Raw genomic sequence first — 54882 nt, forward strand, 5'->3', positions numbered from 1 at the left:
TAATGTAGATTTTATATTCACTTACCTGTATCGTTTTTTCTGCATAATCCAACAACAGTTTCACATTCTCATTACCCAAATTTCCCTTTAGACCTATCTTCCACTCTTCTCACTCTGGGTGGTCATCCCAGGAAATTCCTATAGCCCACCTTTCAGTCTTTAACCTTAAGACATTTCTTCTTCTCCCCCTTTTTATCACCCTCCCCAACTCATACTTTCTACCCAACAGCAACAAGACCTCTCCCTAGCTCTTAATTTCCCCTTTCACTATGTACCCACCCACAATCCTCCTTTACTACCAAGGCTATTAGTGGTTAAATTGATTCTCAGTTCATTTTTGCAGTTTTGTTCTGTCTATATGTATTTGTCTGTCTGTTCAATTTTCTCTATTGTTCTCTCCCCTTCTCACCCATTTTAATATCTACTAAATCTCTTCTTCACATCCCAGTCTGCTTCTTAATCAGCCCTTCTATTACCTCAGCTGCCACCCCTTTCTGCTACATAAACTTTTTATCTCATATTACCCACTAGAGCTTTTCCTCTGTCTCCCTCTCATCACAATTCACACTACCTTTAGCCTTCTAGGACTACAAAGATTCATCTTTGCTCTAATAGACAACAAAGATACAGGAACAATAGCAGTAAGGGATCTTCATGAGCTATTGCTATAATTTCAAGGCTGCAGCTTAACAAATATAAAAGCTTTAACAGTTAAGCCTCCTTGGCCTAAGAGAAACAGGGGACAGAATCCAGCACTGTGAGAATAACTGCTATCAAGCTTCTACTTTCCCTAGCTAGAGACAAGAAAACTCACCAGAGCTCAGCCACCACACAGTCCTGTCTAATCCTTCATAAAATCCCAACCAAAGAGGCACAAGGGATTGGAACCATGAACCAAAAACCCCACACAAATCTCAACACAGAAACATGAAGTAGCAAGGCAACAGCTCTCCCTTAAAAGCCAACTCTACCACTAAGGATCTAAGAAGTAGTGAAGAGAAGGAAATATCAAATATTGAATTCCAAAAAATAATAGTAAGAATGATTAATGAGCTCAAAGAAGAGACACAAAAGCTGGTGTCTGAACTTAGACAGAATATAAATAAACAACCAAAAGAGCCCAAAGAGAATTCAAACAAACAGATGAATGAAATTAAGACGATCATACAGCATATGAAAGAGGAAATCAATAAAGATATAGAAATCCTGAAAAATAACTAATTTGAAATGAACAGCTCAATATCTGAAATAAAACTATCAATTGAAATCTTGGTGAACAGAGTGGAGCAAGTTGAAAAGAGTATCAGGAACAGAAGACAAAGTAGAGGAATTAGATCAAACAGTCAAAGACCATGAAAAATGTTAAGAAAATATGAATGGAACATGAGAGACATCTGGGACACCATCAAAAGACCAATTTATGAATGATGGATAAAGAAGGAGAAGACATACAAACTAAAGGCATAGATAACTTATTTAATAACATAATAGCTGAAAACTTACCCAATGTTGAGAAAAGGAGGGACATCCCAGTTCAGAAAGAATACCAAACCATCAGGGCCAGAAAGGAAACACCCCAAGACATATCATAATCAAAACACTCAACATACAGAACAAAGAAAGAATATTGAAAGCCGCAAAAGAGAAAAGATAGGTCACATGTAAAGGCAAAATCGTTAGAAAAACACAGACTTCTCAACACAAACCCTAAATGCAAGAATGTCCTGGAAAGATATATTTCAGGCCCTGAAAGAAAAAAGCTGTCTACCTGGACTAGTCTATCTAACCAAAACTATCCTTCCTAAATGAAGGAGAAACGAAAACCTTCCACAATAAACAAAAACTAAAGAATTCACAACCACCAAACCAGCACTGCAGAAAATACTTTAAGGACTTATACATAGAAGAAGAAATTAGAGTCAGCAAGGAAAATGCAAGAAAGAACAATCCCTTTTGACCAAGCAGGCTAGTAAACAAGGAATACAGGAAAAGTAAAGATCAAGGGAATAAAAATAATACTTGATACTAGCAGTGAATGTTAATGGCCTCCCTACCCAATCGAAAGAAACAGAATAGCAAACTGGGTTAAAAAAAAAGAAAAAAACAAGACCCAACCATATATTGCTCACAAGAAACACATTTCATTGAGAAAAACAAACATGGACTTAAAGTGAAAAGGTGGGAAAAGGTTTTCCAAGAAAATGGATCCCGCAAACAAGCAGGAGTAGCTATACTTATACCTGACAAAGTAGACTCCGGACTAAAATCAGTCAGAAGAGACAATGAGAGTCACTTCATATTAATTAAATGAACAAATAATCAAGAGGAATTAATTCTTAACATATATGCACCAAACATCAGAGCACCCAACTACATTAATAAAAAACATTAATGGACTTAAGAGCACAGCTAGACCTCAACACAGTGATAGTGGGAGACCCGATTACCTCACGGTCACCAATACATAGGTCATCCAGGCGCAATGCCAACAAAGAAGCTTCAGAATTAATAGACATGCTGTAGCAAACGGACATAATAGACCTCTATGGAGTATTCATCCAGCCACTGTGCTATACACATCTTTTCAGCAGCTCATGGAACTTTCTCCAAAATAGATCACATTTTAGGACACAAAGCAAGTCTTAACAAATTTAAGAAAATTAAAATAACCAACTGAATCATGTCAGACCACAACAGAATAAAACTAGAACTCACCAACAGAAGAAACCATAGAAAATATGAACAACACACTGCTGAGTGACTGATGGATCATCAAAGAAATAGGAAATTAAAAAATTCCCAGAATCTAATGAAAATGAAAATATCACCTACCAGAACTTGTGAGATACAGCAAGGGCTGTGCTAAGAGGAAAGTTTATAGCTAATACTGAATACATTAAAAAAAAAAAACTGAGACATCACAAATAAGCAACCTAATGATGCAACTTAAGTTTCTACAAAAACAAGAACAAACCAAGCCAAAAACGAATAGACAAAGAGAAATAATAAAGATCAGGGCTAGATCGAGACCAGAAAAACAATACAAAGAATCAATGAAACCAAAAGTTGGTTCTTTGAAAAGATTAATAAGATCAATAAACCCTTAACTGACCTGACAAGATGGAGGAAGGAAAAAAACCTCAAATTAATAAAATCAAAGATGAAAAAGGGGACATAATCACAAATACTAAAGAAATCTAGAGGCTCATTAGGGAATACTTTGAAAATTTATATTCGATAAACTTGAAAATCTAGAAGAAATGGACAAATTTCTAGATGTATGTAACCAACCAAAACTGAATCAAGAAGATATATGCCATCTAAATAGATTTGCAATTAGCAATGAAACTGAAGCAGTAATTAAGAGCCTCCCAATAAAGAAGAACCCAATGCCTGGAACTGAGGGGGGAAGTGGGGAAAGGGTCGGGGAGGGGGGGCAATGAGGAGAAATGACCCAAACAATGTATGCACATGTGAATAAAAGAATAAAAAAAAAAGGAAGAGGAACCCAAGACCTGAATTCTACCAGACCATTAAAGAAGAACTAGGAGGAGGGGCAAGATGGCAATTTTGACATCCCTATAGCCCAGCAGTGACTACCCTGAAAAAAGAAGATCAGAGGACCCCAAAAGGCACCCACAGGGTCCTATAACCAATGAGAAGCAAAGCCCTCTCAGAATCTGCAAACAGAGAAACAACTAACCAAGGGAAGAATGGGAAGAACAACTCACAGCTCAATACTCCAGATCTCCTGCCCCTGAAGTCTCCACACAGCTCAGGCTCAATTATTCTGCGAGCTTGGCAGTAAGTCTTGCTTCCCAGCACACATAGAAACTCAGAGTTTCACATTCCCCGCTTCTACATGACCTGCTACCTTTACCCTGAAACACCAGGGAAACTGGTACCCCTGCGTAAGCAGGACCCATGGCTCCTGCTGCTCCATGAGTAACAGAAGGCACAAGCCATCAGGCTTGTTCTCCAGAGCTGACAGCAGCTCCAGTGTACTGTGCTCCCTGAAGCCCATGCAGCAATCAAGCCCCAGAACTCCCGCTGCCAGTAGGCTTCATTCTCCCAAGCTGGCAGCAGCTCCCCTAAACTGGGCTCCCTGAAGCCCAGGCTGGCAATCAGGCCCTAGAACTCCCACCACCTGCAGGCTTGGTTCCCCCAAGCCAACAGCAGCTGCCATGGCTCCTAGTAGTAAGCACCAGCAAGAAGGCCCCAGGGCTCTCGCTGCCTGCAGGCTTGGGTCTCCCAAGCCAGTAGCACCGCTACTGGACTGTGCTCCTGGAAGCCCAGGCTGACAATCAGGATCCAGAACTCCCACTGCCTGCAGGCTTAGTTCCCCCAAGTTGGCAGCAGCTGCCAGCAAGTATGCCCCAGGGCTCCCACTGCCTACAGGCTTGGTTCCCCCTGTGTCAGCAGCAGCGCCACTGGATTGTGCTCCTGGAAGCCCAGGCTGGCAGTTGGGTCCTAGAACTCCTGCTGCCTGCAGGTTTGGTTCCACCAAGAAGGTAGCAGCTACTATGGCTCCTGGTAGCCTGCACTAGCAAGTAGGCCCCAGGGCTCCTGCTACTTGAAAGCATGGTTCCCCCATACACTGCTGTCCTGGAGCCCACACCTGGAAAGCAGGCCCCAGAACTCCCAGATAAATAAGATGGAAAGCAAAAAAACTATACAAAGAATCAATGAAACAAAAACTTGTTTCTTTGAAAAGATTAACAAGATCAACAAACCCTTAGCCAACATGACAAAATGGAAAAGAAAGAAGACTCAAATTAATAAAATCAGAGATGAAAAAGGGGGCATAACCACAAATACTAGCAAAATCCAGAGAATCATTATAGAGTACTTTGAAAACTTATATTCAAGTAAACTGGAAAATCTAGATGAAATGGATAAATTCCTAGATACATATATCCAACCAAAATTGAACCAAGATGCTACTAACCATCTAAACATTCCTTGAACATGCAATGAAATTGAAGCAGTAATAGAGTCTTTGTAGGGAGACTGATGGATTCATGGCTGAATTTTTATCAAAGCTTTAAAAAAGAACTAACACCAATACTCCTCAAACTTTTCCAGGAAATAGAAAGGGAAGGAACACTACCAAGTTCATTCTATGAATCCAGAATTACACTCATTCCAAAATCCAATAAAGACATAACCAGGAATCAGAGAACAAGAGGGCACAACAGATTCTGCCTGTTAAAAAAAAAAGATGTAACCACAAAAGAGTATTATAGACTGATATGTTTAATGAATATAGATGCAAAGATTCTCAACAAAATACTGGCAAACAGTATTCAACAGCACATCAAAAAGATAATAAACCATGACCAAGCCAGTTTCATTCCAGGGATGCAAGGATGGTTCAACATATGTAAATCCATAAATGTAATACAGCACATAAACAGAAGGAAGGACAAAAACCACATGATCCCCTCAATAGATGCAGAAAAAGCCTTTGACAAAATCCAACACCCTTGCATGATAAAAGCTCTGAGGAAGTTAGGAATAGAAGGACCATTACTCAACATAATAAAGGCTATGTAGGACAAACCTAGAGCCAACATCATACTAAATGGAGAACAACTGAAACCATTCCCCTTAAAGTCAGGAATGAGACAGGGCTGTCTGCTTTCTCCACTCCTATTCAATATAGTTTTGGAATTCCTAGCAGAGCAATAAGACAAGAACAAGAAATAAAAGGGATGCAAATAGGGAAGGAAAAAGTCAAACTATCCCTTTTTGCAGATGATATGATCCTATGCCTAAAAATGGCACCAAAAAACTCTTGGAAATCATAAACACTTTTGGCAAAGTAGCAGGATACAAATTAATACACAGAAATCAGTAGCTTTTTTGTATACCAACAACGATCAGACTAAGAAAGAAATCAGGGAAACAATCCCATCTAAATAACCTCAAGAAAAACAGAACACCTAGGAATAAAATTTTTCATTAGGATATATTTGTTGTACAGGGGAGATCAATTGTGACAATACCAAGTAGAGATATTGTTCATTGGTTAGATTATCCCCACCACCTCTTCCCCTGACCCCTCCCCACCCCAGTTCAAGACGTTGCAAGAGGTTTAATTGTTCTATTTCATATAGGTATATGAAGTACATCACCATGTTCCTTCACCTTAATATCCTTCTTCCACCTCCCCCAACAAGTATGCCCCCCATACACTACCAATTTTACAGACTTGTCTTTCATTATTAATTTCTAAGTCAGTGTTCAAATGGGTTTCTCAATATATCCCTGCAGTGATTATACTTTACTTTGGTCCATTCAACCCCTTCCATTACTCTCCCTTATCCCTCCCCTCCCACCTACCCCTTTTCCAACAGTTTTCAATACATATTGTATGTCCTCTACCTTCACAGATGTTATGTTTTATGATATTGTTGATGCTCTATCTTTCTCTTTCCTAGGAATAAATTTTTTTTTTCATTTTTCTTTTATTATTCATATGTGCATACAAGGATTGGTTCATTTCTCCCCCCTGCCCCCACCCCCTCCCTTACCACCCACTCCACCCCCTCCCGCTCCCCCCCTCAATACCCCGCAGAAACTATTTTGCCCTTATCTCTAATTTTGTTGTAGAGAGAGTATAAGCAATAATAGGAAGGAACAAGGGGTTTTGCTGGTTGAGATAAGGATAGCTATACAGGGCATTGACTCACATTGATTTTCTAGGAATAAATTTAATGAAGAGAAATCAAAGACCTTTTCAATGAAAATTATGTCACTGAAGAAGACCTCAGAAAATGGAAAGATCTCCCATGCTCATGGATTAGCAGAATCAATATTGTGAAATAGCTATACTACCAAAAGTGATCTACATGTTCAATGCAATCCCTATCAAAATTCCAAGGATATTCTTCACAGAGATTACTGCTACTGTCAGCCACAGTTGAGAGGAAACTATTTTTACCATGAGTGGCAACCACATCAAATCCAACTGTTAGACTTCAAAACTTTCCCCAAAAATGATGGTATGCCAGAGCTTCCAGACAATACTGTAAGGCGAGCACCATCAACAACTGGGAGCTCTAGATCAGGCTGCCACACAGTTCTATTCCACCACCTCAGCCTCAACCATTACTCCTAATACCGAGCAGAGAGAAAAGGTGAACCCATACGTGGAGCCAATGAAGAGATCTATAGCCCTCCTCACTTACAAGACTATAAGGGTCGACATATCTTGAGAGAGGATTATATAGGAGTTAGGCAGGGAGTTAGGAAACCTGATGGCTGAGACAGTTGGCTTAGATGTTGGTAAAAAAATCATATTCTAGCCTGCTGATATTAATGGAACAACTTAAGACATATAGCAGGATCTTGCTGAACAAAAGCCCTTGCAGACCATGGAAAATGACTGTCCCAATCTGACTATCCAAGTCCAAGAACATATGGGAGGAGTTGATAACACATAAACCAGTCTCTGGAAATTAATGACATATTAACCCAGTTTTTTATGACTAACTGCCCCCATGTCTACAGACCCCAATAAAAATTTCAGGTCTTAGGACTTCCAGAGAAGCACTCCTTCTTGAGAGTACTGACTCTTCCATTTTGGAGAATCCACTTTTGCTTTACTTTCACTTTGCTTTGCATTAATAAACCTGCTCCAATTTGAGTCTCCTCTGTGAATGCCTTGAATTCTTTCTTTAAGGAGGCCAAGAACTTTATATTCCCTGGACCCAGTGATCCAAATCCAGTAACATTAGTTGCATCGCATTAACAACTAAGTTTCAACTTATGAGTTTGGAGTGACATTGCAACCATAGACCATGGCTAGTGATTCTGTTGAATATCACAGCCTAACTGCTTAGAGCAGATACAAATGCCTAGCCAAGGTTGCTAGATACAAACACAGACTTGGAAAGTCCTCAATGTCAAGATCAAAAGGCAGTTCTGTGTTTTCTGGAATGTGAAGCTCTGCTTAGGATGTTGACTCTTCTTTGAACAGGATACAACCTCATCTGAGTTTGAACTCTTCCTTTCCCTGAACTTTGCCTCTGATGTTTAATTGCCTGCATCCCTACCCCAGAACTGGGGCAATGATCATCAGAGTAAGCTCTTTAATGATGTTGTTTCTGACTTATTCTTTATGTGGAATATATTGTCCAAAGGTATTGCTTCCATAACATCTCTTCCCAGGTCACAGTTGAAAGGTAGCAATAAGTATTAAAGACATAGTCAAGCCAGCTAATAGCCTTTATATACCTCTTAGATGACCAGTAATGATCCACTGAGTCTCCACGGATTTCACAGAAAAGTTCCTTGAAATTTTGTTCAATGTAGAGCTCATAATGGGAAGTATTCTGTGTCTGAGGTGAATTGCCCAGGAGAAAGGAAAATTAAAACATTACTTAATGAGAGTGAACAGCCAAAATCAGGGCTTTGGTTTGCAAAAATGAACCTTTGAAGGCTATTTTGAGACATAAACTTCAGAGCTTTTTTGAGCTCCCTAACGTAGAGCTTGGAGGACTGACTCAGCCAAGGAAACGAATAACACAGGATGACCTTACCACGATGGATCTCCCATGCAGAGAAGACACCACAACCACTTTTTGAGGGAAAGGCCTAAAAGGACCTCAGAGAGGAAGGTAAGGAAGAGTGGTGTGTGTTACCTGGCCCCTGTAGAAGAGAACATTGTAGGGACCTTAGCAGGAGAATTCATGAGACAGAAGCCTAGAAATAATAAAAAGTATGTTACATCAGCATTAACAAACATGGAGAAATTCAGTATGGAGAAGATTAGTATCTCCCTGCAGTGTCCTAATGCTACCCAATGTTATGGGACAGAATTTTTAATTGACTTTCCAAAAGAGAATACAAATTGACCTAAAAGAAATAAGGAATAAGTTTAAGTTGATAAGATTAATTACCTGCCACTACTAGAAATGGAGGTTTGAGAGCTATGACAGCTCAGTTTAGGGAAATAAAATGCCATTTTTTGCACATGTATCTTGTGGTTAAGCATGGCTGTGTGGGATGTAGGAACACTGTGATTAATTGATGGCAAAAGTGGCATAAAGATTAGGCAGGGAGTTAGGAAATCTGATGGCTGAGAATAATGGCCCATTGATGTTAACAGAGTAACTCATGACATGCAACTGTGTCCTGTTGGCCTGCAACCTGCTCAGCCCATGCAGAGTGGAATGTTCTGGTGGCCATGATGACTGATAAGTGACTTAAAGTCTAGTTAAAATATTGTTATTATTGCAGTTACAAAATCTCCATCCACCCAGGCTCCGTGATAGTCCCAGTCTGACTATCAAAGGTCAAAAACTCTCCCCATTCAGTATGAGGGAGGAGTTAATGATACATAACCCAGCTTCCAGAAATGACCACCATCATGTCTGCAGATTCCAATAAAAGTTCAAAAATCTTAGGAACCTCAATTCCTTAGTCACTTATTCTTAAGTCTTGAGAGTGTAGTTTCACTTTGCTTTGTCTTAACAAACCTGATCCTTCTATTTCCATCCTTGAATTCTTTCTCCAGTGAGACCAAGAATCTTTTACTCTGGACATGATGGACTGGACCTAGTGAAAGAGACTTGTGAAATGTAAGAACATTATGATTAATTTATGATGAAAGTGTCAGTGACAAAAATAAAATTTCTTGATGGGAATGGGGTTTTGAACAGAAAACTCCATGGACAGAAGAATGAAGGATAGACAAGGGAGTGTAGACAGTCCATCCACCTACTCTTGCTCTTTCGATCAGCAGTGTCCTGGTGATTCACTAAGCTCAGGCTTCCTCTGGGTCTGAACAGGGGACTTCCCAGGGGCCATGCTACTGTAGAATAGACAAATGGTTACCTTTGTGTTGATAATTGCAACAGAAAACAAAATGATTAGTTTGATCATTTTGAGCACCAGCTCATTGTGAGAATTCAGTAATTACTGAATAAATAAAGAACTAGGTAGGAGCACCTACCATTGTATCCATCAGCTCCATCCCTGGATGTTACAGAAAAGAGTCCCAGAATCAGAATCAGTTCTGATTCTTCAGTTTCTTCTCAGCATTAGTACCAAGCACTCACAAAGAATTCACAGAAGGCTATCAAGAAAATGTACAAATGCATTATATACACAGATAATGTACATAAACACATAAATACACATTTTATGTGCATGTGTGTAGGCATTATATTAATGTGTGCATATATACAGTGACTCTAAATGCATATATATTTGTGTACATGTATGAATGTGTATATGTATACATACACAGATATGTGTGTGTTTATCCTACGTATCCTGTATGTATATTTGTATGCAAAAGTTTATCTCTACAAAATCATATCAGAAGGGGAACTGGAAGGATGAATTCAACTGGAGTCAAGACAACTCTTAAGCATTTAAAATAAGAAAAGTGGGATTTTTTATCCCAAATTGATTGTGACAAAATACTACCCCTTGCTTACCTGGTAGCAGAATGCTAATTTTACTGGAGTAGCAATATGCCTAACTAAAAGATAGCATTTTTCAACATCCTTTGCAGCTATCAGTGCCCATGAAGATGTATGCAGAAGCAGCAGAAACAAGTTTCATGGAAAATGATCTTTTTGCTTCATGCCTTACCCTTCTTCCTGTTTGAAACTCAAATGTGATGATTGAGGCAACAGCAGCTACATTATGAACTTGGGAAAGAAAACTATGGGCTGAAAATACAGACTAGAAGGGCAGGAGGCTGGAGTCCTGATGACTTTAGGGAGATATCATACTATTCTATTACCATCTACCTAGCCAATGAATGTACATCTAAATCTAAGGAACATTGACTACTTCAAAAAGATAGTCCAGCAGCAAACGAATCTTACATTTTTATTTCACTGACGATTCAGCAAATACAATCATTCATCATTGAACAACAGGGACATGTTCTGAGAAGGACATCATTAGGAGATGTCGTCCTTGTGTGAGCATCATAAGGTTTGTTGCACAAACCTAAATGGCGCAAGTCAATAGCTTAATGTGGTCTCTTGATGCAATCGAGGAATGATATAAGTCTGGGTTTGAGGCTGCCGCCAACATAATAAGGACTACTGTTTTACCACAAACATTTTTCATATGAGTAGAAACAGTACACTCTAAAATAATGATAAGTATAGTATACTAAACACATAAACCAGTAGCATAGCCATTCATTATCATTATCAAGTATTATGTACTGTATGTAGTTATACCGCTATACTTTTATACAATGGCAACACAGTACGCTTGTTTTTACAAACTTTACCATAAACATGTGATAAAACATCACAGGCAATCGGAAATTTTCAGCTCCAATATGTTATGGACAACCATTGTAGATGTGGCGGGTGCTGACTGGAGCATCATTAAGCAGGACATGGCCGTATTTATGGAGAACCCCCAGTGAGTTACAACCCTCATGGGGAGCTGGGGATATAAAGAGAGCTGGGCCAATCTGTTTGCTTAAGAAATTTATAGTCTAGCTTTGTTTATCAGTTTTTGTTGCTGTGACAAAATACTTGAGAAAATCAACTGAAGGGAAGAAAGATTTGTTTTGACTCACTGTTTGATAGCTTTTAGTCCATGGTAGGATAGCTCTGTTGCTTTGGGCCTGAGGTGAGGCAGAATATCATAGTGGAGAGCACATGGCAGAACAAAGCTACTTATGGCAGCCAGGAGAGAGAGAGACAGACGGAGAAAAGGCCTCAGTGACCTACTTTCTCCAGTTAGGCCCCCTTCTAATAGTCCATTCAACTATAAACTTATCAGTGGACTGACACATGGATAAAGTTAGAGCCTTCGTGATACAATCACCTCCAATAGCATCATCAGCTGAGGACCAAGCCTTTTGGAGAGGAGGATACTTCATATCCATACTATAACATTAGTGGGGGAAAGAGAGATACAAACCAGTAGTTATAGGATTAAAAGTAATTTAAAAGATAATGTCCAAGTGACCAGGTATGGTGGGCCATACCTGTAATCTCAGATACTAAGGAGGCAGAGGTAGGAGGGTCAAGAACCAAGTCCAACCTAGAAAAAAGTGCAAGACCCTATCTGAAAAACAGAATGCAAAAAGGGTGGGGGGCATGGCTCAAGAAGTAGAGCACTTACTTAGCAAGCACAAGGCCCTGAGTTGAAATCCCAGTACTACCAAAAATAAATACATAAAAACGATGTAGTAAACTCTGACCTATATTTATTATATTTTAAAATATTTCCTTTCTGTTATAATATATTTACTTCACATAATTTTCCATTTTTCATAAAGACATTGAGAGTTCTTGTGCCTATTAATAATAGCATTTGAGATTTTGTGGGGGCAGGGAAGTACTGGGGCTTGATCTCAGCTGGGGCTTGATCTCAGGGCCTCATGCTTGCTAGGTGGGTGCTCTCCCTCTTGAGCCAATCCACCAGCCCTTTTTGTGTGTGTGTTGGGTAATTTTGAGATAGGATCCCATGAACTATTCACCCAGGCTGGCTTTGAACCACTATCTTCCTGATCTCTGCTTCCTGAGTAGCCAGGATTACAGGCATGAGCCACCAGCACATAGATTGAGGTTTATTCTTAAATTAAATTCATCAAATAATTACTGAGTACTTGTCATATGCAACACATTGGCAAGGTTTTATGGAGGATATAAAACTACAACAGTCTTCATTTAGCTTTCTATGAGTCTCTGAGAGGCACAAAGCACAGTAAATCCACATGGCCAAGAGAGTCATTATTTTCTCTAGAATCCCTGATTATAAGAGAGACTTTTAAAAATACAGCACTGTAATATCTATTAGAAGAGGGCCAGCTGATAAGTATAGAAAGAAAAGTAAATTATAAAACCATCCCTTTGCATGCTTACACACTTAGTAGAGTGGCCAAGATTCAAAGCACTAACCTCACTAAATGATGGCAAAGGTGTGAACTATCAAGAATTCTCATTTCTTATTGGTGGGGATTTAAAATGGTACCACCACTTTAAAAGACAGCTTGGTAGTTTCTTACAAAACTAAACAATACTCTTCTCCTCTGAGCTAGCAGTCATGTCCCGTGGTATTTTATCCAAAGGAGTTGAAAACTTATGTCCACACAGAAACCTGCACATGATGTTTATATCAGCTTTATTCATAATTGCCAAAACCTGGAGAGTGAACAAATAAACAAATGTAGACAATGGGATATTATTCAACTCTAAAAAGAATTGAGCTATGAAGCCATGGAAAAACTAAGTGAAAGAAGCCAATTTGAAAATCTCTACACTGTTGACTCCAACTATATGACATTCTAGAAAACAAAACAATGGAAGCAGTAAAAAGATCAGTGGTTGACAGGAGCTCTGGGGGAGAGGTGATGAACAAAGTGAGCAGACTTTAGGGCAGTGAGATTATTCTGTGTGATACTGTAATGGTGGATGTATTACATATATTTTTCAAAACCCATAAAACCCTAATATAAATAATAGACTCTATGATAATTATGTACCTATGTAGGTTCATCAGTTGTAAAAGATGGACTGCTCTGGTATAAAATGGGGGTGGTGGGAAAGGTGGGGTTAGGTGGGGAATAAATGGGAATGCTCAGTTTCCTGTTCAATTTCCCTGTGACCTTACAATTGCTCTAAAAAAAAAAAAAGTAAAGTCTATAAAGAATTGTGTGAAAGATTGTGGTGATCAAGATAGTCACATGGAGTCCAAGTATCATTCTACAGACTTATAGGGGAAATGGGGCTTTGTGATAGAGAAAACTTGAGGTCGCTGCCTTCTAAAGACCGAATTTAGCATCACTAATAGTGGAACAGCTGACACTGGGCCTTATGATGTGTTGCAATGGAGAGGTCAAAAGTATTATGATATTTTCTTGACAAAAATTATTATTGTTTTGTTTTGGGTTTTGGTGGTACTAGTGTTTGAACTCAGGGACTTATGCCTACCATTTGAGCCACTTCACTATATGACAAAATTAATCATATGCAATATATAATCAAGCCTCTTAATCTAATGTGGAGTTGGCAGAAGACATGGGAAATGAAATTACAGTTAGATAACACCAGGAGAAAAGAAAATCAGACAAACAGAGAATAGGAGACCTTCTACAAGACACCTGGTCTGGACTCTTAAAGTCAATGATTCATAAATAAATAATTTTTAAAAGATGGGACAGAAACAGAATGAAATCATTAGTAATCTTTACGTTGTTTATAACATTTGTATTTAGTATTTTTGTAATTAAAACAAAAGGTTTTCAAACATAAAAATGTAAGGGTGGGGCAGAACTGTTCTCAACAAAAGGATATTAAAGAGAAATCACAACAAAAAATACAAAGCATGAATCTTGACAGGGTCTTTGGGAAGGGTGTGGAAATTTGCATATGGATTCCTATCATATGGTGCTTTGGAATTAAGTTTATTAGATCTATTAATCTTAGTGGGGTTGTAGAGCACAGCTTCCTTCTCAGGAAATGAGTTCTGATTACACTTCATGCAATTCACACTATCTGCAACTTTCTTTCTAGTGGTTCAGTCAGAGACAGAGAGGAAGAGATGGAAAGACAATATGGTAAAATGTTTGCTTCAGTTGTTTGATCTAAGTATAGGCTCTTGGAACATTTATGTTACATTTAGTCAAATTTTCTGTGTGTTGGAAATTTTTCATAATAAAAATTGAGGGAAAATAATGTATCCTGCCCATCAACTTCTTTCAGTGAGTCACCATATTTTCCTAACTAAACTAGGGATGTGTTTGTGTTCCCATGTAGAAATAAAGATTTCAGGAGACCATGGGAGGGCTGATGCCAATGGCAGTATTGCACCCATAAATCACTCTTTCACTAGACATATCTCTATTCCAGGCCACTTGGTGGCTGAAAGTATGGAATATGTCCCACTCACTGAGCCACTGCAGATGTGAGTAAAACACAAGTCAATTCTCATGGTTCACATATCTTTATCTTACAGCCAGACAAACATCAAAAGGCATGGGAAGACAAGTAAATCCAAAATTCACTTGCAACACAGCTTCTAGCTGCTGACATGAGCTCTGTTTGCTTAGGCTTTGTGAGGAAACTTGTGCCACCTGAGTGCACAAGACTAGGTTATACTAGGGCCTTTGGTCCCTCAGAAAAACATAAGAAGTATCTGTTGCTCAGACTAGTTTCTCTAGGCACAATTTACTCACTTCCTAAATAAGGGTATGAACTAATTCTGTTGTCATCTCTAATGTGTCTTTATTCCTTTACTCTGGTACTTTTGTTCACTTTTATGGCTTTTTTTAGTTTGAGTGAACTATGTAATGGACTGCAAGAGCAGGTGAAGGAAAGTGCTTGTATTGTGGCCGTGTACACCCATGCGAGCACCTGCACTTGACTCATGAATCCAGGGTACACATATTTAATAGCTTGTGTTTGGCCTCTCAGCAGGTTCTTACATTTACTAACAGCTCATGTAGAAAATGTGACTTGATTAACTCTAGTGCTATCTCTTCTCCAAAGCCGTCCTCAGCAGTTTCATAGTTGAGCCATGGTCCTAAACCACAGAAAAAAGCTTTCCATGGTCTGGTGTTGACCATCTTTATGGACAGATGGCAGCAAACTTGCTGTCATTATCAAAGAGGTTCTTGTGCAAGGGATAAAAACCATGGTTGCCTGGCATTTTGAAATTTATAAAGCACTTATTGTTTTATTATTTCACTATATTTGGCAGTCCTGAGAAGTGGACAGAATGCTCACTTCACAGATATGTAAATGAAGGCTCAGAAAGACAAACCATGCCCACAGTAAAGTGCTCCTCTAGTAACCAAAGGGCCAGCCCTTGAATCTGTGCCTCCAAAGTTGAACCCTGCTCATTTCAGCTGCAGGACTTGTGTAAAGGTCATACTGACATCTCCTCCATTCTCACTGCTAAGCTTTTAACCCAGCACTCAGCACATGCCTGATGACTGAAGGAAGGTCCTTGTGATTCAAGCCAAGTTTACTTAAAGTTATTCAGTGAAGTTGGCCATGCGTTGGTCAAAGGAGGAGGAGTTCTGGAATCACTGAGTCTAGGCTCTAGTTCCACTTCTGCTTATGAATGGTGCAATGCTTGGTGAGTTATGTCCCCACATGAGCCTCATTCTTACAGGGCTATGTTGAGGCAAATCTTTAGCTATCTTAAACAAATAAAAACGCCATTTTATTTTTTACAAAAACAGGAGAACAGAACAGGTCCTGCCTGGCAGGATGATACCAGTGGGAAGAGGGGAGAGGATATGGGGTTAGGGTGTAGGAGAGTGAATATGGTGCCAATATTGTGTATGTTTTATATATATATATATGTGTGTGTGTGTGTGTGTATGCAAATGTGTTTATGTATATGTACATGTAAATGTATATACATGTATGTGTGTTTATGTATATATATATATACACATATGGAAAAATGAGACCTGCTGAAACTATTCCAGGAATGGGGCGGGAGGGAGAGGGAGGGAATAAAGGAGAATGATGAAGGGGATAGAAGAACTTTTTTGTAACTATCACAATGTACCTCCAGCACAATTTTTAAAAGTCATGAAAACCACATCCTGCCACTTAGTACTTGATAAATGTTGCTTGTCATAATGCTTCATGATCTTTTTTCTGACTTCCTGATTGCCCTACTGCCCATACACCCACCTGGGAGCAATAATCTTTTCTGGTCAGCGCTACCTACTTCAGGAGTCACATGCACTTGTCTCTAATTATAAAATCAAATGCCTCCAGTCATCTGGCAACATGCTCTCTTAGTTCAGTGATAAACAATGAATGATTAGAAAAATGTCAAAACTCTTGTCCACCAAGTGCTGCCCAAGTATGGCAATACATTGCTAATGTTTAATCATTTTCATAGCAAGCTACTTTAATTTCTTTCAAGACAAATCAATCTTACACCTTAAGAACAGTTTTTTATACAGAGAAGATAGGAAGAAAGTCGCAATCGTCAATTGTTCTCCATATAAATATCATATGGCCCAGAACACTTTCTCCATCATACCCGTACTTGTTTTTAATAGACTATAAGACATAGTCTTCAATCATCAGGTGATATATGCTAATTGTTACTTGACCCAGAAAAGTCTATATAAGCTTGGGGAGTGAGTTTTCTTAAAGTTGTATCTCTTTCCTGACTGGAAAATTGAAGTCTGCATTAATTCTTAACAACACAAAGGTAAGTGAAAGTCCTTCAAGTTTTCCAAGGATAATACATTTTAGAATAGAATTAATATTTTCAATAAATTCAAACAGATTAATAGAGCAATCTGTAATGCCCTTTGTCCTTGCTCCACCTTAAAGGTAGCTTTCTAGATAAACTACAGGACAATCCTTTCTGCCCATTATTTTTTTGTTGTTGTTGTTCCTCTACTGAGAACCAGACTCCCTGTCAGACAAGACTGGGACTGGGCTCTTTGACAGGATGATTCTGGCACCACTTCCTGTGCAGCAGTCGTATGTTTACTAGTCAGGCTCCAGAACTAGAATCTGTCTTCCTCATGATGGAGGAGACTGTAAATTAGCAACTTTGAAGCTCAACACCTAATGCTTGGAACCTAACTTGGGCTTTTTTTGTTCCTTCCCTTCTGAAACCCACATAAATATTTCCAGTGATCTTTTGTCAAAAACACTCCCCTTTCTATTATATCTCCATGGAAATTTCTGATTAGACAGGGCTATCAGCAAGATGACAGCACCTTGTATCCATTGGCATCCTCAGTAAGACCCCAGGCACAATTCAAAGTTAATTCCTGACTGATTGAAGATGAAGAACTCAAAGACAACTCTTTTTTTTTTTTTTCATTTTTCTTTTATTATTCATATGTGCATACAAGGCTTGGTTTATTTCTCCCCCCTGCCCCTACCCCCTCCCTTACCACCCACTCCACCCCCTCCCGCTCCCCCCCTCAATACCCAGCAGAAACTATTTTGCCCTTATCTCTAATTTTGTTGTAGAGAGAGTATAAGCAATAATAGGAAGGAACAAGGGTTTTTGCTGGTTGAGATAAGGATAGCTATACAGGGCATTGACTCACATTGATTTCCTGTGCGTGGGTGTTACCTTCTAGGTTAATTCTTTTTGATCTAACCTTTTCTGTAGTTCCTGGTCCCCTTTTCCTATTGGCCTCAGTTGCTTTAAGGTATCTGCTTTAGTTTCTCTGCATTAAGGGCAACAAATGCTAGCTAGTTTTTTAGGTGTCTTACCTATCCTCACCCCTCCCTTGTGTGCTCTCGCTTTTATCATGTGCTCATAGTCCAATCCCCTTGTTGTGTTTGCCCTTGATCTAATGTCCACATATGAGGGAGAACATATGATTTTTGGTCTTTTGAGCCAGGCTAACCTCACTCAGAATGATGTTCTCCAATTCCATCCATTTACCAGCGAATGATAACATTTCGTTCTTCTTCATGGCTGCATAAAATTCCATTGTGTATAGATACCACATTTTCTTAATCCATTCGTCAGTGCTGGGGCATCTTGGCTGTTTCCATAACTTGGCTATTGTGAATAGTGCCGCAATAAACATGGATGTGCAGGTGCCTCTGGAGTAACAGTCTTTTGGGTATATCCCCAAGAGTGGTATTGCTGGATCAAATGGTAGATCGATGTCCAGCTTTTTAAGTAGCCTCCAAATTTTTTTCCAGAGTGGTTGTACTAGTCTACATTCCCACCAACAGTGTAAGAGGGTTCCTTTTTCCCCGCATCCTCGCCAACACCTGTTGTTGGTGGTGTTGCTGATGATGGCTATTCTAACAGGGGTGAGGTGGAATCTTAGTGTGGTTTTAATTTGCATTTCCTTTATTGCTAGAGATGGTGAGCATTTTTTCATGTGTTTTCTGGCCATTTGAATTTCTTCTTTTGAGAAAGTTCTGTTTAGTTCACCTGCCCATTTCTTTATTGGTTCATTAGTTTTGGGAGAATTTAGTTTTTTAAGTTCCCTGTATATTCTGGTTATCAGTCCTTTGTCTGATGTATAGTTGGCAAATATTTTCTCCCACTCTGTGGGTGTTCTCTTCAGTTTAGAGACCATTTCTTTTGATGAACAGAAGCTTTTTAGTTTTATGAGGTCCCATTTATCTATGCTATCTCTTAGTTGCTGTGCTGCTGGGGTTTCATTGAGAAAGTTCTTACCTATACCTACTAACTCCAGAGTATTTCCTACTCTTTCTTGTATCAACTTAAGAGTTTGGGGTCTGATATTAAGATCCTTGATCCATTTTGAGTTAATCTTGGTATAGGGTGATATACATGGATCTAGTTTCAGTTTTTTGCAGACTGCTAACCAGTTTTCCCAGCAGTTTTTGTTGAAGAGGCTGCTATTTCTCCATCGTATATTTTTAGCTCCTTTGTCAAAGATAAGTTGCTTATAGTTGTGTGGCTTCATATCTGGATCCTCTATTCTGTTCCACTGGTCTTCATGTCTGTTTTTGTGCCAGTACCATGCTGTTTTTATTATTATTGCTTTGTAATATAGTTTGAAGTCAGGTATTGTGATACCTCCTGCATTGTTCTTTTGACTGAGTATTGCCTTGGCTATTCGTGGCCTCTTGTGTTTCCATATAAATTTAACAGTAGATTTTTCAATCTCTTTGATGAATGTCATTGGAATTTTGATGGGAATTGCATTAAACATGTAGATTACTTTTGGGAGTATAGACATTTTTACTATGTTGATTCTACCAATCCATGAGCATGGGAGATCTCTCCACTTTCTATAGTCTTCCTCAATCTCTTTCTTCAGAAGTGTATAGTTTTCCTTGTAGAGGTCTTTCACATCTTTTGTTAGGTTTACACCTAGGTATTTGATTTTTTTTGAGGCTATTGTAAATGGAATTGTTTTCATACATTCTTTTTCCGTTTGCTCATTGTTAGTGTATAGAAATGCTAATGATTTTTCTATGTTGATTTTATATCCTGCTACCTTGCTGTAGCTATTGATGATGAAAGACAACTCTTTTTACCAGACTCAACTTTTGCCCCTTTTGGAGGGGAAGGGGTGCTAGATTACTTAGTATTTAAGACTTTAGATAGTAAAGTCATGGTGTGGATTCAATTTCCATCTTTGCTATTATTAACTCCGACCATGAGCTGGCTTACTGAGCCTGTTAGTAGCTGATAGCTGTTTTTTCACCTTTAAGATAGGGTAGTCATTTTGAGCATTATAAGACTTAATGAACACTGAGTACTTAGGATATGCATGGTATATGGAAAGAGTTCTATGATATTAATAATAATAGTAGTGAAATACCATTATTACTATCACTATTATTGTTATTACTATTATCATGGCAGTGGTGATTTCCTCAAATGGCTCCAGTCAATTTTAATATGGACTTTGTGTATGCCCATATCTAATTTCTACATAAAGTGATTGTGAAAGAATGCTCCAGTATAACAGAATTTAATTATCAAAAATTAAGGAAATGTGACCAAATACAAAAATTCTCTATTTTTTTAAAGGTGAGTCTAAGAAAAGGACACATTATCTCTAAGAAAAGCCCACTCTAATGGTAAGAACCTGGATAATAATTGAGGAGACCTCTGTCCCTGATTCCAACATTGCCTATTTTAGTAGCTAGTTGTGTGACTTTGAATCAAGTCTGCTTGATATTTGTTGTTACAGTGTCCTCATACAAAAGAGCAATATCTTCTCAAAGACATTGTGTAGGGAGCAGGTGACATATATTATTTGTAGTATAATAGTATTATATAAACAACTGCCTAATGAAAAGTAAAATTATATTAGATATAAGATCATCAACTATGTTCATGTAATAGAAAAATGACTGCACTGAGAATCCAAAGTCTTAGTTTCTTTGCACATAAGGCTGGGCGAGTAAAGGCACAAAGACTTCGTGTCTTAACTATAAAGTTCTCCTGGTAGCCTGTGACCCACATATCAGTCAAATAGATTATGTACAAGAAAGGGCCTTATAAATTGGACAGTGATAACATTAAATATTCTCATAATTTCTGTTCATATAATTTAATTTTTTCAGCTTTTGCAATTGTTGCTAAAGCATATAATTTGGGTAATTACTGTCTCAAAAGTAAATTCCCCTGTATAATTCATGTGCGTTGTAGTTATTGTAATATAATGACTTTACTACCTACCTTTTTCCCTAACAGAACATTGCTTTCTCTGGTCAACATGAATGCAATGGTGGACACTGCCATTTTCGGGGGGAAATTTCTATATTACTTTTTAGAATCTTCAGTTTTTAAGGTAATTCCCAAGAGAAAAAAAGAGTGCTGCTGGAGAGATTGTATAACAGGAGCTGGAAGTGGACTCGGGAGGATATTGGCCCTACATTTTGCCAGCCACGGAGCCATTTTAGTTCTCTGGGACATTAACCAAGAAGGCAATATGGAAATATGCAGACTGGCCAAAGAAAAGGGTTGTATAAAGGTGTTTGCCTATAAGTGTGACTGTAGCAACAGGCAAGAAGTCTACAGAGTTGCTGATCAGGTAAGCTGACTGGTATTATTTATTTCAGTGCCTGAAAAATACTGCATCTAGTATGCACGCTTACCAAGTATGGGAAGAAAGACTTTTTGTCGTGGTTTTCCACAAGATCTCTGTATGTTTCCAGCTAGATTCTGCATGTCAGAAATATGACTGCATGACCTCTGAAAAGGAGCATAGTATAAAACAGTACAAGTGGGGACTTGATCAGTCTTCAGAGTCCAGGGTTGCCAGACTGCTTTGCTTGGTGACTCACCAAGTGAAGTTTCTACCAAGTTGGTAGAAACTGTGTCAAGTCCTGGCTCTGCTGCTTATTGACTGCAATTTTTACCAACTTCCTTACTCTCTTTCTCAATTCCTGTTTCTTCATCTGTAAAAATGAAAGAATTGAACCAGGTGAACTTGAAGATCATGGGCAGCTTTAACTTTCTATGTTTTAAGGTTCTAATGTCTCTAAAATTCCATCCTGCTGTGTGGCAATTCCGTGGTCATCATCTGAGACTATAAAGTATGGAGAATTGGGTAGAAGCATTTAGCAGATTTTTAAAACAAGCTTCTTCTTAGATTTAACCTACTGATATCTGTTCTAACTTCATGCTAAATACTGATAAATACTCTAATAATAATAGCTAAGAGTGTGTAGTTATCACAAACTCTAACAACAATGAATAAGCTTTGAGGAAGTATTTTAACAATGAGGGATGTGATGAGTGAAGCCTATTCAGATCAAGAGAGAGGTATGCAGGACCACCAAGGGAAGCATCAGGTGGGTCACAAGGCAGAGAGAAAATAGGGATAGCAGACAAGTGCCTTTATTGTGGTTTCTGCAGGAAAGAACAGGTAATACAGGGTAAACTGGCTTAGAATTGGCTAACTTGAACAATTTCAGGGTGCTTTAGGGCATACAGACTGTCTCTAGTTTTCTGGAAGCTGGTAGTTATGGTAAGCATACAGTAGCCCAGAGTGTGAGAACCTAATAAAGAGGAGTGGTGGGACTTAACTGCCCACCCAAAAGAAAAAAATTCTTGGCTGACCTCTAGCCAGGGCCACAAAATTGAGTCAAAAAAAACATACAAACAGGAAAAATAACAACTAGGGATGGTGGAGTGGCTCAAGCAATAAAAGTGTCTGCCTAGCAAGCATGAGGCCCTGAGTTCAAATCCAGTGCCACCCAAAAAAGAAAAAAAAAACAACTATATTACAATTAGTTACTATTCTAAGCAATTTGTGCACATAACTCACACCATGATCCCCTTAGTTGTACACCATTACATCCCCATTAACAAATAAGGAAACCAAGGAAAAGAATGAATGTACAACTTGCCCAAGATCACAAAACTAGTGTTTGCAACCCAGGTACCTAGGAGCTTCGGGGGCATACAATTTCATAATGAGGTCTCCAAGAGCTTTTCTTTACCCTTTTGCAATCTAAATTCCATAAATAGAATTCACTTATTGATTCGTTCAAAGATTAGTGAATCACTATTCTGTGACATGGACCTCTGAACCTCCCTCTTCACTCTTCTCCTTTGCTTTCTATTACGACCTTCTTTGGGGGCCCCAGAGGATTTGTTCTTTATAACTCATTGCTAAGTAATGAGGGTATGCATATTATAACTCCCCACGTGCGTTTTAGTACAGAGTAAATACAATCAAAGCTAGTCCTCATTTTGCAAAAGGAAAAGAAATATGACAGGAAAATCTTCCAGATGAGAATCTTTGGAGTGAGCTCAAGAATGTCATCTGCACAGTGGGAGCTCAGGTTCCAATAGCATGTACTACTCACATCAGGGCCCCTGAAAAAGCCTTCTGTTCTGATCTGTCATATATAATCTTCACAAAGAAGTAGACACTACTTTTTTTCTCCATTTTACTAATGATGAAACAGAGGCAGAGAGAGTTTAAGGAACATAGCCAGATCACGGAGCAGATAAGTGATAGAGCTTAAGTGTGACCCCATCTTCTGGGGATGAGAGTCCCTGTTGCATCCCCAATGGGGCATCAGTAAATGGGTCAGCAATGGAAAGACCCCTCATAACCTCCTCTCTGTGTTCCCTATCCTCTCACATTCCAATAAATCTTTCCTTTTTAGATAAAATTTTCTTGATAGCCTTTAGAAAAGCAGCCTAAAATCTTTAATCAAAAATAAATTTTCAAGCTCTGGTTGTGGTAGTGTATGCCTATAATCCCAGCTGAAGCAAGAGGATTGACAGCTCAAGGCCAGCCTGGGCTTCATAGTGAGTTCCAGGCCTGCCAGAGCTATATAGGGACACAGTCTCAAAAACAGTGTAATTAACATTATTATTATTTACCATTGCAATGTATGTGAATCTTTCCTTATTTTCCATGATCCTATAAATACAGCTTTTCTAAGCCAACTACTCTTTTTGCTTCCTGGCTTAATTTTAATTCTTTATCACCACTCAGGAAATACAAATGCTAATGGTAAACTTTACCTACAAGAATTTCAACAAACTACAAGCCTTACCTAAATCCTTGAAATTTGTAGGATACTCAAACAGCAATGGCAGTATTCTAATGTGGCATATTAATTAACTTTCCATAACTAGATGGAGATAACATTCTCATGTCCACCACAGGAAGAATATACAGAGCTGGGCATAGTGGCCTGTGTCAGTAATCCCAGCACTCAGGAGGCTGAGGCACTTGGATCATGAGTTCAAGTCAGTTTGGGCAATACAGGAAGAACCTGTTGAAGAAAGAAAGGAAGGAAGGCAGGGAGGGGGATAGGGGACGGGGGAGGGGGGAAGGAGAGAGGAAAGTCAATATACAAATAGTTTCTGTTAAAATAACGAACTTCACAATTTATTTCCAAAGTCTCAAGTCTAATCAATCATTAGTATTCATTGTGTGTGTGTGCACACGTGCACATGCACTCACGTGAGATCTGTTTGTTATAGCGCTAATTTTGGCCTATGAAGAACAGTAAATTTGGGTGACAGCAGCTTTCATGAGTGAATCGAAATTGAGTGTGAATCACACTGCCTCTCAAAAGTAACAAGTCTTTTGGCAAAAATGGTAATTTCTCTGAATCTGATTCCTCTTCATAAACTGGAATAATAATGCTTTCTTAAACTGCCTATCACAGTCCAATGAAAAGTAAGTCCCATGGTGGAGATGAAATTCCTCCTGGCTCTGGTGTCCCTTAGACTCAGGGCTTCTTATTGGATTAATTGACAGTGACCACTGGGTCTAGGTATTTGGGGATGTTTTGCACCAAAGATTCTATGTCCTTCTCTCTTTTGTGGCCCAGGTACCTTTCTCATTGCTCTAGGCTTGAGCCCCTATGCACACTAATTTCCTCAAAGCCAATGGGATGTCCTTCTAAAATCTAGCCTCTTCTGGATGTTTTCCTCAGGTCTACCTCTCTTCAACATAGAAAAATCTAATCCCCCAGCCCCAAATCAGCTCAGCAAAATTAACTTCTTTTCATAGGTCATCTCACTCAACTCCATCAATGAAAATTTTTCTCTCTTCCCTCCAAATTATGCTATCCGGCAGGCTCAACACACAGCGGTGTGTAGGCTAGAGATCAGAAAATCAAGTCAGGGCAGGCATTGCTTCTTGTTCAAAAATAAAGAAAGAGGATGTCAGACCTTCCAAAAGATTCAATTCAGGGGGAAAAAAGTCTTCAAATCATTGTGTAAACATGCTTCCTACCTTGCCCAGAATCAGATCTATCACTGTCACCTACAAAGCCAAAATGGTAAGAGAGAAAAACAGATTTCTCCAGTGCTTCTTGGAAAGTGCTTTGCAGGTCTTGTGGTGTAAGATGAATTTCACAAGCAGGCAAGGTCGGCTAATCGGTAAGGAAGGGTGAGAATGCATGAGTAGCACAACTGTGGAACTCAGAAAGTATCAGTCACAGATTTGAGGCAGTCCTTTGGACAGAGTACTTGGTATCACAGACGTTGATGTGCACTGGATCAAACACATCCATATTTGGGATGTCTTCATTTCAAGGACTTGCCTGTCTGTTAGGGGACATGATGTGCTTATGTCACCTGCTCATGGTGAAGTCAGGAAATGACACCTACAGAAGTGACCATTAGACATCTACCATGCTGAGAGAAAATCTAACGTCTACTTAAAGGAAGATGCTAAGAGGTACAACAGGGAGAGAGTGTCACTCAGACTTCACTGTCTTCAGACTTCACTGACCCAGCAGGGTCGTCTCCACACAACAAAACAAGATCATTTAAACAAAATTGCCGAATTAAAGTGTGTTTTCTTAAAAACACAATTGACCAAAAATATCTTAAATTGCTGCATTTCATTATGAACGACAAAAGTAAAATATCTAGTTTTAAAGAAAGCACAGTTTTGCATTGCTTAACAACAACATCACCAGGTGATTTTATTGTGCAAACATCATAGATTGTACTCAAACCAGGATGGCTCTGATGTCACTAGACATAATTTTGGACCACCATTACATATGTGGTCCATCACTGATCTGAAATGTCATTATGCAGTACATGTCTCCACCTGAATAAAGTCAGGAAAAAATAGTGACTTGGAAAAGTAAATATCAAAATGTCTCACCTCAATTAATTTCATGTTTGCCTCCCTTCTGGCTAGGTCAGAGAAGAAGTTGGCGATGTGACCATCCTCATAAACAACACTGGCATTGTAACAGGGAAGCTCTTCCTTGATATTCCAGATCACATGGTAGAAAGATGTTTCAATGTCAAGGTCATCTCTCATTTCTGGGTAAATCTTTCTTTCTTATTTTCCTTTATTGGTAAGTATGAAAACCTCTATGCATTTTGATAAGCAACTGCTCTGCCATTTGTCTGCAAATTTACCATTTGGGTGTTTTCCACTGATAGACTGATAGGATCTCATCCTTTCTAGGCCTCCCCCCTGCCATACCCTGCTTGGTTTGTCCTTTGTCCTGGTTTTGCCCTACTCCAAATTCTTAGGAAAACTTCCTCTCCTTTACCTTCTCCATATTGGTCCTAAGACTTATTAGGCTGACCCAGAAATCTTCCTACCCTAATGCAACCTGAAATATCTCAGCAATTATATGAGAGGTTTAATTTGATTATGAGTGAAATAAGAGCTTATGTAGAGAGGTGCTATTTTTAGTGATGGTAGTTTGTGTGCACAAAAACTGGGCATGAAAATGAAGGAAATGAAGACAGGAGGAAAAAGAGCCAACATATATTGAGTACTTACTCTACATCAGGCTCTGTTCTAAGTCTCTTAACTGCAGAGGCAGCCATGGCACCATTTCATTCTCATTTTACAAATGAGGAAACTGAGGCACAAAATATTTAAATGAATTTCTCAAAATCAAGCAACTGTTAAATAGTGACCCAGTCTTACAAAGGGAAGAGGTGAGAGAGAACAGAAAGATTCATTACAGAAGGGAAATTAGTGAATTTGTATCTTAGGAGTGTCCTGCCCAAGGTCTGACTAGATTTCATTGTCCAGCGGAACTGTCATTCATGATGGAAGTCTCTATCTGCTTCCCAGTATGGTAGCCACTGGTCACCTGTGTCTATTGAGCACTTGAGACATGATTGATGGGATGGAGAGACTAAACTTAATTTTATGTCAGTTAATTCATTTAAGTGTACATTTAAATAGCTACAGATACTTAGGGGCCACTGCCTTGAACAGTGCAACTCTAGAGTGAGTAAAAGGTAAAGGAGGCTGGAATTCTAGAGGCATTTTCACTGGGAAGGTTTACACTTGATGCTGGGATGGAAAGAATAGTGCCAGCAGTGAACAGAGTGTGCAGGAAGTACAGGTGGTTAAAACCAAGACCATGGGAGACATGGTGTGGGGGAGGCAGAGCCTTTCTCCTCTATGTCTCTAAGGAACCTTGGAATGGGTTTCCACTCAACACTATTATATACTCTCCACAATCCTCAGAACTATTTCCTTTGTCTTCTTTCTTAGTTACCAGGAAGCAATAGGAAATCCTTCTGGAGCCCAACAAATCTATCTCAGCTAATACTAATTGAGCAGCTAAATGCTTGACATACAATAGATATTCCACAAACATCTGAGAAAACCATTGCTTTCCTTCCCTCTATCACCCCATCCCAAAACTTTTTCTTTTGAAAAGGGTTTCCCCATCTTGGTAGATGGAGCTAGGATATACCCATTCTTAATCCAAGTCACAGATCTGGAGGTCATCTTGATACTTCCTTTCCCTTAACACCAGCATCCTCGGCTCTCCATGCTGAACATGTTCAAGCGAATGTCTCTTCATCTCTGCTGCCAGCCCCTGGCTCCAGCCACCTTCGTCCCTCACTGTAGCTTTTCATGGCCTTCCATCTTCAACACTGGTGCCTTCTGATCCATCTTCATATGAGAGCAAGGTGACCCTTTCAGTGCATTAATCAAATCACCTCACTTGCCTGCTCAAAAATATTTAGAAGCTTCCAAGTGTAGTTACCTAAATACAGTATTCTGTATATACCCTAGCTGAATACATGTAGTTAAAATGGCATACAGTTACCTGACACAGCTTGTAACCCCTGGCACGACAAGGAAATATCCTCCCCTATCTGTCTCCCATCTCATTTTCTCTACCTTCTGCTCACTTTTGTGGGGGAGAAGGGACAGTATTGAGGTTTGAACTCAAGGCCTCACACTTGCCAAGCAGTTTCGGTACCACTTCAGCCAAGTACCCAGCCCTTTTTGCTTTAGTTGTTTTTCAGAAAGTTCTCAAATTTTTGCCCAGGGCTGGCCTTGGACCTTGATCCTCCTACCTACCATCTCCTGCAGAGCTGGGATTACAGATGTGAGCTATCACCCAGCTTGTTGGTTGAGATAGGGTCTCACAAACATTTTGCCTGAGCTGGCCTTAAACCAAGATCTTCCTAATCTCTGCCTTCTGAGTAACTAGGATGGCAGGCATGAGCCATTGCCTAGTCTTACACTTTCATATTGTGTACCTTGAATCATTTACACAGTCAATAGTCAAAGGTATCAATAAACACAAACCAGCCTTCTTAGTTTATGTTAGCAAATTTAGAGAGCTGATTCTCAGCAACCACTAAAATCAGGGAATCTATTTCCATCTGAAAATTGTGGAAGGGATCTTCACTCACTTCTAGAATTCCAGAGATTTAAATTTTTTTCTGTTCCTCTTATTATTTGTTTCCCTATTCCAAAGCTAAGAAACCAAATTCAAAACATATGTCTGTACCAGGCTTTGCCTGCAAGAAATGGCCTCTCCTATACCTATAAGTCTGGGTGAGGACCTGTGAGCCACAGAACAGGTAATTAAAGTTTCCTGGGTAGGTAGTATGTAGGTGTCACTTGCACATATGAAATACAATCATTCTTCCTTGAGAGTGGGTTTGTCATACATGACTAAATGAAACTTATTCTTAAAAATGACACACTGATACTCTGGTTGCTCTATCAAACTCTTCAATTATATCCTGGAGAAAAGATGGACTTATTCTTAATGAACAAACACAAATAGGTACACCATCATAAAAGATCTTATTAACAGACATTATAACAGAATCTGCCTATTTCCCTTACTACACTTGTGGAAAAGCACAGTGGATATCTTTCATATTATCTATGAAATGGTTTGATTATCAATGTATGGTGGTTAGACTAAGTCAAATTTCATTTCATGTATTTTCCTAAGCTTAACCCATCGTGAAACCATTCACCTGAATTCCAACTGCTAGTCATCATCATCCCTACATTCTTCTGATGATTCACTCAGTTTGTAATATAAACTAAGATTCCCTAGAAGATACTTTCCCCTAAAATATGAGGGTATCAGTTAAGTGCCATTCAAGAAGAGTTTCATTCCAGCTGGTATAAGTATAGCTTCCTAAATAGGGAATTAGAAATAGATCAAGAAGAAAAACAAAGAACTCATCAGAAAAGAGAACACTGACCACGTTAAATGTCCCTCATTGATTCCCTAATCCAGCCCTATAAAGTTTGCCCTCCATACCCACAGATTTCAATGCAAATTGAAAATATCTGAAAAAAGCAAATGTACCTATACTAAGCAAGTATAAGATTTTTTTCTTGTCATTACTCTCTAAACAATACAATTTAACTATTTACGTTGTAATTATATAATACAAGTAATATAACATGATTTAATGTATATAGAAAGATGTATGGGGGTTATATGCAAATAAGAGACTTAAACATCCTCAGATATTTTCGCATCCATGTGTCATCCTGGAACGAACCCCCCCCGCTCCATTACCAAGGAGTGACTGAATAATCAATTCTATTCTAATTAACCCTGCTTAGAGTCTGCTTTTATATAACCATCTGCTTATTGGATAAACAAATACTGTGGACCGGAGTTAGCACCTGGCATAGCCTGACATGTGTCTCCTCACAGTGGCAATGTCAGCTCACATTGGAAAGCCCACCAATGAGTCAACTCCCTGGCCACAGTGTGACCTTGAGCGTGTGCTTCGGTACCATGTCTTAATAAGACTGTGTTTCACCTATGTAGTACCAGATGCCTCCAGGCAAGATGAGGGCAGTCCAGAGACTTCTTACTGATGACAAAACCCAATGACTCTGGTTCAATAACCAACCATTTTTCAGGTTTGAGAAAGTAGAAACTTCTTTTAGAGTTTAAGACATAGCTACTTTATGAGGATTTGGTTAATTACTTCAGTGACAGCAATGACAAATCACTGGAGGCTTTCTACTTATCTGGGTACGTGTGCAATGTCTAATGAATGAAACATATTTGCATTAATAAATTTAGCACAGAAAAGGCTGTTTCTCTTTTGGACTTGATTGTCCCCTCCCCCCATTTCCTCATTACAGGCCCTAATACACAGCCAAACTAATTAAGAAATGTGGAGCAAACTATTAAGGTGCTCATGATTTCTAGCACCTCTGTTGCTAGAATTGTCGTGTCACAAATACAATGCTTTAGTCACCTAGAAAGTTCCAAAAATGGCTTTGAATGCAAAATTACCTTTACAGTTGTATTTTTCTAAATAATAACATAACTACAGTTGTAATTGACTATATAAGTAGCCAGAGTGACCATGATACTAGTTTTTTAAGTAAACCTAACAACAGGTAGCAGGTGACTTTATCTTTTATATGTGACAAGTTTTAGCTATCTGATTTAACAAATCAATAATATTAACAAAAGTGAGCTAGTTCTCAAATGCTCAGAGTAAGTACATTCTAACAAGATAAGAATCTCTGTTGTTTGTGCAGAGTACATAAAGGTAAAGAATGACCTTCCAGGGCTGGCAGAGTGACTCAAACATGAGGCCCTGAGTTCAAACCCCAGTACCACCAAAAAAATAAAAAGAACACCTTTTCTTTACAGAAAACTGAATATTCCAAGATCAACTTTAGGGTCCCTCACCCTTATCATAGATGTTTCTCTTGTTCATTAATATTAATATGTATTTATGTATGTGCACAAGCTTAAACATAGCTACAGATAGCTATGTAACAATACCAATTTTAGCTTTCAAAGTTAACTTTAAAATATTATTAGCCTTATTATCATATTAAAAGATAATGTATATGCAACACTCAACTGAAGCTTTATAAAAACAAGTCAAAACTGTGCTTGGTGACTCAATATTTATTCTCCATGAATTTTAACCTCTTTAAAAAGGCTATGGATAACTGAAGACTTCCCATAAGTTTACACAAGACATTAAAGTTGACACTTCAGAGCAGCATAATCACTGGTGATATTAAAAGGTTGTGAAAGAGAGGAAATTGAACCCTTGTAGAAGACAACAAAGGACCTAGGTCCAGACCTTTTTTTGACACCATCTGCAGCTCAACACTGCCAGTCATTTTTATAGTAAAGTCATCATGTGTTAAATTTAACTGAATACATACTCGTACCCTTCATAACCTGAAATGTTTTGTGGAAACAAGATAACCTCTCTGGCCTATCCAACCAGTGTGAAAAACTTAGGAAGTTCATTCCTTAGACTTTTCACTGAAAATAAGTCTTATATAAATGCAATAAAACAAAATCAAGCAAATCGGATGCTTCTTCACATTACATGCCCACGTGATAAAACCATGGAAAAGGTATATAGTGCTTTATCAAACAAATCTGAACTTGTTCACATACGTATTTTGATTATGGGTAATGTGTAAACCTGGATCCCTATATAATTCTCTATTAATTTCCCATGTCCTAAAAATACTTTACAAAAGTTAAAATATATTCCTGACAACTAATTGCTAATTCAACACTTGTTTATATTCCTTTTTCTTCCCTTTAATAACAAATATTTATCTAATTAACATAGATGATGGATTTCAATGACCAATTCATCTTCAAAATGTCTCTTTTTTAAAGGAGAAAACTTTTTATTTATTTATTTATCTATTTTCCTCAAAGCACTTTTATTAGCATACATTAGTTTTACAGGGGGATTCATAGTGACATTTCTGAATACACTTACAATGTTCATTGGTTAGGTTCACCTCCACCATCTCTCTCCCTCATCCCTCTTTCACGTAAAACAATTGTAGAAGGCTTCATTGTTCTATTTCATATATGTAAACAAAGCATATCAACCATATTTACCCTCCCTTATTCCCTCCATTCAGCCTCCTCCCTCCCACAAGTACCTACCTTCTCATAGGACCTATTCTACAGTCCTACCCTTCATGTTTAATTCCAAAGTCAGTGTTCAAAGGAGTTTCTTGATATATCTCAGTTGTGTCTATACTGTACTTTGGTCAGTTTAACCCCCTTTATTACTCTCCCTTATGTGCATAGGAGATGAGTAAAGGAGGAGACCCATGATGTAGAGGACAGACTCTATAGTGTTTCTTCCTTTATTCCGTCCTCCTGGTGTTCACACTTATATAATCCTCTCCTCTTGAATATGGGATGGAACTGTTGGGATAGGGACTTAGATACACTTTTGCTAAAAGCACTGACTTTTTACTTTGGTCTGCAGATAGCTGATGATTAACTAAAAGCAGGATAAAAGTTTGCATCTCTGCCTTCATTTTCTATCCGTCTCCTTTCTACCTTAAACTTTGGGTCAGATTCCAGCTAGCTCTGCACATAGATATGTGAATCATTTAAGGACTGCTGGTCTAAAGCTAGTAATTCTCCCCCTTGAAGGATAAAGGCACAAAGATAAGAATAACTAATGTATTTTCAAGATTTGCAGAGATACTATAATCAACAGATTATCAACCTCCAGCTTTTACCACAGACACTCAGAGTAGTTCCTAGAAGTCTCTAGCCATTTGCCTTAAAACTAACACCATGTTACCTTTCTGATTTGTCCATCTTCTCTGAGTCATTCTCTTCTTCAGTCACCCTGAATTCCAAGAACAGGTCTGATAGAAAACATCCTTGATGAGAATGGAAACTACTCTTAGGCAACAGCAACTTCCTTTTTTTTTTTTTTTGATACATCTTACTTTATTCAAAAGATCTGATCATACCTGGTCCAAGAACACTCAAATAATTAGCAGATAAACTCAAATGTTAAAGATTGGTCTTTACCAGTGGAACAGAATAGAGGACCCAGATATGAAGCCACACAACTATAACCAACTTGTCTTTGACAAAGGAGCTAAAAATATTCAATGGAGAAATAGCAGCCTCTTCAACAAAAACTGCTGGGAAAAGTGGTTAGCAGTCTGCAAAAACTGAAACTAGATCCATGTATGTCACCCTATACCAATATTAACTCAAAGTGGATCAAGGATCTTAATATCAGACCACAAACTCTTAAGTTGATACAGGAAAGAGTAGGAAATACTCTGGAGTTAGTAGGTATAGGTAAGAACTTTTTCAATGAAACCCCAGCAGCACAGCAACTAAGAGATAGCATAGATAAATGGGACCTCATAAAACTAAAAAGCTTCTGTTCATCAAAAGAAGTGGTCTCTAAACTGAAGAGAACACCCACAGAGTGGGAGAAAATATTTGCCAGCTACACATCAGACAAAGGACTGATAACCAGAATATATGGGGAACTTATAAACTAAATTCTCCTAAAACTAATGAACCAATAAAGAAATGGGCAAGTGAACTAAACAGAACTTTCTCAAAAGAAGAAATTCAAATGGCCAAAAAACACATGAAAAAATGCTCACCATCTCTAGCAATAAAGGAAATGCAAATTAAAACCAGGCTAAGATTCCACCTCACCCCTATTAGAATAGCCATTATCAGCAACACCACCAACAACAGGTGTTGGCAAGGATGCGGGGAAAAAGGAACCCTCTTACACTGTTGGTGGGAGTGTAAACTAGTACAACCACTCTGGAAAAAAATTTGGAGGCTACTTAAAACACTAAACATTGATCTACCATTTGATCCAGCAATACCACTCTTGGGGATATACCCAAAAGACTGTGACACAGGTTACTCCAGAGGCACCTGCACACCCATGTTTATTGCGGCACTATTCACAATAGCCAAGTTATAGAAACAGCCAAAATGCCCCACCACTGACGAATGGATTAAGAAAATGTGGTATCTACACACAATGGAATTTTATGCAGCCTTCAAGAAGAATGAAATGTTATTATTCGCTGGTAAATGGATGGAATTGGAGAACATCATTCTGAGTGAGGTTAGCCTGGCCCAAAAGACCAAAAATCATATGTTCTCCCTCATATGCAGAGGGATCAAGGGCAAACACAACAAGGGGGTTGGACTTTGAGCACATGATAAAAGCAAGAGCACACAAGGGAGGGGTGAGGATAGGTAAGACACCTAAAAAATTAGCTAGCATTTGTTGCCCTTAACCCAGAGAAACTAAAGCAGATACCTTAAAAGCAACTGAGGCCAATAGGAAAAGGGGACCAGGAACTAGAGAAAAGGTGAGATCAAAAAGAATTAACCTAGAAGGCAACACACACGTACAGGAAATTAATGTGAGTCAACTCCCTGCATAGCTATCCTTATCTCAACCAGCAAAAACCCCTGTTCCTTCCTATTATTGCTTATGCTCTCTCTACAACAAAATTAGAAATAAGGGCAAAATAGTTTCTGCTGGGTATTGAGGGGGTGGGGGGGAGAGGGAGGGGGCGGAGTGGGTGGTAAGGGAGGGGTTGGGGGCAGGGGGGAGAAATGACCCAAGCCTTGCATGCACATATGAATAATAAAACAACAAAAAAAAGATTGGTCTTTAAACATTTTAGCCAATGATATTATGCTTGCCTATCATCTCTCTGACATAAAACAACATCCACACTGCAGTGGCCACCAAACTATGGAACACAGCTTCCTTAAATGTAAAAGTAAGCTGTTTGAAGCTAACAGTTTGAGCACTATGGACTTCCCCTGACATATGAGGCTGGAAACCAAATCAGACTCTTCCAAAGCAATCCCCTCTTATTCACAATTTTGCTTTCTATAGTTTCAGTTACCTGTGGTCAACCACAATTTGAAAACACTGCATGAAAAATTCCAGGAATACACATTTCATAAGTTTCAAAATATGTGCCATTCTGAGTGGCATGATACAATCTTACACCACATCACTCTATCCTACCCTGGTGGAGAATCATCCATTTGTTCAGTGTAGCTGTGCTATATAAACCACCTACTTATCAGTCACTCAATAGCTGTCTGGGTAACCAAATCAGCTGTTGCACTATCTCAGTGCTTGTGTTCAGGTAATCCTTATTTTACTTAATAGTATCCCCAAAAGTGCAAGTGTAGTGATTCTGACAATTTAGAGAAGTCTTAAAGTGCTTCCTTTAGGTAAAAGGTAAAAATTCTTGACTTAATAAAGAAAAAAATTTCATAGCTGAGGTTGCTAAGATCTACAGTACAATGAGATATTTTGAGAGAAGGGCCCATTTACAACTTTTATTACAGCATATTATTATAACTGTTCTATTTTATTGTTAATTATTGTTAATCTCCTGCTTGCTTAATTTATAAATTAAATTCATCATAGATATGCATGAATAGAGAAACACATAATATGCCTAAGGTTTGGTATCCAAAGTTTTAGACACTTACTGGGGGATCTTGGAATATATCCTTATAGATGACAGAACTCTTAAAAATACCTAGCCATTTTCTCTCGAAAAGAGATAACTTCCCTCAATGGAAAACACAGGAAACTAGTAGCAAATTTAGCCCCAACTCAAAAGCAAATATACATACAAATACATTTACATAAAAATTGTAGAGAAAAGCAAACAAAACTGAACCTCTGAAAGTGATTAGATCCCCTGTGAATAGATAACTGGTCACCCTGGTCATTTTTCTTATTTCACCAGTGTTCAGCTATATGGCAGACCGCTGTAGACAATCTCTTTCTCTCTTTCCCTCTCTCTCTCTTTCTCTCTCTTTTCTCTTCTCTTCTTTTTCTTCCATCTGCCTGAATCTATGACATTCTCAAAAGTAACACCTTTAACCCCATTTCTCAGCTGCCTCTTAATGAAATTTTCATAAACTTTCAGACACCAATAATGGTGCTGCAATGGGGCCTCCACATCCAGGTTTCCAGATCTGAACTCTCACCAGATCTACCAAGAATCCCTCTGGAACTCAGCCACCTCCTTCATGCTTTTTTGCTGAAAAATAATAACCAGTTCTTGCCATTCCCAACTAGCCTACAGTCATGACTAATGCATCAAGATTCTTCAGTTTTAACTTCTGAGAGACAAAGAAGCAGATATATAGTTCTGATGAGGAATTCCAGTACTATACTGAATAAGAGTGGGAGAGTGAACACTCCTTGTCTCATTACTGATTTTAGAGGAAATGGTTTCAGTTTTTCTCTGTTTAGTATGATGTTGGCTATATATTTCTCATATATAACCCTTATAATTTTGAGGTATGCTCCTTCTATTCTTAGTTTCTTCAGAGCTTTTATCATGAAAGGATGTTGAATTTTGTCTAACGATTTTTCTGCATCTAATGATATGATTATGTGGTTTTTGTCTTGAGTCTGTTTATGTGTTGTAGTTCATTTATTGATTTATGTATGTTGTACAATCCTTGCATCCCTGAAATGAAATCTACTTGATCATGGTGTCCAATCTTTTTAATATATTGTTGGTTCAGTTGCATATATTTTTCTGAGGATTTTCACATTTATGTTCTTCAGGGAAAATTAGCCTATAACTTTTTTTTTGATGTATCTTTCCCTGATTCTGGTATTAGGTTGACACTGGCTTCATATAATCAGTGTGATAACATTCCTTCTATCTGTAATTTCTGGAATAGTTTGAGGAGCATTGGTGTTAGTTCTTTAAAGGTCTGATAGAATGCAGCAGTGAATCCATTCAGGCCTGGGCCTTTCAGTGTTTGGAAGGTATGAAACAGAAGAAAGAAATCAGGAAAACGATCCCATTGACAATAGCATCAAAAATATCTAGGAATACATTTCATGAAAGAAGTGAAAGACCTATACAGTGAAAACTATAAATCACTGAAGACAGGAATTGAAGAAGACATTAGGGGATGGAAGGACCTCCCATGCTCATGGATGGGCAGAATCAATACTGTGAAAATGACTATACTACAGAAAACAATCTATATTTCAATGCATCTCCACCAAAATCCCAATGACATTCTTCATAGAGATTAAAAAAATCAATCATAAAGTTCATATGGAAGCACAAAAGACCTCAAATAGCCAAAGCAATCATGAACACAAAAAGCAATGCCAGAGATAAAATACCTGACTTTAAATTATGCTACAGAGCCATAATAATAAAAACAACATGGTACTGACACAAAACCAGACATGAAGGCCAATGGAACAGAATAGGAAACCCAGACACAAATTTATGCAGCTACAGCCCTTTGATTTTTGACAAAGGAGTCCAAAACTTATGTTGGAGAAAAGACAGACTCTTCAACAAGTGGTGCTGGGAAAACTGGATTTCCACCTGCAGAAGACTAAAACTAGATCACTGTCCCTAACCCTATACTAGTATCAATTTGTGGATCAAAGATCTTAACATAAAACCTAAAATTGTGAACTACAGAAAATAGAAGGGAAAACACAAACATAGACAATAACTTCCTGAATAGAACTCCAGTAGCTCAGCAATTAAGAGGAAGAACTGACAAATGGGACTGCATCAAACTAAAAATCTTCTCCTCAGAAAAGGAAATAGTCACTAGAATGAAGAGACAGTCTACAGAATAGGAGAAAAATCTTTTCCAGCTAGACAATAACAAGAGATTAATCACCAGAATATACATGGAGCTAAAAACAAATAAATAAACAACCTCCCAAAAAATCAACTCAGTGAACAAGTAGGCAAATGAATTGAATAGACAATTCTCAAAAGAAGTACCAGTGGTTAATAAATACAGACATGCAAATAAATACATGAAAAATGCTCAACATCCCTAGCCATAAAGGAAATATAAATCAAAACAAACTTGAGATTTCACCTCACTCCTGTTAGAATGACTATCATCAAGAACACAAACAACTAATGCTACTGAGGATGTAGGGAGAAAGAAACCCTAATACACTGTTGGTGGAAATGTAAATTAATGCAACTACTTTGGAAAGCAGTATGGAAGCTTCTCAAAAAACTAAAAACAGAACTACTATATGTGATACCACTCCCAGCATAAATCTGAAGAAATAGAAATCAGGATACATAGAGATGCTTGCACACCCATTTTTATTGTAGCACTACTCACAACAGACAAGTTATGGATATACCCAAATGCCCTACAACTGATGAATGGATTAGGAAATGGGATTTTATTCATCCATAAAGAAGATTGAATTATGTTTTTGCAGGTAGATTGTTGAATCTGGAGATCATCACATTAAGAAAAGTAAGCCAGGTTCAGAAAGACAAAGGTTGCATGCTTTCCCTCATAAGTGGAAGATAGACCAAAATGATAAATGTATACATGAATACATATATAAGTACATATATAGAGAGAACATTATTGTAATAGTGGGATTATTTGATGGGATTAGGGGATGGGAGAGGAAACAAGAATAATATTGAAATATATTGCATCTACATATGAAGATAACACAATGAAATGCACTGAAAGCTGTTTAATAATAGGGAACAGGGGAGCTAGAGGGAGAGTAATAAAGGGGGATTAATCTGATTAAAGTACAACATATGCATCGTGAAACACCACGATGAAACCCTTTGGATAATCAATATATGCTTTTTAAAATTTTTATTATCATATTATTGTTGTACTGGGGGCACATTGTGATATCTACAAAAGTTAAAATATATCATGGTTGAATTCACCTTCTCCATCATTCTCCTTTATGTCTCTCTTGAATAGTTTCAGTCTCATTTTTCCATTTTCATACATGAATACATAATATTTCCACTACATTGAGGGACAGGAAGGTAAAATAAACCCTGTCCGAGGGTGGGTATCAGTGGGGTGAACAGAGAGGATGATGGAAGCTGATGTATACTTGTGCGAAAATAGAACAATGAAACCTGTTGAAATTGTTTTAAGAAAGGGAGAGGGAGGTGGAGGGAGTGAATCTAATCAAGGTACAGTGTAAGCACACATGTAAATGTCACAGTGAAATCCCCCGTACAACTAATATATGCTAATAAAAACCAAAAAAAGAGAGAAATATACAGAAATTGCTATTGTACAAGAACTGAAATGTCAAAAAAAGGCAAATTATAGCATCTAAGCAGAAACTTAGCCATTACTTCAAGGCCATAGAACAAGGCTGGTAAGACAGAATGACTTTGAAGGTGCCATTCTTTGATCAAGTGGCTGTTTTCTGTAGGTGAGCAAATCTGGGCAAACTCTCTAAAACTGCAAATGTGAGCTTCTGACATTGTTAAGTTGTAAATCTCTTAGAAAAAGATAAGAGGCATTGTCAACATTTTAATGATCACATTTATGGAAGAACCAAAAGAATGACATAGCTGGCAAAATGATGATATGAGAAACCTGCATTTTATAATCATGGGAAAAGAAATGCTGAAATAAGACTGCTGAACTCTTACCTCTGGCATTGTCTGTTTATTAAAAAAAAAGTGTACCCTTACCAGTTTTCTACATGTTAACCTCTAATTTTAAAATCATTACTAGCCAAACAAAGTTACATTGCCCCCAGAGAGCTAGGTGGCCCTCAGACAAACATATTAGAAAATGCCCTAGCAGGATGAAAGTCATACAACTATCTATTCCTCATTGCCAAGACTTGGATAATTATTTATGAACAGGGTTTAGGCAAAAGAGTCTTGTATTGGGGGAAATTGGAAATTTTCGTTAAATAACATGTGAGGTGCAGGGACAGGGAACTAAAACTTTTTCACAGCATGGGGACTTAGAACATTGAATTAGTATCTTGTTTATGGTTGAGTAAGTGAAATTTACCAAAACAGATCAGATTATATCTGTCATAGTAGACAATTCCAAAGAACTGTACTAACTGGGGTGTGTGTAGCTTGCATAGGAACTTCACCTTTGCTCAGGTAACTTCTCCTCTTCTTCCAATTCACTGGGTAAGGGCAAATCTTTATGGTAAAGCCTGGAAAGCAGGTGTGATTAAATTTTAATACAAATTGCTAAATGCTACGTGGCAGAGGTCAGCATATTACAAACTTAAGTGGTTTTTAATCAGTCATAAATATAAAAGGCTCATCTGATTCAAATTAGTAGCGTTTACTTCAAAGGAAAAGGAAATCACAATATTTCTTATTGATGAACACATGAGAACAATGACTACTTACTTCCTACATTTATACTGCCACAGAATTTAACACATTATGATGGTTAACTAAACATATGTTAAATGAATTAGTGAATTCTTTAAATATTTATCACAAATGAAGTAATAAGTACTGACACAGAATATTTATATATTCCAGACTTGTAAGGCCTTCTTTCCTGCCATGATTAAAGCTAACCATGGTCACTTGGTCTGTATTCCCAGCATAGTAGGAGTAGTTGGAATTAATGTACTATCAGGTGAGTATTTCATTTCATCATGTGCCTTTGTATTGACCAGTCAACAATATGCATAAATTAGAACACTTCCAAGGTAGAACCTCTTCCTGCACCAAGAAGTCCCTGGAACATTTGGCTCTATTTATTATGCTAGCATTCCCTTTTATTTCCTTACTTAAAATGGCAGTAGTGACGTTTTCAGAAGATAGTTTCTTCTTTTAAAAAAACAAAGAGAAGAATGTGACTTTTGGCTCATTACTCTTCTTAAGAGAAATACAAATGATTACATCTTTTCCTTTTTATACAGTGTGGAGATAGAAGCATGTAGTGCTTGTCCACATTGCTGACTTTAATTGTGATGCTTTGTCCTCCAGGTCAAGCCAGAGAAATGAAAAGGGAATTTATTTTTAAAAATAATTCCAAGAATGAATTTGTCAAACTCTATTACTAATAGCTTGTCACTTTGTTTCAGATTATTCTGCAAGTAAATTCGCAGCCTTTGGCTTTGCTGAGTCTCTCTTCTTTGAATTAAATATGCAACAGAAAAACCAACATTAAACCACCATTGTTTGTCCCTATTTCATCAAAACTGGAATGTTTGATGGCTGTACAACCAAATAAGTGAACTCTTGTGGCCATCTTTGCTCTTATAAAAATCTCATAATATATGCCAGTTATCACCTGATCATTTTGAAGTTTTGAAATATGGACAGTATTGAATGCATAATGTAGTAAAATAAAAAATTTTATGTAAGCCAGGTGTGGTAGCACCCATAATCCCAGCACTCAGGAGACTGAGGCAAGAAGATCTCAAGTGCAAGGCCAACCTGGCTTAACAGCAAATTCCAGGCCAGCCTGGCCTACCTAATGAGACACTGTCTCAAAAAAACAAACAAAAAATTTTTTCAATGTATATGAAATTAATGAATTTATTTAATTTAAAGATTTTGATGTTTACAATGTGCTAAAAACTTATCCCTGGTATGCTAATCAGAATAGTAAAATATAATGGAGACACTGATAATGAAAACTTATTCAAATATTTAGCATTGTAGTGCTGATAATTTCTTTTCTAAAAAGAATATTAAAGCATAACTATCACCAAATATAAAATACTTTATAAAATTAATTAATATATATATGGGGAAGTGTTACAAAGTGATCTTTTGGTACAAAAGTTAGGTTTATTTAGAACAGTTTAAACTAGAATGCAAATGAAATAAGTTTTTACAAAAGGGGGCCAATTAGTGGAGTTTAATGAAAAGTACAAATTTAACATGAGGACTAGTGAAGTTATTATAACTGTTAGAAAATGAACTGACATGATTCAAATGACAAGCATCAGGTTGTCATCAGCATATCTGTTGGAAAGAGAGACAACCAGCAAAAAAAGCTGGTTAGTCTCCCTACAAATAGAATGTGAGGGAAAATAAACTCGGTCCCTCTCAAGTGGCTTCATAGTAAGATGTGTCCTGATGATAAAGCATGTAACAAAGAAATACTAATATCAAAATAGCCCAACCCAACTCTTTGGACAGATGCCTCCCTTCATTTTGTCCAAACATCCAACCATGAATTTAAAAACTGTTTTTGAATGACTTCCACGGCTAGGTACTATTTTGAGCAATGGGTTACATCTGTGATTAAAACCAGATAAAGGCCTAATTTCTTTCTCCCCTTACATTCTAGGTGGGGAAGAAAGATACTAAACACATTCATAAGTGGTTATAAATGTTAAGATAATAACTGCTAATAAATGCTAAGAATAGCATATAAAAATCTGGTTAAAGATAATGAGAATACTTAGAGTTTAGTGAAGCTATAAAATTAAATAGAAAGTTTAAAAACAGGTGGTGAAGAGCTGACAGAATATAAACGACAAAACTTTCTGCCAAAGAGACTACTCTTGGGGGTCTATGTACTAATCTGGTCAAAATGGCAAGAACAATCAAGTAAAATCTCTGGAGATTGATCAAAAGTTATGCCACAAACCGAAAAGCATTAATTCAATAACACCTATGGAAACTCAGTAAGAGTTTACTCAGTAAGAGCAAAAGCCATGGCATTTAGAATTAGTTATATACCTGTCCTTTCTGGGACAGCTGTTTCAGGGGACTTGACAACAAAGTGGCAATTCCCACCTTCCCTCAGTTTTCAGGAATGAAAGAACTATTTTGTGTAGTCTGGAGGCAGGTGAACTTTGGAATATCCCATCTTCAACAGAAGTGAACAGCATCAGTTAGACAAGGCTTGTTCCTTCACCTTCAACTCTAGCTAGGTAGGAAGGATCTGGGTCGGAACTATTGGTGGAGAGAGCACTTCCTCTTTCTAGAGGAGCTCTTGGTTATAAGAGCTCCAGTGAACTCAGCAGTCAAGTTTCAGGACCTGTCTCCAGGCTTCCTATGAAACTAATTTTATGCAGATTTACCAGAAAGTTAATACCAGAGGGTCTCATCCTTCTAAGCACAGGGGTATGGAAAATCTATACAAGGTGGTAGCAGCAGGTGGATGATAGCACTAGTTCCTGCTATCCTCCAACTTTCATATCCTTATTAATAGGGTCAATTGGAGTGAGATAGTCAGTGGTGCGTTATCACCCCCATAACACAGAGGTTCTCCCAGGTGAAGGTCAAAACTAATCTCAGAGATAGGCATCTCACAATCACTGTCACAGGATATGACTTCAGTTAGATAAAACCATTGATCAGAATATTCTCAAGAAGTATAACACAACCTGTTAGCAAGTTGTGGAAGTTAAGGGCTGGGTGTGACATGAGAAGGAGCAGACCAGCCATAACTGTAATGATACGATCAGTATAAGTGACAATATGCCAGCTAAAACCACAATCATCCCTGATAGTCAGGAAAACTTTGTGCATGCCCCAAGTTTACATCCTCAGAGGAGTGATATCAAAGCTACACAGTGACATTAGTAGGGAAAGGCAGATTTCACTGAACTAACCCATTCAAGTCACTAACTAAATTATTTTAAAAAGTAGGCAAACTCTGAGCATCAGTGGCTCATGCCTGTAATCCTAGCTACTCAGGAGGCAGAGATCAGGAGGATGGTGGTTCAAAGCCAGGCCAGGCAAACAGTTTGTGAGACTCTATCTAAAAAAAAAAAAAAAATCACAGTAAAGGGCTGGCAGAGTGGCTTAAGGTATAGGCCCTAAGTTCAAACCCCAGAACTGTAAAAAAAAAAAAAAAGTAGGCAAATAACCATAACAAGTCCCATGGGAAGCTACTATCCAGAATTACTAAAATATATTATCTTAAATGTCTACTTTTTAAGAAAAATTATGTGCTATTCAAAGAAAGAGGAAAGTGTGACCCATACATGGGAAAAAATATGCAATAGAAATAACCTTTATGAGGCCAAAATATTGGACTTAGCAAACTTCAAAGATCTATTATAAATACATTCAAATAACTAAAGGAACCCGTGTTTTAAAAATGAAAAGAAGCTATCATGAAGATGTTTCATCATACATCAATAGATAGAAAGTATAAAAAAATCTATAAATTTAGGAGTAGAGAAGAAAAAAATAACTGAAAAACTGATTCACTAGAACAACATACCCCACTGGAGGTGACTGAAGAATGAATGAGTGAACTTGAAGACAGATGGAATGAGACTATGCAATGAGAAGAAAAGAAAGAAACAAAATGAAGAAAAACAAGGGCCCAGAGAAATCGAGGACATTGCTGAACCCATAAACATATTCATAATAAGAGTAATAGAAATAGAGAATACAGAGAAAGATGCAGAAAAAATACTCAAAGAAACATCTGAATAATTCCTAAATTTGATGAAACATATTAACTTCTTTATTCAAGAAACTCAATGAACTTCAAACAGGATGAAGACAAGAGGTTCCACATCACAGTTAAAATGTTGAAAGACAAAAACAAAAAGGCAATCTTGCAAGCAGCAAAAGAAAAAGTGTCTCATCATGTACAAGAGAAGTCAAGTACAATTAGCAGTGGACTTCTCAGCAGAATCAATGGAAACCAGAAGGCTGTGGAATGACATAGTCAAAGAGCTAAAGATGATAACCAAGAATCTTGTATCTAGCAAAACTGTACTTCAAAAATGAAGACTAATGAAAAACAAAAAATTCATTGCTAACACATCTTTGGAAATACTAAATGAAATTCTTCAGGATGAAACAAATTATATGAGAGTAATCTGAATTCACATGAAAAAAGCAGAGGGTCAGTAGTGGCAGTAAACCAGGTAATTTTTAAAAGCAATATAAAAGCACATTTTCCCTTTCCTCAATGAACTGATTATTAATGCAATAGAATTATTGGACCTATTAACACACGAAGTATACAATTTTTATATTAAGAGCACAGAGGAGGTGGTAGAGATAAAGCTGCATTGGAATATGGAAATGACACAATATCAGGAAGAAATAAAGAAAATTAGAAATGGAGAAGGTTGATATAATAAATTCTATAATATATACTTGTTCTCCTTATTCTCTCAGCTTCTTTAAAACATACAACCTATAAAGTAATAACTGCAATGCCATATTATCAGGTTTATAAGCTACATATATATATATATATATATATATGCATAAAAGAGGAAAAAGTAACATAGCTACATGGTAGTAAATTTCTATACCTCACCAAAATTAAGGTAATATAAATCTAAAGTAGATTCTGCTAGGTTAAGAAAGACCTAGAGAAACCACTAAGAAAATAACTTTGAAAATACAATTTAAGAAATTATTAAAGATACCCCTATGAGCAAAAGGGCACAGAACACAATCAACTAAGTAGCCCTAAAGGCAACGCCAGGATATTCCACCCAACAGCAGCAGAGGGCACACTCTTCTTAAGCACAGATGGAACATTCTCTGGGATAGAGTATATGCGTGGCCACAAAACACCAAAACCTAAGAAGACTGAAATTATACAAAGTATACTCTCCAACTAAAATGAAATAAAATTAGAAATCAAAAATAGAAGAAAGTTTGAGAAATTTACAAATATATGGGAATACAACAAACCAAAATTCATAAAATATAACTAAAGCAGAGGGAAATTTATAACATAAATGACTACATTAAAAAAGAAGAAAATATTAAATGAATAATATGTTATTCAAAAACTGTAAGAAATAAGAACACATTAAACCTAAAGCAAGCAGAAAAAACAAATATTGCAGCATAAATAAATAAAACAGAGAATGAAAAACTAGAGACTATCAATGAACACAAAATTTGGTTCTTTGAAAAGATCAACAAAATTTATGAAACATTAGCTAGGATGGCAAAAAATTAAAAAGAGAAGATGTGAACTACTAATACCAAGAATGAAAAGAGAGAACATTACTACTGTCATTACACAAAAAGGAAATGTGAAAAAAATCCATGCCAATAAACTAGATATAGTCAATAAAAATGGCAAAAATTCCTAGGGAAATACAAGCTAACAAGGCTTGAAAAGGACAAAATGAAGACTTAAGACAAAAATATTAAATTAGAAACCTAAAATGTCCCCACACAATAAAACTCCAGATCCAAGTGGCTTCCTGGGTAATTTTATTGAACTGAAGAAGAATTAAATACAAATATTTTTAAACTCTTCCAAAAATCAGATGAAGATTGAGCATTTTCCAACTTACCAGACAAAAGCATCACAGGATCATAAAAGTAAGATCCATACCTCTTACAAACAAAAATACAAAAATCTTCAATAAAATAGTAGCAAACAAAATCCAGCAACATGGAATAATGATAATATACCATGATCAATTGAGAGTTATCCTGGAAATTCAAAGTTGAGATAATAGTATTATGCAATTTAACATATCATATCAACAGAATAAAGGACAAAAACTTCATAATAACCTCAATACACACAGAGCAAGCATTTAGCAAAATCTAAACACTTTCATGGCAAAAACATTCAAGAAACTAGAAATAGAAGACAACTGTCACAACCTGATTAGTAGCATCTATGGAAAACCCACAGCTAACATCATACTTAATGGTGAAACTAATTGCTTTCCCCCTCAAATCTAGAGCAAGGCCTGGAGCTGGGGATGGAGCTCAGTAGCAGAGCATTTGCCTTGATGGGCAAGGCCCTGAGTTCCATCCCTAGCAGAATAAAAAATAAAGGTAAAAATACACACACTCACCACTCCATATGAAATAAAAGGTACAAAGATTGGAAAGAGAAAAAAACTATCTTCATTCTCAGATGACATGATCTTGTACATTAAAAAATCCTAAGAAATACACACACACCATTATTATGTCTAAGAAATGAATTCAGCAAAGTTATGAGATTGATACACAAAATCAATTCATAAAAATCAGTTGTATTTCTACACACTTGTAATGAATAAGTCAAAAATGAAGTTAATAAAATAAATCCATTTACAATAGCACCAAAATTAAAAAGGAATTAGTAACAAATTTAACAAAAAAGTAAAAAAAAATTATACGTGAAAATTATGAAGTATCTTTGAAAGAGATTAAAGAAGACTTAAATAAATTGAAATAAATTCATAGACTAAAAGGCTTAATATCATTAATATTCTATCTCCCCAGATTCAATGCAATTCTTATCAGATTCCTACTGCCTTCTTTGTAGGAATTGGCAAGCTGATCCTAAAATTTATATACAAATGCAAAGGACCAAAAAGTCAAAGCTTTTCTGAATAATAAAAAATTTGAACTGAATCATACTTCCCAATTTCAAAGATTACTACAAAGTTAAACAAGTCAAGACAGTGTGGTATTGACAGGATAGACATACAGATCAGCAGAATAGAACTGAACCCACAACTCTTACATTTATGCTCAATTAATTTTTCAATGGGGATGGTAAGACAATTCAACAGACAATTGGGCAGCCATATGCAAAAGAATGAAGTTGGATCTCAACTCCCATATTATATACAAAAGTTAATTAATTCAAAGTGGATTAAAAACCTAAATGTAAGAGATAAAACCATTTTAAAAAACTCTTAAAGGAAAATAGTGTACATTTTCATGATCTTGGATCAGGCAATGGTGTATATCAGCTATGACACCAAATTATAAGCAACAACAACAGAAGATAAATAAACTGAATTTATCAAATTAAAAAATTTTATGCTCCAAAGAACAACTCAAAGAATGAAAGAAGAGTTTTGTAAATCCTATAACTGATTAGGGACTTGTATACAAAATATATGAAGAATTTTAACAACTAAACAATAAAAAGGAAAATAACACATTTTTTAAGTTGGCAAAAGACCCAAAGAGACATTTCTCCAAAGATTACACAAGTGGTTGGTGTGCATAAACAGAAGCTCAACATTAGGGAGATGTCAATCTGGCAGTGTGATTACACTAAAAGAAGGACAGACAATAACAAGCATGGAAAGATAAATTGGAACTCTCATATATTGCTGGCGGGATTGAAAAAATGGTACAGTCACTTTGAAAAACAGTTTGGTAGGTCCTCAAAAAGGTCTACATAATGTTACCACATTGCCATGCCTAAGAATATATCTGAAAGAAATGAAAACAAAACCTTGTACCCTATTGTTCATATCTGTATTTTTCATCATATCCTAAAGGTGGAAACAATCCAAATATCCGTCAAGATGTATCCATCTTATATCCATACAGCCGTAAAAAGGAATAAAATTCAGAGGCATGCTATCACATGAATGTACCTTAAAAACATTATTTTAAGTGAGAGAAGGTAGATACAAAAGCCCATCTACTATATGACTTCATTTATATGAGATGTTCAGAATAGGCAAATCCATAGAGACAGAAAGACTATCGGTTGTCAGGGACTAGAGAAAGGGCAAATGGAGAGTATCTATTAATAAGAGGTTTGAGGGGAGTGATAAAAAATGGAACTAAACAGTGATGATGAATTTTCCGAATATATTAAAAATCACTAACATATTTAAGACTGGATTTTATAGTATATGAATTACATCCCAAAGTTGCTATTAAAAAAAACACAGTGAATAACTTTTCACAACAACTAGGATACGCCCTTTGCAAATGTGTTATTGTCCAGAAGTAAGCATCTAAATGCATGGCTTAGTCATGGATTTCCTCTATAAACCTTCAGATTGACTGTCTAGAATGAACTGAGGCTGTGCCTTGAATGTGCAAAGTATAGAAAAGACAGACAATAACAAGTATGGGTGAGGATGTGGAGAAACTGGAACCCTTATACATTACTGGTGGTATTGTAAATTGGAGCAGTTGCTTTGGAAAACAGTTTGACAATTACTCAAAATGTTAAACACAGTTACCACATGACATAGCAATGCTGTGTCTAGGTATATACCCACGAGAAACAAAAACATGTGTCCCAAAAAAACTTGTACACAAATGTCATTTTTGGTAACAGCTGAAAAGTAGAAACAACCCAAATATCCATCAACTAATGAAAGGATACACTCAGTGTGGCATATCCACACAGTAGTATATATGTGATGTGAAAATGCAGCAAAAATAACAAAGCATCCTGTGAGAAGTAAATCAACTATGTGAAACTTATGACAAAAAATAGTAAATACTTTATTATTACTTACAAACTGTATACCATGATGCCTTATGTAAATATTTATAATCAACTTTGTAAGTGTATTTATTTTGTATATATGCATATATGTTATTTTCTTTATTTTTAACATTATTACTAAAAGAACAAGATCAGTAAGAAATGATAATAATATGTGATTAAGTGCTTTTAATGCTAGATTGTTGAGGTCACAAAAGTAATGTGACCAGCCAGGATAATAGAATGTCAGCCAGTGAATGACCATGATGTGAAATGATGACTTTTATAAACTGGGGATCCCTAGGAATATAGGTTAAAAAAGTCTCCAGAAAAAGAAAGACTAAAAGTGATAAAGGACGACAGAAAGAATGATTGGAGATTATATTTTAAATAAATGTTAGAGATCTTTAGGCTAGAGTTCTAAGGAACTTTTAGGTGAATGTTGACAATGTAAAGACTAATTATCAACATGTAATTAGGCGATACTGATCAGACTCCAAGAATCAGCTGAAATAAATAGAATTTTTCAGAGTGTATGGTTCAAGTAACTGAAAGAATACTATAAAAGCGTAAAATGTCAAAGAAATGCCTGATAGAATGTTTATTTTCATATTCTTATCCATCGCCTCCTATTAATTCACAAAAGTTTATTTCTGCTTACTAATGTTATAATGGTCTGCCTAAAATGATACATTATACTTGCTCAAGACACTTTTTTCATAAAATACTTTTTATTTTGTTTCTTAATGTATTGTTTGATGTTTAGAAAAAGAAAGACAAAAAAAAGTCTAAACATAATTACTTCCATATGTTCAAGGCATAAAGAGAAAATAAATAAAGGTTGGGAGCTCACCAGAGGAAATTAAATATATTAGCACTGGTCCCAACATTGGCAATGAGAAAAAACACAAGACAACTCCTTTTTCCTATTTACAGCTATATATTACAATTATATATTTGAAATTTTATAATCAATGCTCATGATGACCATTAAAAAAGACCACTGTGATGACATAACTTTCACTACCATTATTCCAGGTACTCATTTCTCCTACCTCTACTGGAACCGAAGTATGTGGCCCAAAAAGTTTTCAATGCAGTTTTAGAGGAACAGGTTTACCTTATGATACCCAAATTTGCATATCTTGCATTGTTCCTTAAACAGTAAGTTAATAATGACCTCAATATCCTTTTGGTTAATTGTTAACAAATTGTCCAATCATGGCTACTTCTTTGATATAGAAAACAACTTTACTTTTTTTTTTAAGTGATGAGAGGGAGACTTTTAACAATGCAAGGACAATTTATTGAACAATTGCTAGCTGTGTCTTTGTTACTTAAGACATTGACAAAATTTAGCAACTATTTAAGCCTTGCAAAGTGGGAACGTTATTTGTTCCAATGTAGACACAAGTTCTTTGGAAGGTTTTGGGCTTTATGTTGTTTTGAGTTGTTTTATGTCTTATTGAGTTTTTTGGGTCTTTGTTCTGTTTTGGTTAGACTGGGGGGAGGTGTTCATTTGTTTGTATGGTTGGATTTTTGAGACAGGATCTCACTATGCAACAAAGGCTGACCTCAACCTCGCTATGCAGCCCATGCTGGCCTTGAATTCAGAACCCTTCTGCCTCAGACTACTTAATGCTGGGATTACAGACATTAACCACCACACTTGGCTCTTTTGTTTTTGATTAATTATTTAGTTTAACTAACACAGAGTTCTATTTTGAAACAAAACCCAAAAAAGCCTGTAGTTTTAGAAAAATTCTAAAGGTATTTGGCAAATTCCTCAATTCATTTAGTCGAAGAATTCCTACAACTCCCTACAAGGCACTGGGCTATTTGTGGATGGATTGCATCCAGGCCCACATCTAACATTCAAAGAATGCCAACTGTATTCCAGCTACTGTGCTGAAGCCTTTGCATGAATCTTATCACATTTAGGAAATCCAAGGTCTAAAGAAAATAAGTAGTTTTTGCAGGGACAAACAGCTAATATGTGCTGAAACATAGTTTCAAATCAAAGTGTCCAATCTGATTACAGACCTGAGGCCTTTGCCATCAGGCTACATTCCTCCACTGCACCACATACAGGTTGCCTTTTACTTACACGAAATGCTTGGGACCAGAAGCATTTTGGATTTCATACTCTTTTCAGATTTTAGAATATTTGCATATGTACATAATGAGATATCTCCGGAATAGTGCTTAAATCAAAACACAAACTTAATTTGCTTCCTACATACCTTCTACTCACAGCCTGAAGGTAATATTGTACAGTATTTTTAATGTACCTGCATTTTGACTATGGCTGTCACATTAGATCAGGGATGGAATTTTCCACTTGTAGCATCATGTAGGTACTTAAAAGTTTTGGATTTTGGAGCATTGTGGATTATGTTTAGGGCAAAACAATGATTTCTTTATTACTTATATCTATTCAGCAAATTTTCTATCCATCTGTAACTGTCCTGATTTTTCTGGTAGGTCAAAGTCCATCATGATGCAGCCTCAATCACACTTGTCCCTGCCTTTCGTATCACTCATCACATGCTTGCTTGAAAGCTTGAGTGCTCCTTGGGGACAGAACATATTTTCTGAATTGTTTCCTGCTCCATGCTCCTCCCTAAAGCCGTCCCCAACATATAATAAGGATATAATATGTATTTGCTGAGTTGAGTTGAACAGAACTGGCTGATCTAAGCAGAAGTGATCTGAAGGCACAGCCTCTATCATCAACAAACTCAAGCAACAGTTCCAAACCTCAGTGCACACTGGATTCACTGGGCCACATTCAAAGCTAAATGTGGTGCTTTAAATCACTTCCTGAGTGCTAACCCTGGGTATTCTGCTTACTCTGTCTGGTTTTCTTTCTAGTTTTTGCTACTGTTTGTTAGTCTGATCGATAAGAATATACTTAGTAAATAAGGGGTCATTGGTCTCTCCAAAGAACCAGTAAGTGTGATATGTCTGTAAAATGCGATTTCTTAAAGTCAAGGTTGATAGTCATTGGCATCAAGGATGCTGTAGCCCTTGACTGTGATACAGTAGCACCCCTCTGTTCATCCCTCCATTAAGTGACATGCAGGCTGGCGGAGTGGCTCAAGTGGTAGAGTGTCTGCCTAGCAAGCATGAAGCCCTAAGTTCAAACCCCAGCACCACCAAAAAAAAATTAAGTGACACACATGACAGGGATGACGTGTGATTTGCACTTTGTGTGACTTCTACTTTTTGTAATTTGTGCACTTCATCTTTGCAAAGTATTCTCTTTGACTACTTTAAGGATCTTAAAGAATTATAAATTTTTCTTTGGTTTTCTCTAGAATAATATCTCCAAAAATGATGACTGCCCTTGCCGAGTACCTTGGAGTGAACACTTGCATGACTTCTTTCAAAGGGCAAGTGAAAGCAGATGAATTTCAGATGGAAACTGAGAGGAAACAACAATAGCTCAAACTTCAAAAGTGGTAATCAAGCCAGGAGCAGTGGCTCATATCTATAATCCTAGCTACTCCCGAAGCAGAGATTAGGAGGTACACAGTTCAGCTTAGGCAAAAAGTTCACAAGACTTTTCTCAACCAATAAAAGCTGGGCATAGTGGTACACACCTGTCATCTCAGCTATGAAAGTTGCTCAAATGGTAGAGCAACTGCCTAGTAAGCACAGGCCCTGAGTTCAAACCCCAGTACCATAAAAAAATGGTAATCAAATAAAAAATGTTAAAATGACAGCTTATTTGTATTTCATTCTAATGCTTAAAGCATTTTGGTCCCAAATATTTTCTATCCAAGGTTGGTATCATGAGAACTTTCAAATATGGAGAACTAACTGGAAATAGTAGCCATGCATGTAACTTTATCCCAAATCTCCACATATGGTCATGAAATCTAACAAACATAGTCAACACTGAACTGAGTGGGTATGAAATTTGGTTACTTCTATAATTTCCTTCTGCCACGTTCAAAAAGCATCAGATTATGACAAAACTTTCTACCTCTTTAGCACTCTGTACTTAAAACATTTTATAAGAATATCAATTTGGGGGAGTACAGGTTCATTTGAGCATGTCAGTCTCTAAAAATGAAGATTCGTTTTGCAATAGAAAAATATTACAATTGACGATTATTCTTAGCCTGCAGAAGTCTTCTCAATCCAATGCAATAATCAAAAATGTTAAAAATTAAACATGAAAGCAGTATTTAAGAGTCAATTAGCCATTTTAAAATCAAATGTTTGAAAAAATCTTAAGTGCTTGATGCAATAGAACTTTGTCACAACTCTGACCACTTGGGTCTCCAAAAGGCTTAGAAAACTGAAAGTACTTTCTTTTGCCTGACTTCATTTTTAAAAATAAGTCTTTTCCTGGGGATATGGCTCAGTGATAGAGGCCTTGCCTGGCCCTATGTTTGCTCCACAGTACTGCAAAAAAAAAAGAAAAAATTAAATTAAATTTTTAAAAGCCTTTTCTTAAAACTAGAAAAAAGACAGATTTTGGCTTCACATAAGAAATAATGTTGTCATAACAGCTGCTCAAAATTAAAATGACTTTTGAGTGTCGGCGGAGTTTTCCATTTCTGAAAAATCAAAGGAGCTTAATGAGTAAATCCTGTGGATCCCTCCCAATCCTGAAAACCTCTGAGACTCGCTCGCAGAACTAACTTATTTAGCACTCATTCTTGCAGTAAACCGTTACTGAGAACCTAAGTGCAGAGCCATACGTATTTGTGAAATTACCAAATGTACTTTTGCCTCACACACAGAGCTCAGTGAGAGAAAAAAGAAACAGGAGAGAGTGTAAGGACAACTTTGTGAAATTTGGAAGAAAAACTAAAAGGAAAAAGGAAAAGTCAATAAGGAAATGAGTACTACTAGCTTTTCTTGAGGAATTAAGCCTTTGGATGAAAAAGGCGCTTTCTCCAAGAGGACTTCTAGAAACTTCTTGGGGTGGGCCCTCCCTGAATCAGGAAGTGGAACTGTGGTGACCCGGGGCTCAGTGGAGGCCTTTGCACTCTGAGTGACATAGGTAACATGAAGCATGAAGTATGGTGGGCCAAGGCAGCCCGGGTAAAAGCAGAGAATTTGAGAGTCAGGAAGAACCCGGGAGCAAAGCTGGGACTGGAGTGCAGAGCCCAGTGCCAAACAAAATGTGTGGCCCACTGTTCAAAAACCAGGGAAAGTGTGTCGTAATGGCCACTAAAACAGAAAGCTTCTTCCTTTAAAAAAAGAAAAAAATTGTGTTACTAAACTCAGCATGGTGGTTCACTCCTGTAATCCTAGCTACTCGGGATCGGGAGGATCATGGTTTGAGGCCAGCCCTGGCAAAAAGCTGGGTGTGGTGGCTCACAACTGTCATCCCAGCTACACAGGATATATCAATAGGAGGGTCAGGGTCCAAGCCAGCCTGGGCATAAAGCAAAACTCCATCTCAAAAACAACCAATGCTGAAAGGGCTGGGGGCAGGGCTCAAGTGGTAGAGCGTCTGCATAGCAAAACCAAAGCCCTGAGTTCAGCCCCACTACTGCAAAAAAAAAAAAATCGTATTACTTATAAAACATATTACAGATCATTCTAATACATGAGTAACAACAGCTACGAACTAGAAAAACAGAGAAATTTTTGGTTTCATAATCTTATGTAATGCAACAACAAGTTATGAATGTGATAACTGGTCATAAGATTTTTCTGATTCATGTTTTTGTAAATTCATTTGTTTAGATCATCAAAATGTATACGTTCAGCAATTTCATTTTTAGTCATTATAGTTGAAAGTGACAGTCATGATTTCAGGCAAATAAAAGATTGCAGATAATCTTTAAATTTGAGAAATTTCTACTGATGCAACTGCTAAGAATGTGTTACAGGCTATGACAATATTGAGATATAATTCCAATCAATTCTAAAACAAATTTTAGCACATAAGTAGCGAATTCAGCTTATGGGACAATTTCTCTAAAAAAGATTTAACTCCTCACATGTACCAGATGCAGGTAAGCAT

At 37.3% G+C, this 54882-nt stretch overlaps 1 protein-coding gene and 1 long non-coding RNA gene across 2 annotated transcripts; both read left to right on the forward strand.

Annotated features, from left to right (window-relative positions):
- Positions 1–8282: 8282 nt before the first annotated feature.
- On the forward strand, positions 8283–13450 carry LOC141421337 (uncharacterized). Its single transcript, XR_012445930.1, has 3 exons — positions 8283–8624; positions 9524–9587; positions 10529–13450. It is a non-coding gene; the product is annotated as an uncharacterized lncRNA (long non-coding RNA).
- Positions 13451–17128: 3678 nt separating this feature from the next.
- Positions 17129–52337, forward strand: LOC109702465 (short-chain dehydrogenase/reductase family 16C member 6-like). The gene is given in 8 exon segments (XM_020187804.2): positions 17129–17175; positions 20461–20510; positions 21130–21469; positions 26069–26200; positions 40277–40376; positions 40828–40972; positions 49929–50054; positions 52211–52337. Coding segments are annotated over 6 exon segments (948 nt in total). The 5' UTR covers positions 17129–17175; positions 20461–20510; positions 21130–21151.
- Positions 52338–54882: the final 2545 nt, after the last annotated feature.

Source organism: Castor canadensis, chromosome 3 (genome assembly GCF_047511655.1).
Source record: "Castor canadensis chromosome 3, mCasCan1.hap1v2, whole genome shotgun sequence".
NCBI lineage: Eukaryota > Metazoa > Chordata > Mammalia > Rodentia > Castoridae > Castor > Castor canadensis.